The sequence below is a fragment of the Brassica napus genome, chromosome C2, assembly GCF_020379485.1.
Source record: "Brassica napus cultivar Da-Ae chromosome C2, Da-Ae, whole genome shotgun sequence".
In the NCBI taxonomy this organism is placed as follows: domain Eukaryota; kingdom Viridiplantae; phylum Streptophyta; class Magnoliopsida; order Brassicales; family Brassicaceae; genus Brassica; species Brassica napus.
This window is the reverse complement of record NC_063445.1, coordinates 13,742,929-13,815,017: the sequence shown is the minus strand read 5'-3', so window position 1 is coordinate 13,815,017 and position 72,089 is coordinate 13,742,929. Positions and strand designations below refer to the sequence as shown.

Sequence of the window (72,089 nt, the reverse complement as noted above, 5' to 3'; positions counted from 1 at the left end):
ATTCAACATACTAGATCCTTTCTCCGCGCTACGCTTGGATAATATATTTAAATTTGTTACATTTATCATTTTTATTTGTATTTGAATTTTTGTATATTAAATTATATATAACTAATTTTTAAATTTGATTTTTTTATATTTTTAGTTTGAAGTAAATATATCTATTATATGTAACACAATTAACTAATAAAATATGAAGAATCAAGTCCGAGATTTTAGAGTTATGTAAAAAGAATATAATTATGTATACAACATAAATTATCTTAGTTTAAAAGATCAGAATCTCATCTCGAATAAATTCACAAAAAGAAAAAGTACTACAATAACGTACTTAAAATATAAAACTCCCTTTTCAAAAAAACGTACTTAATAATATTTTTTTACGTGTAATAGTTGAAAACTGACAATTGAATATCGATCTAGAATATTATTTTAATATATCTAATGGAAAAATATTAATTTTAATAAACAAATTTTGAATTTTGTAGTATTACATGAATTAGAAGTCTTTAAAATCTATTTTATTAACATAATATATTATTTATTTATTTATTATTTTGACGTTACAAAATATTGCTTTAGTTTTATTTGTATATTAATTTTTTAATAATTTAGTTTCTTTTTAAGTAATTTTAAAATTATCAAGAATATAATATGTTTAAAATTATTTATTTAAATATATCCAAATATGATGTCTCATTTTTATGTGTGTTTGCGTTGAGCATATTTAATTTGTAGTTTGTATATTTAACAACACCTTGTTGCGTGCCGTTCTATGGTTTTGATAAATGTGTTGTCATTTCATTTTTATTACTACTAACATGATTTTTTAGTGATCAGTGATAATGTATTTTTAAAGTTATGTATTATATATTATCGTATATTTTCTAACTCTTCATGCTGGCACTTTTTTAGAATCATTTTAATTAGATAATAGGTTTAAAGATGTAAATAAAACCGTATATGTTGTAAATTTAGACTTTTTAGTGTAACTGAGCACTATCAATTATGGAAATTATATTATGATTTTATTTTACTAAATCTTTCTTTCTATATATATTTTTTATTTTATTTTGTAATTTTACAATTTTATTGTCTTATTCTTTAATTGCAGAGAATTGATATTTCCAATTTTTGTTTCATATACCTTAAAAATCTTCGGTTGATTTTTGTTTGTTTTCTTTCTCCAATTACAATGTACACTTCGACCGTTTCTTTTTTTGGGATCAAACTACTAATATCATCACATAGAAAAGCTTAAACTCCAAGAATGGAGTGAATATTTGTGATTGAGAAAACTGATTTAGCCACTAATATAGTGAGATATTATAATATAAAAAGGTATGGAAACTCTTCTTTGTTGTCCTACGCTGGACATAATTAAGTTGTTGTCAATTGATTCTATATTTGTGATAACTGGAAATACATCTTTATGTCTTCCTTACATCATCTTTAATTCACTACAAGAAAACAGAAGCCTAACGAGGAAATTTAACGAGGAAAAACAATCCTCGTAAATTTACGCCGATTTTACGAGAAACTTACGTGGAAAAATAGTGTCATCGTTATTTCCTCGTAAAGTAACGACAAAAGCATTTCGTCGTAAAATCAACGTAAATTGACGTGTCTTTTACGAGGAAATAGTATTTCCTCGTAAATACGACGTAAACTTCGCGTGTTATTTACGAAGAAATAATTTACGTGTATTTAGCGAGGCAATTTTGAATCCACCAACTTTGTAGGTGTTACACGTTTTTTTCCCCACCTAATTAATTTTCGTCGTAAATTCATAGGAAAATTACAACTACCAGATTCGAAATTTCCTATAAATATGGATGTTTGAACATCATTTTAAACACACCAACAACAAAAAACGTGAAAGAAAAAAAATGGCTGGCTCCGGGATTATTTACGAGTTGCGGAAGTGGATGTATATGCATAGAGATGCTAACGGGAGAGTGAAGAAAGAATACCTTGCGGGGCTGGAGACATTTATGCATCAAGCAGATTCAACACCGCTCGCCCAAGAAAGTGGTAAGATGTTCTGTCCTTGTCGGAAATGCAACAATTCGAAACTGGCAAACAGTGAAAATGTTTGGAAGCATTTAATAAATAGAGGTTTCACGCCAAATTACTATATTTGGTTTCAACATGGAGAAGGTTTTAATTATGATCAGAACGAAGCTAGTAGTAGTAATAGCAAATTTCAGGAAAAAGAACTGGTTGATCATCATTTGCATAATGAACATAGTTACCATCAGGAGGAGATGGTAGATTATGATAGGGTTCATGATATGGTAGTTGGCGCATTCGTAGCTCATGATGAAGATGAAGAACCTAATATAGATGCAAAAAAGTTTTACGAAATGTTAAACGCGGCGAATCAACCACTTTACAGTGGTTGTAGAGAAGGTCTCTCTCTAAATTGTCGTTGGCTGCTAGAATGATGAACATTAAAACTGATCACAATCTACCTGAAAGTTGAATGAACGAATGGGCGAACTTGTTTAAAGAGTATTTGCTGGAAGACAATGTGTTTGCTGATTCTTATTATGAGATTCAGAAACTGGTTTATAGTCTTGGGTTGCCGTCGGAGATGATAGATGTTTTCATCGACAACTGCATGGTCTATTGGGGAGATGATGAGAAGCTAGAAGAATGTCGATTCTGCAAGAAGCCACGATTCAAGCCGCAAGGACGGGGACGTAGTAGGGTACCGTACCAAAGGATGTGGTACCTACCAATTACAGACAGATTGAAAAGATTGTATCAATCAGAGCAGACTGCTGGAAAGATGTGATGGCATGCCGAGCATACTCAGACGGATGGTGAGATGACTCATCCATCAGATGCAAGAGCCTGGAAACATTTCAACAAAGTACATCCGGATTTCGCTAGCAATAGCCGGAATGTGTATCTCGGACTATGCACAGATGGATTTAGTCCTTTCGGAATGTCAGGGAGACAATATTCATTGTGGCCAGTCTTTCTTACACCATACAACCTGCCACCGGAGATGTGCATGCAACGGGAGTTGCTATTCTTGACCATATTAATACCTGGTCCGAACCATCCAAAAAGGTCCCTGGATGTTTTCCAACAACCACTGATAAAAGAGTTGAAGGATTTGTGGTCAAAAGGGGTGAGGACGTATGACTGTTCAACGAAGACGAATTTTACGATGCGAGCGATGCTTTTGTGGACCATAAGTGATTTTCCTGCCTATGGGATGTTGTCTGAATGGACTAAACATGGGAGATTAGCTTGTCCATATTGTAATGGAACGACAGATGCGTTTCAACTGAAGAATGGTAGGAAGACAAGTTGGTTTGATTGTCACCGTCGATTTCTTCCCATTGGCCATCTTTACCGAAGAAACAAGAATTTGTTTAGGCACAAAAGGGTTGTGAGAGACACTCCTCCTCCATATCTAACTGGAGAACAAATTGAAGCACAAATCGACTACTACGGAGCTAACGAAACAGTTCGTTGGGGTGGTAATTGGCATGTCCCTCGTAATATGCATGATTCTTACGGTGTTCATCACAACTGGCACAAGAAGAGTATATTTTGGGAGTTGCCATATTGGAAGGATCTTCTTCTGCGCCACAACCTCGATGTGATGCATATAGAGAAGAATTTCTTTGAGAACATCATGAATACAATATTGAATGTCCCAGGGAAGACAAAAGACAACATAAAATCGAGGTTGGACTTGCCGGATATTTGCTCAAGAAGTGAGTTACATATTAAAAGCAATGGACAAGTTCCCGTTCCGATATTCAGATTATCTTCAGAAAAAAAGTCGGTGTTGTTCAACTGGGTGGCATCAGAAGTGAAGTTCCCCGATGGGTATGTTTCGAATCTCTCTAGATGTGTTGAAAATGGTCAAAAGTTCTCTGGGATGAAGAGTCATGATTGTCATGTCTTTATGCAACGACTACTGCCCTTTGCATTTGCGGAGCTACTTCCAACAAACGTACATGAAGCACTTGCAGGTACGTAGTGTATTATATCACAATAATTTTATAACGGTCTAATTTGCAAAATAATATATGACTAACAATGTGTTTAATTTTTTTTGGAATATAAAAGGCATTGGAGCATTTTTCAGGGATCTGAGCACACGCACTCTTAAAGAAGAAGTTGTGGAACAGCTTCAGGAGAACATTCTCATCTTATTGTGCAACTTGGAGAAGATATTTCCTCCCGGATTTTTTGACGTCATGGAGCATCTAGCTGTCCACCTCCCATATGAGGCATTGCTTCGTGGACCTGTACATTACGGATGGATGTATCAGTATGAGCGAGCCATGAAATATTTGAAGGGAAAAGCAAAGAACCTCGCCAAAGTTGAAGGTTCTATAATTGCTGGAAGTTTGACGGAAGAAGTTTCTCACTTCACATCGTACTACTTTGCGTCAAAAGTACGTACCCGGAGAAGAGCTCCAAGAAGATATGATGATGGTGGTGTTGCGCCAACATATGCAGTTGCTGGTGTTCCAGACATCTTTAGCCAGATTGGGCGACTCGGTGGGAAGTCTAAAGAGGTTTGGTGGTCGAGTGAACAAGACGCTCATAGTGCACACACCTATATTCTACTCAATTGCGAGGATCCATTGATGCGTTATTTTGAAAGGTAACATATATTGACACTTCGAAACACATATAAGTATAATTAATTATATAATTGCGAGAGATTCATTCCTATAAAATGTGATTTTACAGCATATTTGTTTCTCAAGTCGAAGAAACATTTTCTGGTATATCCACAAGTGACGTAGACAAAGGGAAAGATCAACACTTCATTAAGTGGTTGCGGAATCAGGTATTAACTCAAACTCTTTTTTCATACATGATCTGTATTTCATTAACATTCTCTTTATTTTTGCAGGTTGATTATGACGACGACGATGCAAATTATCCTAAGTGGTTACACGAGTAATTCAATCTCCACTTGTAAAGGTCACCACATCACAGATGTATTTCACACGAGACTATACTTTTCATACATATGAGTATGGTAGACAGCGGACGACCAGTAACTATGGAATATCTGTGAAAGGGGAAACAGATTTCTACGGGATCTTGACGGAGATTATTGACGTCGAATTTCCAGGGATACTGAAGCTGAAATGCATCCTCTTCAAATGTGAATGGTTCGACCCCGTCGTCAACAGAGGTGTTCGGTCTAACAAATTCGGTGTAGTTGATGTCAACGGTGGACGAAGGTACAACAAATTCGAGCATTTCATTTAAGCTTCACAAGCAGACCAAGTTAGCTTCCTTCCATACCCTCGGATGAGAGATTCAGGTATAAATTGGTTAGCAGTGATCAAATTTACACCTCGAGGACGAATCATCAGTGGAGAAGAACCACCATTGCAAGAAGAACAAATAAATGAAGTCGAGGAACCTGAACAAGAAATTGATGACATCCTTCTCATTGATCCGCATAATCACGAGTACGAAGATCTTACCGATGATGCCACAGACGAAGCTGTTGAAGACGAGTTTAACGAAAATGATGATGTTTCTAGTGATGACGAGAATGTCGATGTATCCGATTTATGTATTTGATTTTGTGTAGTGTGTTTTATGAATAAGATGTGGGAGTTTGTTTTATGAATAAGGTAATGTGGGGTTTGTTTTATGAATAAGGTAATGTGGGAGTTTGTTTTATGAATAAGCAAATGTGGGAATTGTGGTTTGGAATGGAAATAAAGATGGGGTTTGGAATATATGAAGTAGAAAATAAGGAATATGGGCTTTGGGGTTTGGGGTTTCGGATTCTAGGGATTTAAACATAACACTCGTTAATTCCACGTAAGTAAAAATCGTCGTAAAGGACTCGTAAGCCAACGAGGAAATAACGACGAAATATAAAAATAAAGAACACGGGGCTCGTTAATTCCACGTAAGTGCAAATCGTCGTAAACACCACGTAGGATGAAATCGTCGTAAATACCACGTATGCGAAATCGTCGTAAACACCACGTAAGCCAAAGAGGAAATAACGACGAAATTTAAAAATAAAGATGGGGTTTGAATATATGAAGTAGAAAATAAGGAATATGGGGTTTGGGGTTTGGGTTTCGGATTTGGGGTTTGGTGTTTGGGGTTTCGGATTTGGGGTTTGGGGTTTGGGGTTTGGGGTTTGGGGTTTGGGGTTTGGGGTTTGGGGTTTGGGGTTTGGAGTTTGGGGTTTGGGGTTTGGGGTTTCGGATTTTAGGGATTTAAACATATTACTCGTTAATTCCACCTAAGCAGAAATCGTCGTAAACACCACGTATGCAGAAATCGTTGTAAACACCACGTAAGCAGAAATCGTCGTAAATACCTCGTATTGTAAAAACTAGAAAAAAAAGGAAAAGGAGAAAAATACCAGATTAACATGTGGCAAGACTTCCAGCAATTATAATACGTAAGTCTCGCCCACATGAATTCTAGTATCTTCTCCTTTTCCTTTTCTTGTTCAAATATTTATAATTTGAATAGGATTTTGCTGAGGAATGTGATTTGAGATAGGGTGTGATTTGGAAGTTTGTGTGTGGTTTGAGAATGAGAGTTGTCGGTATATTTATAGGAAAACAAGGCTCGTTATTTCCACGTAAACAAAATCGTCGTTAATACCTCGTATATAAAAACACCGGCCTTTGTAACTGCTCGCTATTTCGTCGTAACCTTACGAGGAATTTGCGACGATATGTAATCTTATATATACCCCCGAGCGCTCACTCTTTCTTTCCTCTCTACTTCCTCTCCACTTCCTCTCCATTTCGTAGCAATGGTAAGCCTCTCTAATTCCTCTATAATTTGGTTAGTTTAGAATAAATTAGGTGGTTAGTATAGGGAATTTAGATAGGTTTACGGATTTTATGTTATTTAGTGTTGATTAGGTGGATAAAGTTGGGAAATATACTGTTGATGTTAATTTTAAAAATTAAATTTTTTTTCCCAGGTTCGCAAAGGAAGACTTACTGCCCATTACAGAGAGATGTTCGGTGAGCCGGGTAGTCGTTTAGACCCGGCCTCTTCTTCAGCTCCCGGTTCTTCGGGTCAGGAGACTGTCCCCGAGACTCAGTACACTCAGAGAGTCTCTGGGTCTACTTCTTCTAATGCACCATCGGCTCCTCATGTGCCTTCCCCGATGGCTCATCCGACGATGCCTGCTCCTGTGCCTCCTCCGATGGCACCTCCGATGGCCGCCGATATTCTTCCCGATTTGATGGTGCCTCCGAGTGCTCCTTACTTGCAGTACACTGTAGAGGACATTCTCCGTCTGCCAGGCAGAGAAGGTTTACCAGTCATCGACCCCGACCGACCGGACGGAACTTTGTGGTATGTTGCATTAATTTTTTTTTAATTCGTTTAAATTTTTTTTATAACATTAAAAAATAATTTATATTTTAAATTTGTATTTTCCAGGTGGGGGTTGACAACTGTCTTGCATCGGATGTAACCGACACGATCAAAGGTTACTTCTCCAAGGCACATCCGAACTGGAGTAAGACGCCTCACTACGTCAGAAAGACGTGGTTCAAAATTTACGCTGTAAGTTTCTATTAATTAATTATATATACTTTAATTTTTTCATGATTTATATATATACTTTCTAAAAAATTAATTGTTAATTTATTTTTTCCAACAGCAAAAATATAATTGGGCCTTGGGGATCACTGAGAGGGTGAGGAAGAAGTTTAACGCGAAGGCAAAATTTCGCTTGTTGGACACGGTCTCCAACTGGAAGAGTGACTGGATCATGATGGGGTATGAGCGTGGCAAACCCGTTGAGCTCACCACGGATGTGTGGGATGGCCTCATCCGTTATTGGTGTCTTCCTGATTCCATTAGAATCGCCCAGTCTTGCTCTAACTCCCGTAACACGGTCGATGAGCACGGAAACGGGCCGATGCTTCACACTACAGGCCAAAAACCCCACACCGGTGTCCGTTTGGAAATGGTAATTAAATATTTTATTAAATAAATTTTTTAATATATATATTTTTTTTCTAATTTTCTTAAATGTTTTTTAGGCCAAATTATGGAACTTTACGAGAGGACCCACAAGAACAAGGCGGGCGTATTTATAGATGGCAAGTCCGAGCAAATCTACAACGACGTGGTTGCTCGGGTTGAAGACCGCCAGACCCAGCTGACCCAGCAGTCTACCGACGGATTATCCGTCACCTTATCCACACTTGAAGTGGATAAGATTTACGAGGAGGTAAATTTTCAAAAATTTTAATTTTTTATTATTCATTTAATATAACTTTAAATTTTTACTAACAATATTTATTTTTTGTTTTTAAGGTTGTCCCTAAAAAAAAGGGACGTACGTTGGGGATTGGTTCCGTCAACGATGTTCCGAGAGCGACATCGTCTTATGGTCAGCGACGGGATGATGAAGTCACTGAGATGCGTAACGAGTTGGCCGTGACAAAATCTCGTATGGGTGGAGTCGAGGGCTTCTTGGACGTTATAGCGGCCACAAATCCGGAATGGGAGTCCATGTTGAGGAACATGCGACAACAACATCCCATTCGAGGCGAGTCATCCGACGTACATAACGAGGCGGATGTTACGAGGAGGAGTGATGAATTCTACCAGGCGATGAACGACCCTTAGTTTTTTTTTTCCGGTTGTTGTATTATAAATTCAAAACTTATTTATATATAAAATATTTTCGTATTGATTTATTTTTATTTTAAATTATAATTTTATTAATAAATTAAATAATTTTAATTATTTTAAAATTATATTTTTAAATTCTGTAAAATAATAAAAACGATGTAAATTCGTAGCTAATGTACGACCTATTTACGTGGAAACCTTACGAGGAAATGACGAGAAATAATAAACGAGTATTTTACGAGAAAACATGAGGAAATAACGAGAAAAGATAAACGGGTATTTTACGAGGAAATACTTTCGTGGTAGTTACGTGTATTTTGCGAGGAAACACTTTCAAGGTATTTACGTGTAGTTTACGAGGAACTCGTTTCGAGGTATTTGCGAGGAAATATAGCGACCTCCTTACGTGGAATATTTAAGTGGTCTTTATGACGAAATGATGTGCTTCGTCTTTACGACGAAATATTGTCCTCGCTAAGTTACGACGAATTGGCGAGGAAATATCTGTTACGACGGATGAGTAACGAGCAAACGTGTTTCCTCGTTAATTCGTCGTAAAGCTTCTTTTACGACGAAGTCATGAGGAAAGCCGTCCTCGTTAAGATTATGTTTTCTTGTAGTGATTGGTTTACGGTTCGATCATTTCTAATATACTGAGAGTAACATAATATTAGATGTTGATTATCTCCTTCCAATTAGGAATGCACAGAATGAGAAAAATTCAAGGTGAGACCACTTTACAATTTTGTCTTCATATCTATATAGAGTTAGTTTATAGATTAATCTATCTGTTTCAAAATGTAATCAGTTTTAATTAAAATCTGTAATATTTAAAACTTATTATTTTAGAAAATTGTCATTTAATATATAAATTTAATCAATTACTCAGTAATTTACATAATTTAATTGACCACACAATATCCAATAAATATAAAGTTACATTGAAATATAAAAACAATTTATATAGTGAAACAAAAAATACTTTTAAACCGTTATATTATAAAACAAAGGGAATATTCAAATTATATTGAGATTAGAATAGTAAGAATCAGAAAAGCTGAAATCTCAACGTCGATCATTTACGTCGGCCATGCCTTAGACCATCTTCAATGTATTCCTCTATTTTTTTCTCTAAAATAGATGAATTTCATAATAGAAATGGATTTGTCTCTGATGTATTTTTCTATTTTCTCTTTCCTGAAAAAGAATATTTTTGACATATTCTTTTCTAAGTTTACAAATAATACTTTTTATTTGTGAAAGTTGAAAACCATTCCAATTTATTTTAGTATTTTATAAAATTATGATATTATTTACACTACATATTTCTTTACAAACTATTATGTAAATAAAAAAATATAATTATATTTATATAAATAATATATTTAACTAAGAAAATATTTTCGGTTATAATTGTTTAAGTAAAAAGTTAAAGGATCATTTTGTAAAAACAAATAGAGGAAGTGACATGGCAAAAATATACTTTCTCATTGGCCGATTATTTTCGCCTACGTGAACACTCTATCTAAGACTTATATCCTCATTTTATTACTTCTTTGATTAACCCTAATACAGTAATACTATTGTTTGAAGCTAATTAACCCTAATACAAAAAATAATTAACCCTAATACTTGATATATCTTTTCCATCATGTTTTTTAGTGTCTCCCTTTTAATCGGATTGTCGGATTCCAACGGAATTTCCTACCGATTTTTTACATCACATATATGTGATAAAATTCCAATAAGAATGGTATTTGTTAGAATTTCTTCAGAAATTTTCAATGGAAATTAGATGATATTCCCTTGATACTTGTATTAAAGTCGGGCAAAAGGGAAATTACGCATTTGTTCTTTGTTCTTTATATATATAATAAATAAATATAAAACAATAAAAAATACTTTTATGCATTTGTTCTTTATATATATAATAAATAAATATTTAAATAAATAAAAATCTAAAACAATAAAAAATATTTTTTCATTTTTTTCGAATTATACTATTTCGAAATTCAAACCCTAAACCCTAAAACTCAACTCTAAACCCTAAACCATCAATCCTAAACCCTTTTTTTTTTTGAAATACGAACCAAAAACCATAAACCCTAAACCATCAATCCCAAACCTTTTTTTTTGAAATACGAACCCTAAACCATGAAACATCAACTCTAAACCCTAAACCCCGAAACATCAACTCTAAACCCTAAACCTTCAACTCTAAACCCTAAATTATCAACTCTAAACCTAAACCCTAAACCTTCAATTCTAAACCCTAAATCATCAACTCTAAAACCTAAACCCTAAACTTCAACTCTAAACCCTAAACCATCAACACTAAACCCTAAACTATCAACATTAAACCCTAAACCCTAAAAATTTAACCCTAAACCCTAAAACATCAACTCTAAACCCTCAATCTTCAACTCTAAACCCTAAACTCTAAACCCTAAATCCTAAATCCTAAACCCTAAACCCTAAACCTTAAACCCAAAAACCCTAGAGTTGATGTTTTAGGGTTTAGATTTGAAGGTTTAGGGTTTTAGGGTTTAGGGTTTACGTTTAGGGTTTAGAGTTATGTTTTAGGGTTTAGATTTGAAAGTTTATGGTTTTAGGGTTTAGGGTTCGAATTTCAGAAAAATTTAGGGTTTAGGGTTTAAGGTTTACATTTAGGGTTTAGAGTTGATATTTTAGGGCTTAGATTTGAAGGTTTAGAGTTTAGGGTTTAGAGTTGATGTTTCGGGGTTTAGGGTTTAGAGTTGATGTTTCATGGTTTAGGGTTTAGAGTTGATGATTTAAGGTTTAAAGTTGATGTTTTAAGTTTAGATTTTGGGTTTAGGGTTTAGGGTTTAGGGTGTTTCGGGGTTTAGGGTTTAGAGTTTATGTTTTAAGGTTTAGATTTGAATGTTCAGGGTTTAGGGTTTAGGATGTTTCGGGGTTTAAGGTTTAGAGTTGATGTTTCATGGTTTAGGGTTTAGAGGTTTAGAGTTGATGATTTAGGGTTTAGAGTTGATGTTTTAAGTTTAGATTAGTTAAGCATTTATTTTTTTTGTCAAAGTTAATCAAAATGTTATAAATATTTTTTACCCTTCATTAAAGATGTGAGTAAAAGTGGTTAGTGTAAACATGAAAAATGATACTTTAAAAATGTTATTTTTGGCAATTTCCTGTCGGGCAATGGCAAAATCTGTTCAGATGACAGTCCATCAATATTAATAATCATTTTGTCTTTGGAAATTAATCAGAAATTTTCGACGCTAATTCGACGACATTTTATCAATATTGGTACTGATTTTTGTCATCTAAAATTCGTCAGTTTTCTTTTTAAAAAAATTGGAAGATAACCCATTTATATTTATAATAATTTCTATCGTCGGAAATTCGTCAAATTTTTTTGATGAAACTATAACCTTTGAGATGTGAAATATTACCTCCTAATTTTTCGAGACCGACAAATTTATGACGGTTTCAATTCATCGGAAATTAAGTTTTTAATTGATAAAATTAAAATTTTCTTTCAATATACAAAACTCTCTCTCTCTCTCTCTCTCTCTCTCTCTCTCTCTCTCTCTCTCTCTCTCTCTCTCTCTCTCTTCTTGAAGATTTTCCAGGGTCATCCTAGCATGGACGTGACCCAGTTGTGGGTGCTTCATTGCGAAGATTTGGGTAAAATATCATCTTTTGTGCCGTTCTGGCATGGAGCCATAAGTGATCATGTGATCTTAGTGGATTCGTGAACCTTGATTTGCATTGCAATGATTTACGATATTGTGACAACCCATCCCGCTCACTCAGACCCCGGCTCACAGCTCTGCAGGGCACCGACCTTAACCCCTCACCGTGGGAGGAAACGCCTCCACATCCACCGGTACGTTATTGGTGCGCTTGGCATTACTCGAACCCAAGACCTCACCCTTTAACAACACTCCCACATGACGAGATGTCACCAATTGAGCTGCAGATCAATTGGTGAAAACTCGTCTTGTGGAAGTGTTGTTAAAGTGTGAGGTTTTGGGTTCGAGTAACGCCAAGTGCACCAATAACCTACCGGTGGATGTGGAGGCGTTTCCTCCCACAGTGAGGGGTTAGGATCGGTGCCCTGTAGGGCTGTGAGCCGGATTCCAAGTGAGCGGGATGGGTTGTCACCAAAATAGTCGACCTTTATTGTAACAACACGTCCTGCTCACTCGGAACCCGGCTCACAGCCCTGCAGGGCACCGACCCTAACCCCTCACCATGGGAGGAAACGCCTCCACATCCACCAGTAGGTTATTGATGCGCTTGGTGTTACTCAAACCCAAGACCTCACCCTTTAACAACACTCTTATATGACGAGTTGTCACCAATTGATCTGCAGCTCAATTGGTGACAGCTTGTCCTGTGGGAAAGTTGTTAAAGGGTGAGGTCTTGGTTTCGAGTAACGCCAAGCACATCAATAACCTACATGGGGGAGTCAGTGAGGGCTCACATGTGAGGGGTTAGGGTCGGTGCCATGCAGGGCTGTGAGCATGGAGTCCACGGGATCGGTGGGGTCCACAGGACAAGGTTGTCACAAAAAAAGTCTACTTTTTTTATGTGACAACCCATCCCGCTCACTCGGAACCCGGCTCACAGCCATGGGAGAAAACGCCTCCACATCCACCGGTGAGCAGATCAATTAGCGACAACTCGTCCTGTGGGAGTGTTGTTAAAGAGTGAGGTTTTGGGTTCGAGTAACGCCAAGCGTAAATAGTAATATAATTTACCTATTTAATAAAATATTATCATATTTAATTCGTATAACACTTTTTTTTATATAATACCAAATATAATTATAGAATATATATATAAAATAGTATATAATTATAATAATATTATATTACTAATTACGAAATTAATTAATATGTTTTTTATAAAAATATTAAAAAATTTAAGTACGATTAAGTTATATTTTTTTCAACAGATTTTGTTATAACTAAAAATGAAAATCAAATTTATAGTTAGTTTATTATTAATGTAAATAATCAAATATGTCATATTAAATAATTCTTTAAATTGTCCTAATATGACTTGTTAATGGTTGATAAAAAAATAAGACTCTAAATTAATAAATTAGATTTTAGTTAACATTGATTTATAACAATATTATATTACTACTTACGAAATTAATTAATATGTTTTTTATTAAAATTTTTAAAATTTAAATAAGATTTTGTGAAATTCTTTCTCAACAGATTTGTTATAATTAAGAAAATTAATTCAAATTTAAGTTGGTTTCTTATTAATGTAAATAATTAAATATGTTATATTAATTAATTTTTTAAGTGGTTCTACTATGATTTGTTAATGGTAGATAAAAAATAAGATCCTAAATTAATAGATTAGATGTCATATTAATTAATTCTTTAAGTGGTCCTATTATGATTTGTTAATGGTAGATAAAAAAATAGGACTCTAAATTAATATATTAGATTAGAATAGTACCCGTGCTTGAAAGCGCGAAATTATTTTTTTATTGACAAATTTATTAACATGTTTATTTGTTTACTAATATTTTTAGGCATGAGCATTCGGTTTTGGTTCGCTTCCATATTGTATTTTTCTGGTCTTCGGTTTTGTTTTAGTTCGGTGTGGTTTTTGGTTTTCAGTTCAAAAAATATAGTAATAGTAACCATTAGGTTATTTATGAATTTTATTTTGGTTTGTATTTAGTTATTTTGGTTCTTGTTTTGTTTCAAATAACAATGTTAAGAACCCGATAAAATTTCAAATTCAGTTGAAAAAGTGAGTCTAAATAGGAATATGATATTTTGGATGTTGATTCTCATTTAAGTAGCTATATTTTTTGTTACACTTTCTGATTTTTATTTTGTGTTACTAAATGTCGTTATATTTTAAATATGTTTAGAAAATTGGTATACCTCAAGATTATATTATAAATGAAAAAATATCTGCTAATTGTGTACTTATACTTACCTAGATTCTTATCCAGGCTTTCAAACTCTGGAATAAATTTTTAGGTGAAAATTTATATAATTGTATTCTATATATAATTAAAGTGTGGGGTAGCCTTATTTGGCTCATCAATTTTATCATCCAACAAATGGTTACATCAATTTGTCGCATTTGAACTATAACATTTGAGTTTTTCTATCTTCAAGTCAAATTTTGTATTTTGATGTATTTTATTACAAAAATTTACATATATAATATTAATAGGGATTCATGTTTTGTAGTTTAAAATTTCAATATAATTAAATTTTAAATGTAGAATATTACTCTCTTTGTTTCATATTAAGTGTTGTTGTAAAATAAATTTGTTTATATTTTACAAAATAAACGTCGTTTTACAATTTTAATGCAAAATTTATGAGAATTATTCTTCAATTTTGTACTGGTTAAAATAATGTTAGGCATAGAGATAATGATGTTTTTTCTTAGAAAATATACAAAATTAAATATTTTTTAAACTTTGAGCGCAAATCTTAAACGGTAATTAAAATGAACATGGAGTATACTATATTAATGTCTGAATAAAATTACAATAACAATTATGTAAACTAAGAAATGTTTTCTATACAAATCAATACTATAAAAGACCTTTAAATTTAATATTATTTTAATAATATTAAAGATTGAATTATACTTATAATATATAAAATTTAATCACATTGGGCTTGAATGAAACAAATTTTTGGACTTAATTTACAAACCAATGAATTGATTTATAAATATCCGATTTGGTTGTTCATATAAATATTATATGGAAATGTTATTTTTGTGGAACTAAAAATTTGAATCTCTTTACGTTTTTTTTTTCATTTTATATCCAGAAATATTATAAATATCTCGTATTTTTGGCATATATTTACATATGTTTTTATTTCTAAGGATTTGAGATATAAGAAAATATTATAGGGGGTATAATATATTAACAACTATTTCATTTGTTTCAGCTGTGCTAATATTATTTACAAAACTATAAAATGAACAACAAAATTATCTGAGACTTTATTGTTCAGGAAGCAAAAATATCTGGATCTGGAAATTAAAAAACAATATTTCTTAATTAATGAGATTGTTTTAAAATTTTATTTATAACCATGATAACTATCTTGTTTTTTTTAGTGATGATTTATTATGATCTTGCAATTATGATATGAAAAAGATTACATAGACGATTCGACAACCGATAATACTATCTGATAACTATCTTATTTGCGTACAGTTTTTGGTTCTCATATATCTTGTATATATTGTTACAAAAATTATTATACAATTGTAACTACCTAATTTCATAAAAAAAATATATCTCCTTCCTCTTATCTCTTCTTATAAAACATGTTTAAGGTATAGTAGATGATAACCATGAAAACATAACTTTGAATAGTAAACATCGATTCATCTGTGATTTATTTGAATCAGTTCATCTCCAAGTTGGTTATGAACATGTGTGAGTTCTTTGAATCACTACATCTTAAAGCTTGATTTTGTTATACAATGAAACTATGTATATTAACTATACCATATACGATGTCGTAGAATTTCCAATACGAAAGTAACATAATGTATATGTGAATCATTCTGTAATAAAACATGTTTTATAAGTCATTATATTGTAAAAGTATAAGATAATATCATAATGTATATTTGAATCGACCTCTAATATAACATGTTTTATGGCTCACATAGTGTTAAGTGAAGGCACGATGAACTTTAAATAAAAAAGCATATATTTTGGTCTATTGTTGTGTATAAACTTCAGTGATCGTATCTACTGATTTGCCAAACGATATTTATTTACATGGTTTAGACTAATTAATTAAATAATATGTTGAAGTAAAGTATATATTTAATAAAAGCTAATTTAAATATATGTACGAATAATAAGAAGGTTAGTTAATATGATATATATAGAAATAATAGGAAGGCTAATTAAAAGATAAGTCATAACATATTCAGTAGATTTAAAAAATGTATGTCATGGTAATTTTCAAATAGGACTCTAGTTTAATAGATTAGATATGCATGCAAGTGTTATTTTATGTGCCTTTGTTTCTTTAACTAAGGTGTCTTTGTGCAGTATACTATAGCTACATATACGCCAAGTGCTTTTCGTAAACGATATACCGGTCTGAAGAGGATCCGCTTTCGTTGAGCAAATGAACATTGCTGAGAGATAAGTTCTTCAAACATGGAGGAGCAAAAGATGAAGCTGGGGCTGCACACGGATCTTACACGTACGCAAAGAGATGATAAGTGTTTATGGTGAAGGCATAATCTCCTAATCATTATCTAAGAAGTGATTTGACAAGTGTCATTACCATATTGAAACTAATTGTGATATGTGCATCCACATTGAATGTTTTTTTATATTTTCGTAAATTTATTAGAATATGGTAAAACTAATAAATTATCATTGACATAATAATAATAAACTAGTAAGATTAAGGAAACTAACAATATTTTCTCTCTAACAAAAGCGACGGCGATAGCGATACATGTTCAGGGTTTTGATGGATCTTCGAGATTGGGATCCGGGAAATCGATGGAGGAGTGGAGATTATGGTTGTTTCGGTGTGATCTACTCGAGGGGAATCAAGGGATCTCGGCAGATTTGGGAAGGTGATCAATCAAATCTCGGGAAGGTTCTGGTGAGGACGATTCAGAGAATCGGGTTAACGGATATACGATTCAGGGGATCTCAATTTAAGGAAAGCGATGATGGAGTCGCATGGATTTTGATATGGATCTTCTTCATTATGCGATCACATGAATCTTCAGGTATTACTTTGGATCGCTTAACTAAAAGAATATTATTCTTTTATGCGAGGATTGAAACCAATACTTACAGATTTGATTTGATTCGGGTTAAGTGTTGTTTGAAGATACTGAGGATAATTTGGATTCATGGAGATAATCATGCCTTTACTGTTGAGATATTTGGTACTAAAGAGGGAATAGGTTTGGTAGGAGAAATAGGAATGTGGAGACAATATAAAAAGCGTTGTGGGGGTGGTGTTTAATACATCACACTTTCAAGTTTCCTAGCTTTGCTCTCTGATAAAAAACTAGGTTTTTGTGTTGTGTGGTTCATCATGACACAGGGACAGCTATTGGGAACTGGTGGAGCCATGAAGGAGGGAGAGAACACTCGGAAAAGATTGAAGATATCGGTGCCGCATTTTGATAACTCGGCCCTCATCAAGACCTATGCAAAGACCTTGATTGGGAGGTGCATGAATCCAGCTGACCAAGAGATGCATGCGCTGCTACAGAACATCCCAATGATTTGGAAGTTGGAGGACCGTGTGGTGGGCACAGACTTGGGTCACGGGAAATTCCAGTTTGATTTTCAGACAAAGCAAGAGATTGAAGATGTTCTGAAGCTGCAACAATATCATTTTGATTATTGGATGCTGGCTCTTGCAAGGTGGCAACCTAGGAAGTCACAATTGTTCCCGTCAGAAATACCATTCTGGGTCCGTGTGCGAGGTGTTCCAACGGAGTTTAGGACACTGCCCACATTCGAGAGCATTGGTGGCGCACTTGGGAGGTTGGTCTCGGTGGATCTTGAGCTTTCAAGAGTTCAGGTGGTGGTGGATGGTTTTCAACAACTATGTTTGGAGACCACTATAGATTTCAAAGGAGGAGAGTTTTATGATGGGGAGGAAGCGGCGATCTCTCTACGGTACGAGAAACGTTTTGGATTTTGTCCAATTTGTGCTAGTCTGTGCCACAAGGAAGAGAGGTGTCCTCTTGCTAAACCAGAGGTGAAGCAGAGCCTGGAGAGGAAAAGGGAGAATAGAGATGGTAATGGTGGGTGGTTTGAAGGTGGGAAACACGAGGAGAGGGCCAGGAGTTACAAGGGCGTCGTCATCAACGGGAATACGGGTAATCAGCAGAAGGAAAGAGATGGGAGAGAGTATAATGGTAAGGGCAAAGGGAAGATGGTGGAGGAGAACGATCACAAATGGAGGCGTGTGACTGAGAAAGGGAACAAGAGCTCGCTTAATAATCGGGGAAATTACAGAGGGGATGGCGAGGGGTCTAGGCAGAGAATGCCACGTAGAGATGAAGCAAGAGTGGTTGCTCAGGAAGAAAGGGACAGGGGCATATCTGGACAAGCAACTGGACAAGTCGGAGATCAACAATTGCTGCGAGGTTCCCGTGTGGAAGAACGGGAGGATGGGGAGCTACAACGTTCTGAGGCTAGAGTTGGGAGAGGTATTCAGACTGCTGAGGTAGCTCAACAGCATCTACCTTCACAGGAGTTTCAGGAGGAGCTAGCTAAGACTCAAGCAACAGCGGCAGCTGTCATTTCGGATCCTATGGCAATGTAACCGAGGTTGATGCTGATGCTGATACAGACAAGGTCATGGAGATGGATGAGATAAGGGCGGTTTTTCTAGAGCATGGTGTTGATATGGATGCGGTAGATGATCTCCCGGAATGTTCTGAAGGGGAAATGGAGGAAGCATTGAGAGAGCTAGAGCAGGCAAGTGGTGAGGAGACTCGAAAGGATGGAGAAGTGGCTAATGTTAAGGATGAGAAGGATATGGCTGAAGGTGACGTGGGGAAGAAACATAGAACTCGAAAAAGTCTGTTCAAGCCGACGATAAGTACTGCAGTCAGCACAAAAATGAGAATTGCCAAGGCTCTAGTTTCCCCACGTAAACGAGCTGCAGGTAAAACTGGAACGCGCCATGGTGAAACCGGTAAGCAGATGGAGAATAAGGGCCCTTCAAACCCGAAGACAGGACCTCATAAACCATAATTTTATGGATCGGAGCATAAGAATGAGATGAAGAGAGCAGGGGTTGGCTCATGGTATTAGTAGATTCGGGTTTTTAATAAGCTCTATGAGCATTATCATAGTAAGCATAAAGGTTATGGGTATTGTCATTGTTATGGTTTCTTCTTTTTTTTTATGATTGTCAGTCAAGTTTTAAGTTTGATTAAGTATTGGAATAAAAGTTGGGTCTGTTGGTTTTCGGTTTTATGGTATGAAGTCTCTTCATTTGTTGGTTTTGTTTCTTATCAAGTTTGTGGATCACAGAAGAATGAGGGCTTACAGTATGATGTTACTCGCATTGATCTATGTTTGGTTGTCACTAAGGCACTATGGTTTTATCGAGTATCATCATATGACAATCTGTTGCATCTCATTGGGCATTGTCTTTGGTGCAGGAACACCACATTGATGCTATGGTCAGGAGTTACGGAGAGAGCTTGTTGGTTCAAGAAAGCGGGGCAGCAGAACACTTTTATCTTCGTATGTTTCAACCTCCCGGTCACAAGACGAAAAAATATATGGAGTTTTGATATAAGTGGGCTACTGTGGCTTCTTGGAACGGCCTACTGGTTTGGGTATTGGGATGGTGGTTTCAGGCTCAATATCTGGACGCATTCACTCTGCCGGGTCTCATCAAACCCATCACAGAGGGCACTTGCCATGCGGGGAATGGGCTTAAGCCGAGAGAGTCGATCGTGGTTGACTCAAATACGTTTACAGGGGAGTTTGCTGCGTCTTATGCGATGGGGTTGTTGATCAAGGAAAATAAATCAGGACAGTTACAAGTACGGAAAGGAATGTATGGATTTCATTGGATAGAAAGAATCTGTTCTATGGCTCTCAAAATGTTAACTATTGACTATGCGATTGAGTATATATATTTCATTTGCATATTGCTTTGGTGTTGGGGTTTTAGAGGTTATGTTAATGGTTATGTGGGATTTATAAACCTTAAAAGTCATTTTTTTGGTATGGTACAGCATAAGGAATGGTATATTAGATCATGTTTATTTTGGGATGGTGGAGATATTGGATTGGCAAATACATGTAATTATTCTAGATAAAATTTGGAAAAATGGCATGGAGCTACTATATGCCAAGATACTACACAAGGACAAGATTTGGGTTGAGTATTTTGGGTTTCATTACACCCATCAAATTGGCTTTTCGAAGCATATAAAATTCGTTTTTAATGAGAGTACTAAGCTGGAACTGTAGAGGAATGAGAATTAAATGGACAATAAGTTATTTAGGGGAGATAAGGCATAAGAATAAACCAGACTTTCTATTTTTATCAGAAACGAAACAAGAGAAAGAGTTTGTCTAGAATTTTTAAGCCCACTTGAGATTCGATAATTTGGTCACAGTAGATCCAATGGGAAGAAGTGGTGGATTAGCACTTTATTATAATAATGAGTATCAGGTTAAAGTGCTATATTCTAGTAACCGGATGATAGATGTGGAAGCAGTGGTCATGGGGAAAACGGCTTATATAACTTTTGTGTATGGAGATCCAAATCAACAACTGAGGGAACACGTATGGGAACGATTAACTAGATATGGACTCGCACGGTCCGAACCCTGGTTCGTTATTGGCGATCTAAATGAGATTACAGGTAACCATGAAAAAGACGGAGGATCTTTAAGGAACGTGGATTCTTTTATTCCTTTTAATAATATGAGAAACAGTGGATTACTGGAATTCCCGGCGAGTGGGAAATAAAATGTCATGGCAAGGGAGAAGAGGGAAAGGAAAAGGGGCAGTGATGGTTAGATGCCGTCTAGATCGTGCTTTGGCAAATGAAGAATGACATACTTTATTCCCATGCTCTTATACAGAATATTTAAAAATGGTGGCATCTGATCATCGTCCAGTGGTGGCTTATTTAGAAGACAAAGCTCCTAGGAAGAAAGGACAATTCCGATTTGATAAGAGATGGATTGGAAGAGAGGGTTTTATGGAATCAATATCAATGGGATGGTCAGACTCTAGGGGAGACAGAACTGAGGGTGCAGTGAAGAGTATAGTGGCAAAAATTAGTAATTGTCGTCATGAAATTGCTAAATGGCAGAAAAATAATCCACCTTATGGAAAGGAAAAAATAAATGAGTTACAGCAAGCCCTTGAGGAGGTACAGACAGATAACACAAGGACTCAAGAGGATATAATGGAAGTATTTAGGAAATTACAAGATGCTTATAGGGATGAAGAAGAGTACTAGCATCAGAAAAGCAGGAATAGGTGGCACTCATCTGGGGATCTTAACACAAAATTCTATCATGGTTTGACAAAACAGCGACGGATCCGTAACAGAATTGTTGGATTACATGATATAGATGGGAATTGGATCACAGAGGATAATAGGGTAGAAAAGGTGGCAGTTAGTTATTTTGAGGATTTATTTACTTCTTCTTCACCATCGGAGTTTGATAATTTCTTGATGGAAATCCCACCGACTATCACCCCTCAAATAAACCAACGATTGTTGAGAATAGCTACGGAGGAGGAAGTTAAGGAGGCTCTTTTTATGATGCATCCAGAAAAGGCGCCTGGACCGGATGGTATGACAGCGTTATTTTTTCAACACTCCTGGTACATTATTAAGGAAGATTTGGTGGAGTTGGTGAATGATTTTTTAATTTCCGGAGAAATGGATGCTAGACTAAATATTACTAATATATGTATGATTCCAAAAACGGAGAGGCCTACAAGGATGACGGAATTGAGACCAATCAGTCTTTGTAATGTAGGGTATAAAATTATCTCGAAGGTGTTGTGTCAGAGATTGAAATTATATCTTCATATGCTCATCTCAGAAACTCAATCGGCATTTGTGGCAGGAAGGTTGATTTCTGATAATATTCTTATAGCGCAGGAAATGTTTCATGGATTGCGAACTAATAAAGCATGTCAAGGAAAGTATATGACAATTAAAACGGATATGAGTAAGGCGTATGATAGAGTGGAATGAGATTTTATTAAGACATTACTTCGGAAAATGGGCTTTGACCCTCATTGGATCAAATTGATGATGGAATGTATAACCTCAGTTCAATATCGGGTTCTACTAAACGGTCAACCGCGCGGTCTCATTGTTCCACATAGAGGCTTACGTCAGGGGGATCCTCTATCTCCCTACTTGTTTATTCTTTGCACCGAGGCTTTAATCGCAAACATAAAAAAGGCAGAGGCAGAGAAACAGTTAACGGGAATGAAGGTGGCAAGAGCATGTCCATCAATATCTCATTTGCTTTTTGCGGATGACAGTCTTTTCTTTTGTAAAGCTCAAAAAGAAGAATGTCAAACCATTCTTAAGATTTTAAAGAAATATGAGCAAGTATCAGGTCAACTTATAAATTTTGATAAGTCATCGATTCAATTTGGTCATAAGATTGAGGAAGCGATCAGACAGGAATTAAGGGATATTCTGGAGATTCAAAATTTAGGAGGAATTGGCTCTTATCTGGGTCTGCCTGAAGATTTGAGGGGATCTAAGACACAAGTTTTCAGCTTTGTCCAGGATCGGTTAAATTGTTGAGTTACTGGATGGGCTTTTCGGTTTTTTACAAAAGGAGGAAAAGGAGGAAAAGGAGGTGATCATTAAATCAGTGGTCACATCACTACCAAACCATGTGATGTCATGCTATCGTTTACCTAAGGCAACTGCAAAAAAGTTGACGAGTGTGGTAGCACAATTCTGGTGGAGTCCAGGGGGAAGCACCAGGGGTTGCATTGGAAATCATGGGACAAAGTATGTGTTGATAAAGAAGAAGGAGGTTTGGGGTTTAAAGACATCACTGATTTTAATACATCGATGCTTGGCAAACAGCTTTGGCGTCTCATAGAGAAACCAAACACTTTCTTTGCCCGAGTTTTTAAAGGTCGGTACTACAGGAATGCTTCACCCCTGGAACCAATTCGCTCATATTCTCCGTCCTATGGGTGGCAGAGTATTGTCTCTGCTAGATCTCTGGTAAGCAAATGACTAATCAAAAGGGTGGGAACTGGCTCTTGTATATCTGTATGGAATGATCCATGGCTCCCAACCACTCGCCCGAGACCAGCTAATAAAAATCAACATAATTTATATCCGGACCTTACAGTGGACTCCCTCATTGACTCCACTTCGCGTACTTGGAATTCACAGGCAATTCGGGCTATGGTGGAACCACAAGATGCAAAACTTATAGAAAGTCTACCACTGAGCAGAACTCAGAGGACAGATAGTGACGGATGGCATTTTACCAAAAATGGAAAATATACAGTTAAATCAGGATATCAGGTAGAGAGGATTTACCCAGATAGGGCACGACCACCCCTTTTGATTGGTCCCACGGTTGACGTATTGAAAGCTTTTTGCTGGAAAATACGGTGTCCACCAAAGTTGAAACATTTCCTATGGCAGCTCGTAACAGGATGTATAGCAGTTAAGAAGAATTAACAAGGGAGAGGAATTCAAGGAGATATTTGATGTGCCAGGTGTGGAGCTCAGGAGGAATCGATAAATCATGTTTTTTTCGAATGTCCTCCAGCAATTCAGGTTTGGGTTCTTTCGAAGATACCGTCGAACCCAGATACTTTTCCAACAAAGTCTCTTTTCACAAATATGGATCATCTATTCTGGAGAGTTCTACCACAAATGGAGGATCATCAGTTTTCTTGGATTCTATGGTACATATGGAAAGGCCGTAATAACAATTTTTTTAGTAATTTAGACATTGACCCCATGGATACGCTCAAGTTGGCAGAAACAGAATCTACACTTTGGGCGGAGGCTCAGATTTTAAACGAGCAGAGAACGGAACCACGAACTGTGGTTACGTCTTTGCCGACAATTCCGGGTAGATGATGTTTTACAGATGGTTCTTGGAAAGAGGCTGATATCTTTTCCAGACAAGGATGGCTTAGTACGCTAGCAGGTTTTGATGGTCTATTGGGGGAAAGGAATGTTCGGGCTAGCCTCTCTCCTCTTCATGCGGAGATGGAAGCGCTACTCTGGGCAATGGAATGTATAAGAAACCTACGTCAATTTCAGGTTACATTTGCAACGGATTGTTCTCAATTGGTGAAGATGGTTTCGGAACGAGAAGAATGGCCAGCGTTTGCAGATTATTTGGAAGATTTCAAGACCCAGAAAGAGAGTTTCATGCGATCAGAAATTATCCATGTTCCACGGATGCTTAACACAATGGCAGATAGTCTAGCCCGTAGAGCTAGGAAGCAACCGTCTTACGTTGTTCACATGGATGCAGATCACCCAGTTTGGTTTACAGAGTCTATCTGAGTCTGTAAAAGTCGATGACAAAAAAAAAATCATTGACATAATAATAAATAGTATAATAGTAGAAGTAGAAATATAATAATATTTTATTATTTAAAAAAAAATTATAATTTTATTAGTTAAACAAATCTTCAAAAATTTATGCAGTTTTTTTAAAAAACTGTAATCTTTTAATCCTAATATCATTAATTTCTTTTTAATATCTACAAATTTTAGAAATATTATTTAATTTTACATTTTGATAATTATATTCTTAACAAAATTTTCTCTTAATTTTATAAAATTTAATTTAATATATTTTAACCAAAATAAATAGATAAAATTATTTCAAGGAATATATTTTTAAATATATGTATATATATGTATATATAAATTATAATAAAAATATTTATTTCATCTTAGTTTTTACATATATTAAATTAAAATTAAAAATTTAAATATTGTTAGCAAATAATAAAATCTAAAAATTAACAATTTTTTATTTTAAAATATGATTTAAATTTTTATTTCTCTACATGGTGCAGAAAAATATCTAGTAGGTATATATAGATCTCACCAATGATTTTGTAATTTTTTTGTCCCGGAAATGATTGTAGCAAAAAGAGTCGAGCCATTACAAACACTGAGAAAGCTCACACTTTAGTATATTTATATCAACTGATAGTGAACAAATATCCACATGCCGACCTAGTCTAGTGCAGGGAGTCGCCGGTTTCTTATGATTTATAAAAAGAAATAGAGGCGCAGATCTGGTCTATTTAAAACATCAACATTGGTAATCTCCTAAAATTTTCTCGCAAAATATAATAATAGAATAACAATATGAAAGAGAGAAATATAAGAAGTTAAAAAAACTCTCATAACTCTCAAAAAATTGTGAGATACTTTTAGACCACTAATAATTCTTATGAATCTGTGATTTTTTACTATTAAATTTTAATTATACAATTAAATTATTTAAAATATTAATATTGAGAAACTCAGCAACAATAATTCTTTTGAATAGTTGATCTTTTTGAACCTAGAATTAACCATTTGCATCATTTCAAGTTTGCAGGATTTTGGATTTTTGTTTTTATAGATAAATAAATCCTAGTTAAAACATCAAAAAATATCCGGTTAGACTGTGATCGGTTTGTTTTTGGATACAAAAATTAATAAACTACAATTAAATAACTAATACTGTTATAGTCAGTATATACTAGCAAAATGGGTTGAGATTCAGTATGTCTTTAGTAAAAAAATATTCATTGTTAATAACATACATTTTGGTTTCTAGAAAAAGTATAGTGTGGTTCTAGTTTGAAAATTTGGTGTTTTTGTCATACCAATCGGACCAGCAACGGAGCAAGAGTACGAGACTTAATATACCATACTAACACCATTTGGCTACAAGAGTCAATCATATGAATGGGCCGGCCTAAAGAATACTTAACCATGTGACTAAGTCCTAGTCTTCTTCTCCTAAAGAATATTTAACCATGTGACTAAGTCTTCTTCTCGTATAAAAGCAAACAACTTTTAGGGATGGATATAAGTAAAATATATAGCACAACACAATAATGAATCACCGGAATTTTTTAGGGAAAGTCAAGTGTTGGGGCCCTTTTAGGAGGCGCCGCTAAGTCCATTCCTCCCACTACCAAAACACCGTGCTATTGATTTGCTCCTTTATTATGATTGTTTTGATGTTGATGATTATCATGATGTTGATTTTCTTCTCATCGTGCCCATTTTATAAATGTTTCTTTTGTTCCTTTCTTTGTTAGTAGTAATTAGGGGTGGATATTTTATCTGATATCCGAAGCCGCACCCACACCCGATCTGAAAAATTCGAACCCAAATCCGAACTGAACTAGCAAAATATCCGAACGGATATTGAATTAGGAGAAATTGGATATCTGAACCCGAACGGGTAATATCCGAACCCGAATGGATATCCGAAGATAACCGAACATATGTATAATTAACCTTATATGTCTAGTTTACATCTTTCATTTTATATAAAATATTTATATTGATACTATACATATTTTAAGTTCATATGACATACATACAATTACGGAAAAAATGATTTGCTACTCACTTAAAATACATGTCAAACTTTTTATTTCGAGAATTAACAAAAAGTTACATCCAAATTTTAAAAACAATTACCAAATTAATGTCTTTTTAGTTTCAAAATGTTATGTCTAAATCTATTAAAAATAAAAAAAATAGTTAAGTGAAAGTTATATTTTTAAATACAAGAAATTTGAGAAATGAAAATTTTAATTTTTTTTTTCAAAATCTAAATACCCGAACCGAAATAACCGAATTCGAACTAAAAATATCCGAACCCGACCCGAAGTGCAGAAATACCCGAACGGATTCTACACCTCTATACCAAAATATCCGAAAATCCGAAATACCTGATCCGAACCCGAACGCCCACTCCTAGTAGTAATTACTACGTAGTTTCTTTTCAAAGTCTCGTCTATGCTTATGGACTTTTACTTGTAGCCTTCTCTCTTACTTTTTTTTTTTTGGTAATTGACATACAGCTTCACTTCCTTTGACCCATAATTTATACAATGGTTTGATTTTTCATCTTAACAGTCGAACCTGTTGTTAATTTAGTTTAATTTTATTTTATATATATATATTATTATTTTTTTTTGAACTTAATTTTTTTTTTATTATTTTTTTTTTTGAATTTAATTTTATTTTATATATTGTTCTGTGAAGTATGTAAAATTAAAAAGAAGTATGTAATACTATATTTCAACAGTTTGTTTCTACGACTGATTAACTCATCTTAATTATGAAAAAAAAAACATTTTCTTTTATTCAGTCCTAAATGAGATTCTAAACTTATGAAACTTATGATCATTTGAAAAAAAAAAGCTTATGATCATTTTTTTCATTTCTTATAAATATATACTAATAAAGTTATATGATATTCTATTTTCTTTGTGCCACCTCATATTTTAAATTTTACAAAAAAATACATATTTCATTTATTTATTACTTGAACCAAATATATTAAAATAGTAGTATATAAATAGTACATGTCTAATTTCTATATAATAGTACATTTTTAACTCAACCAAATTTTTGATATCGATATTCCCGTAAGAAATTAATTTAATGAAAAATTAATAATATAACTCATAGAAATACAAAAAAAATAATACATTAAGTAAATTCATATAACATAAAGTATGATAATCCATTTAGGATTTTATTTTTTCACGTCTCATCAAATAAGGTCCGCCAAAAATAAAAAGAAGTAATCTTTACAAAAAAAAATTTTGATTATCAAGTTCATAAAGATTGACTACATTACCACATTTAGTAATTAATATATAATCAAGAAAGGTTAAAATCAGTTTGGAAAATAAAAATGAACAAGATATAATTTAGGTCTTTCACCACCGATTTTTTTTTTTGAAAAAAAATAACAAGTAGTAACGGAAACATAAAAATATGTATATCAAATAAGTATTCTTGTTAATGCAACAATAAATTGTCATTCTTGTTAGTTATATATCTATTACGCGCAACAACCACATCTAAATAATTCACATCAACTCTTCACATGAAACAAAAGTACAATAAGAAAAACTGTTAACTATTAAAGATTAAATTACTAGCTGAAAAAATATTTTAATAAAAATATAATAATTCTAAAAAAAAAATACTTATACATCTCACAGCAAAAAAAAAGTTAAGAACACATTATGTGTTTTTGAGATTCTTATTGCAAGATGAATGATATTTATACATAAAACAAAAAAGAACTGAGGTCATATATTCTTAACTTTCACAAACATGACGATTCCTAAATTCTTTTTTTTTGGTGCACAAAAACTCTAGCTAATATGTGTACGTGCAATTTAAAATAGATACATATATAAACTTAGCTAAGAAAATACTATGTTAAAATGATTATGGATGCATATATCAAATTTCAAGAAAAAATGCAGAGAAATTTTATAGGATAGCCATTTTTAAGTTTTTGTCATAAAAATAGCCGTAAATTAAGAAAATGACCAAAATAAGTTTTATTAAAGGGTTAACTAATATAGATTTAGGGTTTAGAGTTAAGAAGTAGGGTTTTGGGGATATGGTTTCAAATTTTTTAAATAAAAGTTAAAATTTTCTAAATAAAAAGAGACTCTTTTGGTCATTTTTAAAGACTATTTTTGTGACAAAAATTTAGAAAGACTATTTGAAAAAATTATCCAAAAAGTATAATAAATCAGGAAAGTGTGAATAGATTCAACAAACAATATATAAGACCGAAAATAATTCATGATTGTGTCATAACATAATTTATTATACTTATTATCATAATAAAATAGGACAAAAAAATTCATGGTCGACGGGGAAGAAAGAAATGAATGATTGTTCTTTTACAAAAATGTAGAAAAATACATCTATTACATATACATAAAAGTAATTTTAATGATAGAATAAGTATATAATCTCTAATAAGAATAACAAAACATAAACGTTGACAAAAAAAAAACATAAGTAGTGAAAGTTAATATTACTTTTAATAAGTGTAAACTAAATACTTTCAAATGTTTCATTAAACTTTAAGATGCATATTATTGATCGCTCACTTGCTTACTCTCTGTAGTATTAAATTTTTTATAATTGCACATTAAGAATGGGATTTGCAGTATAAAACCACATGAAAAAATAAAAACAAGGTTACAAGTTAAATCAAATGAAAATAAACAAAACGAACACCTTAAAATATATCACTTCCAAAATAAGATCACATTGTAACCAAATCAGAATCATTATAACTATTGTGTAGGAGAAAATGGTCAGACACATACAAAAGTAACGATGAGCATGTGTTTTCATTATATAAAAATATAACGGAAATGAATGATAATATTAATTAATAGAATGTCAAAAGGGTGTTTAACATCCGCATAGAACTAAAAACACATCAAATATATAAACAAACTAAACTAGACGATAACCCGGTAACCCGTGCGCGTATGTACGCGTGTAGTAAATTTTTTATACCAATGTTGGTTCATTAAATAATTTTAACATTTTGTAATATTACAATATTTATCAATTGTAAAATGACGAATAAAAATGTTGGTTTTTTAAATGTATTATCGTCGTTGAAAAGTTAACGTATTACAATTCATTTTAATTATTTTTAAGATTTCATATGCACAAAAAAAATTAAGTTTTCCTACTAACACAAATCACCAAAACTAAATAGGGAACATCAATTGTAAAATGACGAAATGAAACTAGATTTTCTGTACTAGATTTGTTATTATTGATTCTCCTTAAGTAATTTCATTTTTACTTATATAAAATTGTGTTTTTATTCTCGTTTTTATCTCACTGATATGAGTTTTGCTTTTTTTTTTAACTTCTTTTATGAACTTGGTGAATTACATAAACGTCAACTTATACATATCTAAAAATCAAAAATTTAAAAAAATTATCGGCAAACTCTATTCACAGTTAGTGATCTAATATATCGAGTTGTTATAGAATATAAGTCCAAGCTCGAAATATAAATGTATGTCTAGTATATATTCATAAGTTCGGTGTAAAAATCATCTAATTCTAGAACAACAAATCAAATTACTTTTTTTATGACCCTGGTATCCGGATATTCCCGAGAAATATCCGACTAGCGCTTAATGACCATCCGCTGAAAATTTGAGCATAGCCCATCGGAGAATCCGCCGAAGGCATCCAGAGGGCTGGTGATCATCCCATGTTAATCCACAAGTGGCCACACGCAGCTTGGACATAGAGGGCTGGTGATCACCCCATGTTAATCCACAAGTGGCCACACGCAGCTTGGACATCAGCTTTTCTGTATTGGGCCCAAAGATCCCTCAAGATAATCACCACAAATCCACCAGTACTTGCGCTTCGAACCATGCACTTGTCGGATAAAACCCTAAAGTATGACCCTTCTGATTGCCACTAGACCACTAACGCGTAGTTACAAATTACTTATTTTATTAACCTACACTTTTGAGGTTTAGTTACTTAAGAGTATACCGATAAAAATATATATAATATTTTGTCATTCTAATATATGTAAATTATGTATAAACTAAGAAATGTTTGATTTATTAAATGATAAACCAGAAAACTTATAATAAATAGTTCAAATTTCTCATTCTTACGATTATAATAGCTATACAGAGTATTAGAGAGAAACAAATATTAGACGAATGATCAAATCTCTCATTCTTCGAAAAAAATCAAAAGGAGATTGTTGGAATCTTCTTATGATATTTCACTAAAAGCTTTTAAGAATAAAAATCAAGACTAAATTATTTAATCTAAATGAAATAATATATATAGTGTTTCCAATATTAAAAATCACTTCAATTTAAAGAAGTTTATTTCTGAGATTGTCTCAATCAAATAACATATTATAAAACACCTATTTAAAAAATAATTTGTATACACAAAAGTATATACATTACAGTAAACACATAATCAAAACTAATATCTTTTGTTAATTTATAATCATGTTTTTGGAAAATAAATCAAAACAATAATTTTATTTACTTTATATGGTATATAATTAAACTTTAGTGATATTAACATATATAAAGAATATTTTAATATAAATATTTATTAATAACCCTTCCTGCTCTTATGATTTTATTAACATTTATATATTTGTTGTAATAAAAATTTAAATTGTTAATCACAAAAAAAATTTATGTGAGATTCTTCAATACAAATTTCAAAATTAAAATATTAAGATCTCAAAATTTTTCACTGTAAATTTTGAAATTAACATATTTATATATTTTAAATGATTTTAATATATATATAATATGAATATCTATTATATATGTATATATATATATTTATATATAATATGAATATCTATTAATATATATATATATATATATATATAATATGAATATCTATTAGTGACACTTCATATTCATACGATTTATGATCATTTGTATTTTTTTTTTGAACAAAAAAGGGTTAAACCATTGATCCCAAAATTTTCAGTGTGTGACTTTTACTATCTTTAGTAATTTATATATGTTTAAAAAGACTAAAGTATAACATATAAGAAAAAATCTAATTTTTTATATTAAATGCTTAATGTGATTGTTTAATTTTTAATAATATAAAATTAAACAAAAACAGAGAAGATACAAAAATTGTTATCAAATATGTATTATTCATAATCATTAATTGTCATATATCTGTTAATTATATTTGGTAATTTCATAGTTTTTATTTAAAAAAAAAGAATATTATTTTATACATTACTGATCAATTTGATAGTTAGTAAGTACCGATCGTCAACATATCCGTCATGTAAGAATGACATTACAAGCGTATTTGCATTCATGTTTCATGACCACACACAAATCAAACAACACACGTATCTACCAAATATATACTTAAGTGTGCATTCATGTATCATGTACACAAACACAAATCAATACAACACACGAATCAACCATATATACTAAAGTATATGTACTTGGACAATTATCATTACTAGAATTTGGGCAGTTTGATATTTTCACAACGCAATATATAATCATTGTTTTTCAAAATACATGCAACAGTACAGTGTAAGCCTATCTGCCTATGGCAATGGTATATTGTCGAGATGAGTAACAATAGAATAACTCGTATAATGATGAATACTTTTTTTAAACAAGTGTTATGGATGAACAAAACTTATACGCTTTCCTTTTACAGCTTCTTTCTCTGTTTTCATACATTATATGTACTCAGTGGTTGTCTCAGACAACTTGTCTACTAACACTGGTAACAGTTTATACTCTGAAAATTCTGTTGTGCTCCTACTCTTTAAATTGTAATGGTTTTTCTTTGTACCATTCAAATGCTCAATGAAAACGACCCCTCTGATACAAGTGAAAGAAAAAAGGTAAACAAGATTTGCATAAGTGAATCAAAAGTAAATTACTAGATTACCTAAGTGAAAGCAACCAAAGAAAAGATAAACAAGATTACCCAAGTGAAAAAAGGTAAACAAGTTATAAGATTGCCTAATTGAAAAACAAAACATATATGGGAACAAGATTGCCTCAAATCAGGGTAAATAATTTGCGATGAAATAAAAATCCAAAAGAAAAACATTAAAAGGACGATTATGTTAGGTTTGGATCTTTCACCACCTACCCTCTTCACTCCTCGAAAATATCTCTGTACATTTCATGATTTATGCTCTTGTCTTCTGAAATTTTTTTCTTTACTTTTATTATATGTTATATTTTGAGAATATCTCTCTTAATATCTCCAATACATTTGTACCAGGGATAAATTTGACCTTAACACATATCTTCGTTTCGGCTCCAGCTCTTGGAGCAGAATGGGAAAAAGCGGTCCAAGCTCTTGAGATTGCTGGATATGGTCAGCCATGTTAGAAATATCATATTTTTGTGACACGTGAATAATTAAAGTAGGTGTATTCACCTAAAAACCAATAGAAAAAATATCAAAAAGAAGTTCTTGATCTAAACAATTAAACATGTCAATCTGTGTTCGAGATCAAGCATTGATGAATATACGCTTCCTCGTAGAAAAAACATTAACCACCTTGATCCAAGAACATTTTGAAATATCTAAATTCATCATAAATGTTTAATCAGTGTTTGCAATTACAATCATCACTTATCCATTAGCAAAAGCTGAATTTTAAAAAATTTAAAAGTGAACCAAATCATAGCATACGTTTTGTCTGAAACTCGTGCAACATTCAAAATTACAATCCGAGTATTATTGACAGCCTTTGAAAATAATATTACAAAAGAGAAGCCAAGATGTATATATCACACATTAAGATTGCCTTTGTTTCAACAAGAAAGATAAGCCAATACGAATCATATGTTATATATGTAAACATAATAACATAATTGACATGTTCCACATATTCAACAAACTTAAACTATCATCAACTAATTTAATTATGCATTACACATCGACAATTTTCTCCCACACAAAAGCACCATTCATCCATCGAACTCAACACCGAAAGATCCCGACATATAAAAATAAAAACGCAAACAGCACACTAAACCAATCACTAATCAAGCTTATTGGGTCCGGTACAGTAACTAACCACGTGGTTCCATAACCACTGGATCAAATACCGCCGTCGGATCCCGTTAACATTATACGTGGCACCACGATCATCGTTCAACATCTGTCCTGTGTACGAACCACCACCTCCAGTACCATAAATACCCTCGCAAAGATCCGCTATCTCGACCGGAGCCACCGGGTCAGCTCCTGCGTACCAAGCGTTAACCAACGGATTCGTTGCCAGCTCAGCAATCTCGTGAGCGATCACACTTATCATCCCATCCACACCAATATCACCGTTCGGCGACTTCACCGGTTTAATCCCCGGAATAAACGCCGGTACGGCGAAGGGATACGCGCAAACTCCGGGACAAAACTTCGCCGAGTTCCCGACCCAGGCGTACGGCAACGTGAATCCAACGATCGACGGGAACGTGAAGTAGTGAAATCCGCAAACCTGGCCGCAGAAATCTTGAACGTAGACGTCGTCGGAGGTGAGGAGGAGATAGAGACCGCCTTTGGGATTCACCGGCAACGGCCGGGACCTGGAAGCGACGGCGGATTTTATCACGGACTGGATCGATAACCGGGTTAAGGACTTGCCGTGGGAATAGAAACGGTCGTTTTTCTCTTCGCCTAAACGAACCGTAGCGGAAATGTTAGATCCGGTTTGGTCAGTGTAGAGCTGTACGGTTTTCCACCAACCGGAGACGGAGGGGTGTTTGGATCCAACGGCTGAGATTGAGTTAATGAACTCACGGATGATTTTCTTCTGGGATTTTTGCCACGTGCCGTACCAGATTGGGTGGACGGTGATGTTGTTGGTGAGGACTGGGCCCATGTGGTAACGGAGGCGGACGAGATTCGATGAGCCTTCGTATTTCTTTGAAGCGTCGAAGATTTGATCGGAGCCGTTGGTTTTGGGAGGGTATGGACGCCATCCGATGACTTGCACCGTTGATGTTAAGAGCACTGTAAGTACAGTGAGAGTGAGGATCACTGGAACTGAATGCATGTTTTTTTTTTTTTTTTTTAAAGATGATGATAGAATGAGAGAAGAGAAACGAAATGTTTCGAGTTTTAAGGAGAGCAATCGAGTTTTAATGGAGGACAGAGAGGTGATGTTAAAAGACAAGTAGGCCCCACAAAAAGACAAGCGGCGTCTTCGCTAACCGTCCGATTGTTTTTCAATCTGACGTCACCTAAAACCCTCGTTCTTGGTTCCCCATTGCGCGGGAAATCTTATTCGTTGTTTCAGGGGTAATTATGTATTTATCTCACTCTGAACTGCTTCTTTTCCCCGGGTATGGACCTCGCTTTTCAGAATTATTTGTTTTTTTTGTTATTAGTGTCCACCACGAGTTTTGAAAAACACATTTGTGTGTTTTATTTTTTTCATTTTCATTACTCAAAAGAAATTTGTGTATATCTTTTTGTCGTCTTTGGGCCACTTGAGATGATAGTATTGAATAGGAATATCATCGCGAACAAGAGGCTAATGACTAAATTGGCGGTTTGTTTTTATACTCAAAAAGATGTTTTGTGTTTTCAAGATTACTTTTGTTTATTTAACAGAGGTTATACAAATCTATAGCTTCATGTGAATATTGCAATTAGTAGACCTTCACTATTACCATTTCTGTATATAGTAGACATCCGCAAGTTCTTTTTGCTTTGTGGCCAAATTCGTTATTTTATGTATATGACAATAGAGATAATGTATGTATGTATAGAAGTAATGCGTTCTTTCTAAATGAAAGTGTTTTAACTTAGAAAGGATGTCTTTCAGAAAGAGTTTCTGTAACCAATTGTGTAAATGTAGAAATAGGATGAATGAACTATATATTGTTGTATCTTCACCTAACCCATTACACATAAGATTACCAATATCTTTATATGTTGTTGAAAAAGATATACTGCAGATAAGGTGACGTAATAAAATAAAATAGATTTATCAACATTTAGCCATCAGAGGTGAGATGGTTTTTAACCAACAAAAATTTGACGACTATATACAAAATAATATAATATATGCTATGTTATAAATCAATTGGCCACCGTTTATAAGTATCCATTTATTATACTTTACAATTAATCATAGACGACGTTTATAAATATGCAGTCACTGAATTTATACACATGGTGTTTATCAGCAACGAAAATGCATCCCCAATGCGTTTACTTGGGTAGTTGCATGGATTGAGAAATTGCATAAGATAACACATTGACGTACCAATTCTCTTAAGCTTCAACAAAACAATAGTATAATATGTATGGGACCGAAATTGTGTCACTTATACAAGTAGGCGATTATTGTTCCAAAGTATGAATCAGATTTAGCTTCAACTAGTGTTTTTCAAAATAGAATAAATATATATCTACTTTTATATAAGTATCGAAAAAGTTGGTTTTACATTTATAGAACTTGTACACGAAGGCTATATAGCCCCACTTGTATGTGTTAGTACATTCATTTGAATTAGTTTAAACATGAATGAGTTAGATAGATAAGAACATATGTAATGTGCATCTCCAATATCACGATGACATAAGTGGTAAAATGTTTAAGTTGCTATGCATTGTAAAATGTCTATTAATAGACCGCCTAAGTAAAACAGCCGGTTAAAGATAAACAAACCCCATCGACTACTAAACCCATACAAGAATATTTCCATCTATTGTTATCTAACTATCATAGTTAGCCTGAAAGTCACGAAGTTATAATTTACAATTTCCAAGCAGGGGCGGTCCTTATATTGTGGGAGCCCTAGGCGAAAAAAAATTATTCGTAAAAAGATAAAAAAATTAGAGGTCCAATTATAATAAATCAAGAAATTGGAGGCTCATTTAGTAATAATTTTTTGCTAATTTTTTTTTTTTAAATGGGGGTTTTAGGCGGTTGTTTCATCCCGCTTCCCTTGGAACCACCCTTGTGTCCAAGGACCACGACTGCAGGTTCAGAAATTGATTAGTTTATAAGATTTGGATAGTAGTAACCTATGGTTGGGGAATACTTGGGAGCTAAGACCATGATTACCCCAGTTTTTTAACTGGAGTTCTTACCTTCGGCTAATAGATGGTTCTTAGCTTTTCTTAGATTTTAACTAAGAAAAACTAAAAACGGTCTCTTAAATAAGAGATACAAGAGCCCGTCCCTTAGCCGAAAAGTGTAAAAAAAATGTCAAATCATGAATTAAGAATCCCAGATAAGAGACCGGGGTTAATCATGCTCCAAGACCATCATTATCTCGGTTCCTTAATGAAGTCTCTTAGGGTAATTGTAATTAAAAAAAAAAAGAAGAAAGCGGAAGACACGTCTCTTAAGTAAGGCCGCGAAGGAACGTTTCTTACTGGACATGTGTCAACAAATGAGAGGGTGGAGGTTCGGTTACGCGTTAAACACGATCAATCTTGGCTTTATCTCTCTCTCTCTCTCTCTCTCGAATCCTCTCTTCGACGAAAGGCGATTTGTATCCCTCACGGTTCCTCTGATCTCGTAGGCGACGTCTCCGTCGGTGGCTCGAGTCGGCGACCTCTCTCTCGGTGGTTCTCCTCGACGGCGATGGACCTCTATCGCTGTGGCTCTCGTCAAATCGAAAGGTAAGTGGTTGTTGTGTTCTTCGATTATGCATGTCTTAGATTATGCATCTTCTAGTTCTGATCGGTTGTTTTTCTATGTTATTTGTTGGTTCTCGTCGAATCTGTGTCTCGGTGGGTTTCATCGACGGCGACCGAGCTTTCCCTCGTTGGCTCTCCTCCAATCGAAAGGTAAACCGGTTCTTCTGTTGTTTCATTACGCATGTGATTGATTATTTGTTTGTTTTTGTGTTTGTTGTAAGTTGGATGTTCTGTCTTTGATATAAAGCAATGCATGTTTCAATTTGTTTTTGATATGTTCTGAATTTCTGTTTCAATTAAAGCAATGGATCTTTTTTGATATGTTCTGACTTTTTGTTTGTTTGTATGTTTCAATTCTTGCAAATCGTTTATTTCCTCTGTTTCTCAAATATATTAATCATATGATTGTTTCTGTGTGTTTCAAATATAAAGCAATGCTTGTTTCAATTTGTTTCTTTGCTATGCTTCAATCCTTGATCTATTTCCTTCTTTGATTTGTTTTCGGTTTTGATTCTCGTGAATCATAAACTAATTTAGTGATATGTGCATGTTTCTTTGTGTGTTTACCTGCGAGGATCGTCAACGGAACAAGACGAATGAACCTCAAAGCAGAGGAGTGCATTTGGTATCGCAATACAAGTAAATGTCATGAACTTTTGAATTGATTGAAAGCTTTATGGTTGAGTTTGGTAGTTAATGTTTTGCTTAGTGTTAGATTGTGGTTGTGTTAGTAATAATTAGGTGTAATGGTTAGATAGAAAGCACTGTCGAAGTGTGATGAATGTGTTAGGTTGATGTCAACTCCATTTGGTTGGTTGCGATGAATGCTTTGATGAATTTAAGACCATGTTCTTCTCTTTGTAGCTAAATGTCAAGTCATTTTAGTTGGTTGGCTGTGATGAATGCATTTGAAACTTTCTTTCTTCTCTGGCGATATAAACACACTTCTTTCTTCTCTTCCATCAAGTAAAAACATTTTTGTCTTTTAATCTTCTTTCTTCTCCCCCATCTTGTAAAGACTTTCTCGTCTTTTATTCTTCTTTTTTCTCTTCCATCTTGTAAAGAAATTCTTGTCTTTTAAACTTCTTTCTTCTCTTCTGTGACATTTGCGGATATGGATTATAATCCATATACGCAGACACCAAGGTTTGTTGAGCTTCTAAATAGTCAACAAGACAGTGTGTTTCGTTTAGTAGAAGAGAGTCAAGGTACTGAAGCTTCATCACAGTTTCGTTTAGTAGAAGAGAGTCAAGCCACTCCTGCAGAGCGTAGAGTACGAAGGAAATGGATCCCAACAGATGACATTGTGCTCATCAGCTCGTGGCTAAGCACGAGCAAAGACCCTGTTGTGGGGAATGAGCAATGATCTGGTGCTTTCTGGAAGAGGATTGCAGCATACTTTGCGGCCAGTCCCAAAATTGCAGGCCTTGAATAGAGAGAAGCTAGCCACTATAAGCAGCGATGGCACAAGATCAATGATCTTGTCTCCAAGTTTTGTGGATGTTATGAAGCGGCAACAAGGGAGAAAAATAGTGGGCAAAATGAAAATGATATCCTCAAATTATCCCATGAAATCTTCTACAATAACCATAAAAAAAATGTTACCTCGAACATGCGTGGAAGGAGCTTCGGAATGATAAGAAATGATGTGACCTTTCTACCTATAAAACCGATGGCATCTTCAAAAGGAGAAAGTGTGAGGACAGCACACAATTATCAAGCTCACACGCCACAGGTGAAGCTGATCAAGGTACCATTCGACTTCTGGTGTTAAGGCAACAAAGGGTTCTGGTAAGAAGACTGTGGTGGAGGGGAAAGCGCTGTCTGAGTTTTAGAGCATGTGATCGATCAACCAGCAGGACTTGGCTATCAAAGAGAGGCTTTCCAAGATGAGCCTGCTTGATAGTCTACTAGCCAAAAAGGAACCTCTAGCTGATTACGAAGAAGCTCTTAAAAAGAAGCTGATTAATGACTTGTTGTCTATTTAGTTTTAAGGTCTCAAGGTCGTGTTGTTTGTTGTTTGTTTCTGTTTCAAGTTATTGTGCTTGCTTCTGTATCGGTTTCTTTTTCATGTTCATCTTCTGTGTCAGTAATGATAATGATATGATGTTCTATTTCATGATTTATGTTGTTCTGTTTCATGATTCTTGTTGTTCTGTTGACTCATGTTGTGGTTATTAACTCATGTTGTTGTTTGTTTCAGGATTGCGAGCATCAGTGTCACGGACTCACGGATTGTAGACACAAGTCACATGTCTTGTATTTTAGTCTGTTGCAACACACATGTCTTGTATTTTAGTCTCTGTCAACACACGTCTTGTATTTTAGTGTCTTGTAGTCTCATGTCACAAGGTCTTGTATTTACTCTCTTGTACTCTGTTGTCACGGACTCATGTTATTAGAAATTTGTATAAATGGAAGTATTTTCAAGATTGTAGAATTCACCAAACGATCAAACACAAGTTCCATCTTCATATTTCACCAAACGGTCAAACACAAGTTCCATCTCAAGTTCTTTATCTCAAGCTCTCAAGTTCTTTATCTAAACATAAGATCAAACACAAGTTCCATCTCAATCTATGTCTTCCATCTCAAGTTGTTTATCTAAACACAACTTCCATCTTAAGCTATTTCTTTCATCTTAAGTTTTTTAAGAAAATTCATCTCATGACATTTTCTTCCCGTAACACTTTTGAGGAAGTAGATGATGAAGCTTTTGATCAATATTTTGATCAACATTTTGATCAAACATTCGAGAACCTTTTCGTTGATTATGGTGGTCAAGAAGATGAAACGAAGAGACGAAAAAAATGTGTTTATATCGAGAGAAATCGTGAACAAGGCCACACACGGTTATGGAATGATTATTTCAGTGATACTCCAACATATCCTAAAATTTTTTTCCGATGCCATTTTAGAATGAACAAGATTGATCGTCTCTCCAATGAAGTTCAATACTTTCGGCAAAAGGAAGATGGTCTTGGAAGGCTTGGTCTCTCTACACTCCAAAAATGTACAGCAGCTATTCGTATCTTGGCGTATGGTCATGCAGCTGATACGGTCGACGAATACCTCCGGCTTGGTGAAACTACAACTCGGTTATGTGTCAAAAAATTTCTGGAATAAATAATAAATTTATTCGGTGATGAGTACCTAAGAAGACCAACACCGGCTGATCTTCAACGTCAACTTGGATTGGAGAGCATCGTGGATTTCATGGGATGATAGGAAACATTGATTGTATGCATTGGGAGTGGAAGAATTGTCCCACCGCTTGGAAATAATGACAATATTCTCCTAGTTCGGGTAAACCTACAATCGTTTTAGAGGCGGTTGCTTCATATGATCTCTGGATATGACATACGTTTTTGGACCTCCAGGTATCTTAAACGATATCAATGTTCTTTATCGCTCCCCTATTTTTGATGACATAATAAAAGGTTAAGCTCCACAAATCACTTACTATGTCAATGGAAGAGAGTATCATTTGGCTTACTATCTCACCGATGGTATTTATCTGAAATGGGCAATATTTATCCAATCTATTCCAATACCACAAGGACCGAAAACACAATTATTTCCTCAATATCAAGAAGCTGTTTGAAAAAATGTCGATTGTGCTTTTGAAGTCTTGCAAGCTCGCTTTGCCTTTGTTAAAAATCCAACAATTTTTTGGGATAAAGTCAAAATTGTGAAGATTATGAGAGCATGTATCATACTCTATAATATGATTGTAGAAGACGAACGAGATGAATACACTTAATTTGATGTTTCCGAGTTCCAACAAGGAAAAGACAACGGAAGTTCACATGTGGATCTCACGTATTCTACAAATATCACTACAAATATCAGCAATATGATGGGTGTTCGAACTAGAATTTATGATAGACAAATGTATGAACAACTGAAAGCTGATTTGGTTGAACATGTATGACGTAAATTTGGACGTGATGAAGAAAACAATCGAGCTCAAATGTTTCTTTAAAATTATTTTCGATTTTTTTTACTAATCATTGTTTTTATTTTTTTATTTTAAAATATATGTTTTAAAAGTTATCTTTTAATATGCTTTATATAATAAACAAATTTTATCTTAATTAAAAAATGTTTTTATTCTAAAAACTCCTAAATACTTGCATTGGAGATCAAAAATTTATAAGTCTTTTACGTAAAGTTCTTAACACAATTTATTATTAAAAAAATATTAAAAAATGATCAAAGCCCCTAAATGTCTCTTAGGGACAATGATGTTCTAACTAGCTAAACCTAACCGCGATTTCTAATTATCTTGTAATACCAATTTTAATTTTATACGATATATTGAGTTTCCTATGTGTCTGTCTATCTTCAAATAAAAAATGGGGACACATGAGCACGGATGGTGTATACGAGGTGCTAGTGTGTATCCCATTATTCCCATAAAAAGATATTTAATTTGCTGTAATTCGCATTTGAAGGTTCCGATGAGAATATTTATAATTTATTTTTATATTTTACCTTTCACCATTACATTTTAAACCATCAACCCCAAACTATAATCCGATAACACACAAGACAATTGAAAAATGTTAGGATGAATAGCTGTTCGTTTGGGAGCATATAGTTAATTAAACATACTTACTCTTCATCCAAAATATAATTTTAAGGGAAAATCATCAAGTTTTTGATTATTAAATTATACAAAAACAAGAAAATAGTTTCGGAGAAAAATGTAAAACATAGAAATGGAGAAGAAAACAAAAGGAAACCTGGGAAGGAGAAGCGATGGGTCCGTCCCAATCGCGGAGCGAATTGCGCGGCCCTCTTGTCAAGGTATTGATGTGAACATTTATATTTAATTTAAATTTTAAACTATAACAAATAATTGTTATATGTAAAATAAGATAAAAATCCAAATAAAATTAAATATAGTAAGCAAAGTAGTAAAAGAATCGTACAGCTGAGATTGAAAGCTCTGGTCGCAAGTGGGCCACTAAAAGTTTATTTTAGCTACTGCGGGTCCTACTTGCTACACTGACGTTACGGTGACACAGAAGGACAACTACTGACGCCAGTCTGGCGAATAAAGACACTTGGCACATACGTGGAATCTAGTGCTGACTCGACAATATTTGGCTAATATGACACGTCATCGAGAAGTGTGAAAGCGACAAACTTTGCGTGAAGTTTGCGGGGTTTTTCTTCCTTTAATCCACAAAACATCGCGTGATGGTACGCTCCGGTGAACGGTGAGGGCCATGATCGTTTTTTGTCATGCTACATTAAATTGGTTTCATTATGCATTTTGTCACGTGCAATGACTTTCTTTATAATAAATGTTTTTCAAATTTTCACATTCATAATAACTGGATTTCTAGTTAAGAGGATATTATCAAGTTGTCATCAACTGGATTTTTGTATAATTGTCCTACATTTGTTTCAATTTGTACAACGTCTGTCACCCGTTGATATTGAATTCTTCTAATAGAATCCGCCAATCCGGCCCAAAAATATATATTATGGGGATTGTTGGACCAAACTGATCACCATTTCGTTAGCGAGGCCTTATTCTGGCCCAAATGGTTGCCTCGCAGTTCGAGATATCGAGCTCTAAATCTACGGATAAACGCCTGAAGATCCGGTTACCTTGCAGTCAAACAGTAACGGAAAAGCTAAAGATTTCAGATTGGGTACGACGCATGCGTTTTAGATACACAGAGTATTAGAGATATCGATTACTCTATCAATGCTGTAATCTCTTGTGTTTTGTTCTTTATATCTTGGATTCACTTTAAATAATATATCAGTCTATTGGGTAAACGATCTATTTCCACGCCAGAACTTTCATACAGTAACAAATGTACACAATCTTTTAATCTCGTCGTTGAAGTATTTAAACCTATTAACCCCTAATCTGAAAAATAGAAACCCGAAACCATACAAACAAAAGTTTGACATGGTTTTAATGGTTTAGAACCTAAATCGCACCAATACCAAGATCAAAACCAAATTTAAAACCCGACCGGGCCTATATCCAACTTTAAACCCGACCCAAACTCCTACTGAAATTTAAAAAAAATCCAAATCGATTTCGTAATCTTTATGAACCCTAAATTGAAAATCCATGAATACATGTTTGATTTCTGCAAGAAAAGAGAGAGACAAAGAGAAAAAGTCAACAATAACAAAGAGAAAGACAACCACCGAAAAACAACAACCCTAGAAAAAGAAACATGGTTTATGACCAATAACAACAAAGAGAAAAACATAGCGAACAACGACATAAAGAGAGAGATAGAGTGAAGAAACAACAAAGAGAGACATGTTTTCAAAATTACCTAACGGAAGCTGTTTGATGGGTAGCAACTAGTGGAGGAGCAACATCATCCTTCAATCACCACTTCCCTCTTTGCCGTCATGGTTTATGGGGCAAGAGAGACATAGTTTAGGATTTGGGGATTTAGAAATTTAGGGATTTCAATTTCGGGTTAATCCGGTTTAAATTTTCTAATCGGATCATAATGTGGTCGTTTTAGGTTTAATCGGGTTAGTTCTTGGTTAAGATTTAAAGAAAAAAATATTAAACCCAATTTTTTTTTTTTGACAGCAAATATTTACAGACTCATATTGACTCTGTAAACCAATTTGGTAACTCCGCATCCATGTGAACGACTAACGACGAAAGACGGTTGTCTCCGCATTCATATTAAACCCAATTTAAACTGCATTTTTCGGTTTTAGTTTGTTCTTTAAACTTTGTGTGGTTTCGAGTTTCGATCTTTCCGACTGGGGGTAATAGGTTTAGATACTTCAATTGTGTGCAATTATGACGAGGTTGAAAGATTGGGTACGTTTGTTATTATATAAAAGTTATGGTGTGGAAATATGTCGTTTACCCCAGTCTATTTCGTAAAACTATCTTAAAGATATATTCACATAGGTCTTTTCCTACTATTTCCCTAAAACCTTACTCTATCCATATTATTTTTTATTGTGAAATTTAACTTCTAAAATTTTGTCTGTGGAAAGACGATAAAAAAGTTTGACTTAAGAATCCGATCAAAGATCTATCAGATCGAAATGATATATCGCTCCAATTTGTGAAACTGTCTTAGAACTAGAGTCATTGTCTTAGAAATATTACCCTTGATCTATTTTTAGGCTTTGAATGTTACGATCCGCACCGCACCGCAGTAACAGTAACAAAAATCTATATATCTATACGTTTTTATAAGTGTTAGAACCGCACCGCAGTTGAACCGTTTGTTTCACACCGCTTAATCCGCAGTCACCATTCAGAACCTTTATTGTTTATACGAAAACCTAATATTTAAAATCATTTGATAAAAATATTATATTTCCTTAATCTGATATATTGATTCTTATTTTTATTTTGTTTCAGGTCTCCAAAAATTGTAAGGCTGATCCTGACTTGACGACTTTGCAAGATTGCACCAACACTATAAAAGAACTAAAAAAGATTGAAATGGACGCACCAGTGTGAGTTCATACGCATTAACGGACGTAACTGTAGCTGATAACATATAACAGTTGCCCTCCTATGATTTTTTTTTTTTAAACACGTCCTCTTAATATACATCATTCGGTAATCAAATATTCGAGATTCTCATAGTTATCAAAATAAGAATAAATGTTTAATTATTATTTAATTTTTATTAACTTCATTTTTACAAGAGCTAATAAAAACTATCATCCATTTTTAATCAATTCATTCAACTTTTATTTCGATCAGATTTGCATCTACACAGCCGATTCAAACTCTATTATTTTTGATTTGGGCATAGTTACTCTCTTTGTTTTGAAATTTAGATAGAACATATAAGCATTCATTAAGCTATAGATACCAAATAATATTGAAACAATATTTGCATGCAAATATTTTAGCTACTAAAAAGTACAATATAAAATACTCCACTAAATTTCTATAGTTAAATCATAAGTTAACAACATGCTTTTATAAGGTTTTTACAATAGAAAAGAGATATATATATATATATATATATACATATATATATTATAATTAAATAAGAAATATATGTATAGATATGATGAATGAATTAAGTTTCTAATTAATTACTTAAATGATAAATAGCTTAATACATTAATTAATTTTAGTAGATGATAAAATTATTAATTAATTATGTATATAAAAAATAAGTTTTATTTTTTCAAATAAATTTAAAATTAAATATTAACTTAGTTATAGAACATTAAAAAATTAAACATATTATATTTTTTTTATTTTAACAAGAATTGTATTTAATCCAATCGTTTAGATATTACAATAATTATATTATATTAATCAATAACTTAATCGATAATATTAGGGAGTTTTGCAAAGTGAATTTGCGCTCCATATACACCATCTTTTGCATATTTAGGCAAATTATATTAATTGTCATTCAAAAAAGAAAAAGCAAACGACATAACTAATATGCAACTTCTGATTAGTGTACAAAAGAATATTATATTTTATATCCTTAAATTTACGGAATTAACTAATATGATTAACATATATATGACAATTAATAATTTTAAATAATAAATATTTGATAATAATTTTTGTATCTTTCATCATTTGTATATAATTTTATATTTTTGAAAGAAACTAAACAATTACATTAATCAAATAATAAAAATTTAGATTTTTTTGAGAAATTGTCAAAAATACCACATTCATAGTACCACTTTTCATGTTTACACTAACCACTTTTATCCTTATTTTTAATGAAGGGTAAAATACATTTATAACTCTAGGATTAACTAATATAGACTTAGGGTTTAGAGTTAAGGGGTGGGTAGGGTTTTTAAAATGTGAAATTTAGGATTCTACTTAAAAATATATAATTATTTTTTATAAATAGTTTCAAACATAATTTTTGATTTTCAAAATAATTCTAACATATTTTTTTTTTATTTTTGTTTTATTTATTTAAATAATTATTTATTATATATATAGAGAACAAGAATATAAGAGTCTTTTGCCATTTAATAAAAAATGTATTTTTGAAAATATCCCTTTAATAGTGGTAAAGATGAATAATGATACCATGAAAGTGGTAAATATTAAATTTCTCCATTTTTCGTATATGTGTTATATGTTGAATTTTTTTAAAACAACTATAAATTATTAAAACTGTAAACATTAAATTTTTTTTTATCAATAGTTTTTTTTTATTTTATTTTATTATAACAAGATACAGTGATCATAAACTCATATGTACTCTTCAAATAATACATAGGGATACGTAGATTCAGTTCGACTGAAGCTACAAAGAAATTGCATTGGGCTAAAACGTGCTCTCGAATATGGGCTACAGTAAAAATTGTGAAAGGCCCATTAAGGAGTAGACAAAATGAAAAACCTAGAATCCGTGTCTCGTAATTATAACCTAACATCATCTCTTTGCCAAAATCTTCTTCGCCCAGTTTCTTCATCAACTCAGCGGCTCGTGTCTTCTTTCTTCTCTGGTAAGATTCCTTTATTCTCTTTGTACAGTTTTATCTTCGTTTGATACAAACTGTTACCTGTAAATGGTTTCGTTTTGGATGTATAATGTTAGCTTAAGAAAGCTATGGCGTACGCACCACCACCGATGAAGCAAGGAAAGGCAGGATTTGAAGAGACACAAGAGCAGATTCACAAGATCAGAATCACTCTCTCCTCCAAGAACGTCAAAAACCTTGAGAAGGGTCAGATTCTTTTTCTTGATTTAGCCATCAAGCTACTTTCAGTTAGATCTTGTAACGGGTTTATCTGCAATATGTAGATTTAGCTTACAGGAACTTATTTTTAGTCATTGGTATAACACTGGAACCTAAAATGATTATTTATTACTTATCTATGTGTTGTGTTCTGATAATTAGTGTGCACTGACTTGGTCCGTGGAGCGAAAGACAAGAGGTTGAGAGTTAAAGGACCGGTGAGGATGCCAACTAAAGTTCTCAAGATTACCACAAGAAAAGCTCCTTGTGGTGAAGGTCGGTACTTCTCGAAAGTTCGCATTGCGTATATGCTAGATTGCTATCTGATTCCAAACTGACTTTGTTCTGATTGAGAAACCTACATGTTGATGTAAGAAGTTTGTTTTAATCTATTGTAGGAACCAACACATGGGACAGATTTGAGCTCCGTGTACACAAACGTGTGATCGATCTCTTCAGCTCTCCGGATGTGGTGAAGCAGATCACTTCCATCACCATTGAGCCTGGTGTTGAGGTCGAGGTCACCATTGCTGATTCTTAGATGCATGTGGTTTAATTTACAGCTTCGTATTCCAACGACTCTTATGTCTTTTATGTAACAGGGTTCAAATTTCGTCTTTGCTTCCTAAATATGTTATCCTTTTGATTTTATTTTTGTTGGACATTTTGTTTGCTGGATGCCTGTTCTTCGTCGGTGTTTCAATGGATAAATGAGACACTTTAAATTTGGATTTGTCATAATAGTATTTATAGAAGATGTTTTAGGAAAATAGGATTTTAATTTCTGTAAATACTAAAGTACCTTTAATTTACCAATTATGTTGAATTAAAATTATAAATTATAATAATTTTCGTAATAGATTTTTAATGTTAAAATATTAAAAAATTAAAAAATATTAAAAAATTAAATAGAGAAAAAGGGAGATGCGGGATGCCACAGACTTAATTTCTCTTTCTCATTGTCTTTTCTGTCGTAGAGTCGTCGCTCTTCCAGCGATTTAGGGTTCTTTGATGAGAAGCCCTGTTCTTCATCAATGTTTCATCAGCCCGTAGTCTCTACTCTCGTCTCCGTCATCATCCTCTTCGATCTCACTGAAGGCACAATGAAATCGAAGCGTTCTTCCTCTTCGTCGGGTCAAATCGATTTACGAAGTGTTATTCCATCAATTTCGTTAAAATCTCACATTTTTTCACACAAGGTATTGGATTACATCTATTGATTCTCATCTAAAACGAAATCGAAGTGTTCTTCCATTTAAACTAGATTCTTTTATAAAACGATTTGTCATGTTTCTTAAACTAAATTTGTTTCACGGGTTGGTTAAACATCTTATACATCATTATTTGTGTGATGATATTGATACTTTAACATGTTGAACTAAAATTTTTTTCATGGTTTGTAGATATGTCTGAGGACTTACCAAAGAGGCTTTTTAAGGAGGGTGAGGAGCCCCGAGTGACTCAGATCATCAACAACTGCAGGATCGACTACATTATCCGAAAGTTCCAAGCGTGGCTGCCAAAGGAGTTGGATGTTGTGAAGAAAGATCCGGTTTTTCATCAGATTTTTAAGCTCCATGAGAATGGTCTTGGATACTCCGTGAGGGTGATACACAGCTTCTTGTGTAGGGAGCTGGTGACTTACTTACAGCACGAGCTTTGGTTTGTCTTTGCGAGGAGACAACTTCGATTCTCATTGCAAGAGTTCCACGCAGTAACCAGGTTTGAATGCGATACTCGTATCTCGCTTGAGGAGTTCGAAGAGTGGAAATATGATGGTGGTTTCTGGAGCAAGGTTTGGAGGAGAAAAGATGGAACAATTACACTCTTCAACCTGTGGACTAAGGACAAGGAAGCTGTTAAGAAGTGGAGGAATGCAGATCGCATACGCCTTATCTACTTGGCGATCATTCTTTGTGTGGTATTAGCGAGAGATGAAAAGGCTAATATCCCCCTCAAATACATCGCGGTGGTCATGGATCTTGACAGAGTTCGAAATTATCCTTGGGGAGTTGCTTCTTATGACCTTCAATAGCCAAAAATCGTGACCAACTGAAGAAAAATACTACTAGTTATGTCTTGGATGGATTCTCATACGCCTTGCAGATTTGGGTAATGGAAGCGGTACCAAAGATTGGGAAGCTTTGAGGAAAAAAGCTGGACAAAGGTTTCAAGAACGATCCTAGATGCATAAACTGGATGGGAGCTGCAAAGGTGTCATATGAGGAGATCATTCGGTTGGAGAAACTTATTACACCCAAGGTAATTATCTATATTTAAGATGACTCCATCCGGTTTGAAATGAGTATTTATGATCTAACTTTATTTACCTTTCTTGTGTAGGATGACATCTACCCATACATCTCATGGACATGAAATTATGATGTTGTCAAAGCTCAGGTTTCGCAGAGATGATGATGTGGAGGATGATAGAATCAAGGTTCTGATGGAGTTGATAAAGAATGAACATGATTTTAGTGAGCATGTTTGGGAAACTGAAGAAAATGAAGTGGTTTCTTTATCTCTTGATGACGAATCAACTGTGAATGATGAAGCAAGCGTGAATGTTGAAGCAGCCGAGAGTGATGACGACTTTCAGACTCCGAAAGGATCAAAGAACGTTGGTTCTAGATCAAAGAGGGGTAAGAAGAGGCTTCCGGATCGTGGTATGGAGAAGAGGAAGCATAAGGTTCTCGCAAGTGGCCCAAAGCAAGCTCCTTTTAATGAAGACATGAAGGCTTTTGTGACACAGTTGTTTGAGCACAACTTCTCTGGAATGGAACAAAGGCTACATAAACAAATGGCTGAGACATTTGAGCAGATGCGGGCAGAGCTTAAAGATTCACGTAAGGAAGCAAGCGTTGAAGTTGAGCTTGGAGAGCCTTCACCGACAAAGCCATCGACGAGCCATGCACCGTTGAGGAGGTCCGCACGCGGGGTAAAGTAACACTAGTCTTCGCCACTCTCTTGAATGTTATTTTGTCTTGTTTATTAGATGGTTTGCGTGTCTGTTTGTTTTATTGGCATCTAAGTTATCGGCCTGAATTTTGTTGTACTTTATAAGGTCTCGGTTTGTAAGTGTGCTTGGTGTGTAAGTGTCCTTGGTTTGTAAGTGTCTTGTTTAAATTTATATAATGATTGTGAACTTTTATGTAAAATATTTATGTAATGATAATGTATTTTGGTGTCTCAAATATTGCTTATTTATCGTGACATAACAGGATGGATCCGAGACTACATTCAATGTGAATTATAGTGAAGCAGATGATATGGGTCGCAGGATAGGTACGCAAGGGGTTGAAGGGCTTTCTCAGACGTCGTATGTGCCATGCTTTGATCCATCTCAGACCAAAAAAGAAGAAGACTGGTGGACTCCAATGACTTCGGTCCGAGGTTCAGTGGATAATCCAGTAAAGAAAGAAAAGATAGAGATAAATACAACTCCACCGCCGTCACAGTGGGAGAAATGGTGTAAATGAAAAGGTCAAGGACTTCAGCTTAGCGATTCACCATTACCCCAAGATGCTTCTCCGCAGGCGTCACTTTATTATATCTCTGAAGAGTCATGGAAAGGATTCACGGAATGGGCATTAAATCCAATACCTTTAACAATTGGTCCTACATGCTTTAATTTGTCTGTAGCTACAAGAGTAGTAAGCGCTGAAAAATGGCTTGGGAACGAGGTAATGAATCTTCTACTAACCTTTGGTGAATTTATCTTCCTAACACTTCTTCTATGCTACATTACTTAACTATCATTGTGAATTTTCAGGAGATGTATGCCGTTATGTTTATATGGCGTGTGAACACTACTTTGACTCGTTGGGCCCCTCGCCGTGTTGTTTTCATGCGTGCTATGTTCTGCCTCCAAGTCGACGCTGCATACAATAAGTTTTTACCAAACAAAAAAGCCTATCAATTGCCTGATATCCTTCTTGGGTACGGAAGAGGAGAGCTTCCATCTCATGGGCAGACTGATCTAGTTTGGGGTGTTGATGTTGATCGACTCTACTTTCCTCTGTTTGTAAATGGTAATTATTCACTCCTCTGCGCATCCTAGTTTACATTTCTTCATTTACAAAATTAAGTGGACTCTAACGAAGGTAATCACTGGATTGGTGTCTGTGTAAACATCATTGAAAGAAAAGTGGAAGTCTTTGACCACCAGAAAGACAGAAGCAGCTACTCCTTTCATCATATTCTATCGTGGATGTGGCTATGAAGTTGAGATTGAACAAAACTTGTTGTGATTGCGGTGCATACGCTCTCAAGCACTTGGAATGCTCGCTGCTTGGTCTCGACGTCAGATTAGTGGATGATGAAATCATCATGGGTTGCAGACAGAAGATTGGAGTGGACTTATGGGAGGCTGCACACGACCCCATCTTCGCTGAGGTTATGACACGATATGTGCCTTCACCATGGGAGAGGTCTGAGGTCTTTGACCTCGAGGATGATTGATTAACTGTGTGCTTAGTAGTTTGGTTTATTAGAATTATAAAACAACTCTGGTTTTGGTATTTGATTTGAATTAAGAAACGACTCTAGATTTGATTTTGTATGAATTATGAAACAATTTTTGCTTTGGGTTTGATTTTCTACAAAGAATTGTGTGCTACAAGATCATAAAACCTGAGGACCCAATCCTATTGAAAATACAGTAATGATTCTTAATCAAACCCTAAACAAACCCTAAATCCGTAATTCATAGTCAAACCCTAAACCCTAAACAAACCCTAAAACCATAACCGTAGACATACCCTAACCAAACCCTTAACTATAACCAAAGTACAAATTAATCCAACGCCCCAAACACACATGACATCTATTTATTCATTATTTATGTACATTGGTCACTAGCTATGTACGTCCGTCCGCTATGTTTGCAAGATGTTTTAACACTAATTTAGAGGGTTCAAAGACAAAGTTCTTGTGATCTAATCGATAAATTTAGTGATTTTTTCTTCTCTGCCTTAGCTAGAGTATGCGTTATGGGAGTCTGAAATGACGTAGTTTTGGTTATTTTTTTGACCTAATCCCTTTTCTTCCTCATTCTTCCTCGACAGAGAGATTTACAGCGGCGAAAATTTGGAGATCGACTCCCTCATGTTTTCAGTAAATTCTTCATCCACTTCAAGAAATCGCCTCGCCAAATAACGGGGAATTCCCATAAAATGCGATTGCGGTGAGGCAGTGTCTCGTTTCACTTCAAAAACAATTAAAAATCCGAGAAGATTATTTCATTGTTGTCCTTTGGGATCTCAGAAGGTTAGTCGTTTAATCATATAACTGTCTCATTGTTGTCCGATGAGAGTAGAATTGGTCAATCTAACTGTGTATTGGATGTTACTGATGAAAGACAAAACCCACTTGTTCAAATGGACTGACAAGTCAGTTGTTGAGGAAATTGAAGACTTCCAAGACCAGTTTGACGTGTTGCTCGTTGAAAATTCCGAGTTTCAGAAATCAGTGAGAGCTGGTGAGGCCATGATAAAACGCCATGAGAGTAGAATTGAAGAGATGGAAGATGCAATCGCACATTGCGAAGAGAAGACCTCAGAATGCATTAGGGAACTAAGGAGCATAAAAGCTTTGTTTGTGTGTTGTTTGGTGATGGTTTTCATGTACCATACCTATGCATGATGTTCAACTAAGGCAGCAAGTTCACGCCCAACTACTTTTATGCGCTTCTTCAATTTGTTGTTCTTTTTTTTCAAAGAAGTTAAAACCATGTTTCTTGTTATTTTTTTGGTGATCATCATCTACTGAAACTAATTATTTTGCAAATACTTTGGTTGTTACTAGCATAAATTGATTTGTCTCAAGAGTTTAGCAACTACCAAATTGTCAAATGGGTTCTTAAACAGAAGATCAAATTGTTTTAAGAGCAATAAGAAAAAAAACCAGAGACAGTTGAACACACATAACAAACTAGATGGGTAAATCGCATGTTCCTCTCTTGTGTACTTCGGTTCCACAACGGCTACAATTATGCTTTTTATTCTTTCTTGATCCTTGAGAAGATTTTATCTTGTCTTCTACTGATTCATACCTTCTCTTTATTGGTCGACCAGCAATCTTTCTTGTCTTTGGTGGTAAAACCTTTGCAAGTTTAACCTCAGCTGGGACATTCCATTCAAACTCTAGAACTGCTATTGGATTAATGCATTCTGCATAGGCGGTTCTCCACGCTGCAATGCTGTATAAGGCGTCAGTAAATCTATGCACTTCCATACCTGTCAATCTAAAAAAAAACATGATCAATATGAAGTCTATATGCTGAAAATCCCGAAAATAAATAGGTCTCAAGTATGCATGTGTTTACACTTCCATACCTCGTGAATAAATTGCAGGAATGGCGTGGCGGCATGGAATTTTTCCTATATCATACTTCCCACATGTGCATGTTCTTCTTTTGTCTTGAAAAATGCAACCACATTAGTCAATAAGTGATGAATACAAATTTCATGTGCTGATCGAGGGTAGACAGTCCCAATAGCTTTAGAAATAGACGCATTTCTATCTGAGACAAAAGCTAGGTCTTGACAATCAGCAATAACCATTTTCAACTGTCTGAAGAACCACCCCCATGAATCGTCATTCTCTGAATCAACAACCCCAAATAAAAATCGGATACAAATTAGAGTTACCATCTACAGCAGTAGCAACAAGAAGTGTCCCTTTGTATTTATTTTTCAGAAAAGTTCTATCAACGACAATCATCCTTCGCATTGCATTGTAGAATCCTCTAACTGATTTCATTAGTTTCATAGTGAGTATGCGTACTAGGATTAGCTTCTTTAATCATATGCAAATATGCTGGTATTTTAGCATAACTGCGATCTGGTATACCTCTAGAAGCTGCAATAGCAAACTCAAGAGCTTCCCAAGCGTGCCAATAAGTAATCTCACAACTATGCTCCAATCTCATAAATTGAATGATGTCATTTGCTTTTGGGCCATCGTTTGCATCATCAAATCGATGTTGTATCAGAGTCCCAATTGTTCTTGCTGATGCTGTTTTTCCGAATTTCCTTTTCTTTGAAGGAGCACATGAATGTCTTCCCTCACATTGGTTGATCATGAAATATGTAGACCCATCTATACCTTCTGCACGCACAGTCCAGTTGCACAATGCATCCTTACATCGAATATACCACCATTTTCTCGTGGATTTGAGAACAGTGTAATCGAAATTATTCTTCATCGCCAAAATTTTCATTGTTGCCTTCAGAACCCCTTTACTTGTGAAAATTTGATCCTTCTTCACGAAGTCTCCTCTCCAAGCTCGACCATCCTTATCATTGTCTCCATTGTTTTGACAAAGTTCAATGTTTTCACTCCTTAAAGCACCGCAACCATCCGCAGCGACATGATCCGTTCTTCTAACACAAGACTCCTTTGACGGCTTCACAAACTCTGCTCGATTTATCTCAGGAACTTCTTCATCCTCAACATTACTTGAATCCCAAGGCTCCTTATTCAAATCGATATTGACTCGTTCCTTTTGATTTACACCAGAAACAGAGAACATCATACACAAGGTAGTAGACGATTCCCTCTTTGCATAGCCCACAAAATTAGATGCTAGCCGATCATTGGTGATAATAATTGGAGGATTCCCTCTTTGATTCAACAACGAATAACTGAAATCGGCATTAATGGCATTATGGTCCACCCCATAATCCTCACACACCATGATCTTGAGCTGCTTCAACGTAGTAGTAGTTGCTAATGTTACCATTCGACCACGCCTTTCTTTGTCTACCACGAAACTCCAGTCATCACTGCAACTACACATCCATTCACCAGATTTAACATAGATTAGAACCATGTTGTATTGATAGAGAAAAGAGAGATAATTATGTCGATGAAGAAGAGAGAAACACAAAGAACGACGACAAAAGATCGTGGGAGAAGGAGAAAAACGTGGGAGAAAATATTCTAGGAGATATTTAGGGAAGATTTACTTTAGATTTAGGAAACATCTTTAACCGAGTATGGAAGTTTCCATATTTTTCGGATTTCCCGTAGAATATATAACCTAGGTAAGTCAGAACACAGTAGAGTAGATGTGAAACATATTCTCCCCTAAGCGCCACATAAGGTAAAAGACAGAACATATCATGGCACAAAATATAGATAAGGTATATCACTGCTTTGTGGCTATATGTCGTTATCAAGCTGAAGGTATACTGAAGACATCTTTCTTGATTATAACGTAACGTAACCTAGACTTGGTTAGAATTATAAGAAAAGATAGGTTACGTTGTATACCGAAGATATATCTATGTATAAAACTTAGTATCCGATTTCTAGACTAAGTAGATGACCAGAATGAGTATTGTAACTGTAGATAGAAGATGAAATAAAATATGATTCCACTTAAAAAAAAAAGAATTTAAACATATATATTTTCATACTTACGTTTCTAATAATTTTCATATTTTTTAATATTTTTAAAATTCAGTTTACTAATTTTTTATAAAAGAAGGGTAAAATATGTCCAGAATTGTCCAAAATATCAGAAATGCTATTGTGACAAATAAAAGTTCAAAGTGTCCAATTTATCTAATTGTACCTAGTGTAAATCCATTGTATTAACTCTCAGTAAGGTATAAATATTTAAAATTCTATAAAGTTCATGCTCTGCGCATACTCTGAAACAATCTATGTAATCAAGTGGTATAGTGAGGTTGAAAAGATGCTAAGCATCAATGTCTGAAATATATCATTGCAGATATATCTTTCTGGTCAGATGATATGAATCTCTAATTTTTATTGCGAGCAATCGGATTTATCTAGCACCATTTATCTAGCACCGGACATAAAATGAGACCAGTCGGTTGGTTGGATATCGGTCGTTGAATACCCCCGTGTTATATAAAAAAACATATATATTCTAAGTACCACTAAGATTCACCAACTCTTATGTTAAATGACTTTACATGTCGGTGCAAATCACTTTGCTCCCAGTCATTTAACATCAATTTTTTTTTTAACATCAATGTTTTTAAACACAAACCAGAGACTGAACTGAACAACTTCTCGTGTCCGCGGATTATTGGGTCAACCGCGAACGAACAGAAATGTGAATTTAGCATGATTATTGAAATTTTGGTGGAAAAATCAGTTTTGTGATTTTGGCATGATTATTTGGTTTTAGAGGAGATATTTGCCACATATTTGTTTAGTAGTAAAATGTATTTTTTTCAGCGAAAAATGGGATTTCACGGTTTTGACACAAAACATAATTTTTTTTATAGTTTTAGTGGAAAATGTTAATTTTGTTGGATGTGTGATTTACAGTTTTGACGAAAAATGTGAATTTGTTGTTTTGAAAATAAATTAATTTCATGGTTTTAAATTTAAATAAGATCGTCTTAAGTTTAGAGAACTTTACATTTATCATTTTGGACTGAATCAAATACATTTTATATAGAATTTTTATTTTTATAAATTTCCAGCTGAGTTTTTGAGAAGCGTTCAGATGATCTATCTAGCTGTTGCATTTGGTTTACTAAACAAACATCGGTTTGCAGCTTCATCCATATGGATCACTTAAATTAACATCACGCAGTTATAGTTGAGAGAAGCAGAATTTTCGGACTTAGTTACATCTTAGTTTCTTGTTGCAAACCAAAACGTTGGTATATCCTCAAAACACAAAGTATTGAGCTAGTTGGTTTCTTTTTCTTTTTGTTTTCGATGATACCACCATTTAATAATAAAAGTCCCAACTTTCTTTCGTTAATAATTACAAATGTTCATAACCATGAAAACATATAGTACATAAAATTTAAATTGTAATTTGAAACATAATATAAGACTTATAATTAAGCAAATGTAATGAAACAAAATAAATCTATTATTATAAAATAGAATTTAATCACTCAAGAGGCTGCCACGTCAGATTACACGTCACTAAGTCGGAGTTCCTGGATGCGACACCTGTCCCGTCCAGCAAAGTGCAGCTTTTCATTTATTTGGAGATCCTGTGGGCTTTTAACCATACATATTTTTAGATAGATTTGGCTTAAGTTCGTACTGTGATTTCGTCCCAGAGTCCCGTGAAGCTAACCCTAATCTGATGAAGCAGAGACATGTTTTGGAGTCTTCTCTCTTCTACGTTCAACGGCGACAGTGACTTTAGAGCTTCTTCGCGATTTTTGTAACGGATTGCGTTATGGTTTCATCGTGTTAAATCCCATTAACTCAGACGCCGACGCTGTGTTCTTTAATGTGTTGCTTGCGTCGGCAAGACGGTGAGCTTTTGGGTATAAATATGTCACCTTCACTCTCAGCTTCGATATATTAAAAGTCGGAGGAGGGGGGGACGAAAGCACCACTTCCATCTCCGGCGTTACTAAAGAGTTTTCCCCGTGGCTGGAGACTGTAGTCACCTACGAGGTTCGAGCTCCAGAAGCTGGATGGATCTCTCTTTCGACACGAGATTGATGTCTCCGGGACCGGCGCCGGCTCAGGTGAGAAAGAGCCGGAGAGGACCAAGGTCAAGAAGCTCACAGTATATGGGAATCTCATATTTGGTAACACTCATTTTTCTCAACTTTTATTTTGTACTTTGTGAGATCAAATCAAGAACTCCTTTTTATTTTATTTTTAAATGCAGAGATTGTGGGAAACAAGTTCATTTAGGTAAGATTAATAATTTTAAGTGATTGTTGATAGAACGACAACAAGTGTTGTTGATTTCATCTTTAACTCTCTTCTTCATTTCAATTTATAGGTGGTTTTGACACTGCTCATGCGCCTGCTAGGTACCTCTACATCATTCTTTGGGATTAGGTTTTGTATATGAATCAACTTTGACTTTGAGTTTTTTTTTTTTTTTTTAATTTTTTTTTAATGTATATGTAGAGCTTTTGATCCAGCTGCTATCAAATTTAGAGGTGTTGATTCTGATATCAACTTTACCGTTGGTGATTACGAAGAAGATATGAAGCAGGTTTTTTTATATGAATGTAGTTTTGGGTTCCTCTTTTCTCCCGAAGCTGAAGCTACCACATACCATTGCAGTACTTTGTTTCATGTATCGATTGACTCTAACTATCATAGATTCATGATTAATAGACATTCCATGTTCATTTTTTCATGTCTGCTTACATGAGTTTACATAAGCTAGCTTTAGTTTATTCATGTTTTTATGTCTGTTTACATGAAATTGTTAATGACTTCCTTTAGGTCATGTTTACTTATTCAGACTCCTAATGAATCTATTTCGGCTTTTGTATTTTGCAGGTACCATGATAATGCATATATTTATTTTTTTTCTTTCAGTGGCAGATTTAACGACGAGGCGATAGAATAGAAGGTGTATCTAGAGTTGGTTGAAGAAGAAATTTTGTTGTTAATACAGTAGATGGAAAAGAAGAAGAGATGGTGGGAGAAAATGAGGAGAAGATGGGTTGCAACGTTGGTGGAAGAAAATATGATGACGACAGTTAAACAATCAGTGGTGATGGTGGTGTTGATGGTAGATGCGAAGGTGATTGAGACATACTGACAATGAAATTGATAGAATAATAAAGGAGAAGAATTATATTTTTCTAGCTTTGTCTCTTGATCACGTACCTAAATGTAAATATGTGACGAAGAATAAGAACGATAAAATAATTATAATTATTTAATATTTATTTTAATATATATTTTAGTAGGTTCCGTCGGTTGATTAGGAGGATATAATGGCATTTATACATAAAATATGCAGTTACTCTAGCTAATTAGGTAAAATAGTTACATTTTGAATAATAATTTTTGTTGGTTAGCGACGAAAACATACTTTACAAAAACTTGAGTCGTGGTCAAGACTTAAATCCGTGAGGATTTATTGTATTTTTAATCCCGTGTTATGAATCGAAAATATTTTTATCCAAAAATTAAATGTGAATATAGAGTAACTTTGGAGATCTTTTAACCATTAAGAAAGGTAATGTGGACGAGTTAATCATCAGAAGTTAAAAGAACTAAATTAAAACCATTAACCAAAACTATTAAACAGAAAACCTAGATTTCAATCCCTTCTCTCATCTTTTACCTACTACAACATCCTAGCCCTAACATATCTAATAAATTTATATCTATGTTGAAAGTGATAACATTTCTATTAAAATTTAGCTCGTCGCAGAAATCTGATAGTCAATGCCATGAATAAAGATTAGATGCAGTAGTGTATCAGTATCAGAAATATGATAGTCAAAAAGAAAATTGACTCTTAAGAGAAAATTAAACTGAATAAAATTTCCCTACAAAATAATTATAAAACAAGCTACATTGAACTTAGCTTTTCTCTTTCAAAACTTTCTTTGTTGAAAATCAAACTTCTTCGGTCACCATTGATAGACTTAACAATCATGAACTTAGCTTGAATAGAAAAACACATGCGAGTTAACCTGGTTCGTAGTGTTAACGAGTCGTCCAGTTAGGATCTTTCCATCCTCAAAATAGATAGATAACCAGAAAACACCTCCGACATGACATCGCTCATCACCGATCACCTCAATCGGGTTACAAAAAGAAGAAAACCAATGTGAGAGAATGTCGCAGCAGCGTATTGAGATAATCAAATAATCTGTAACCAAACTCTGATTAAGTTCTTCAACGACTCGATTTCGTATAGCTCAATAGAGAAATAGAATTGTGGGGCGATTTGTTACAGAAGAAACTTTTTTGCTTATTAAATCAAAAACCAAGTCTAATAAGAACATTACGTTCTCCTTTTATAACACCAACATAATACAATCCTAATCTAACGAGACATGAAAACTAGCAATAATCTTAAAGTTGAAACATAACTAGAAATATTTTTTTTGGAGTTTCTATGAGTCTTTGTAGGTTCATGTACGTTTTAGACAAGAATGAAGCTTTTGGAGCATTTTAGAGCCTAAGGAAAATTGGAGCTGAAAACATCAAATTGAAAAACTTTTTTGGACATGTTCTCAATCGACAGCAGCCCTTGGCGTTGGTCGACACCCATCGTGTATAGAAATCTCCATGTGCTTTTAAAAAATTTCAAGAAATTGAAGAATCTCCCAAAGTTTTCCACTATTTGCAATCAAGTATTTTTCGTGTTTTAGACTTTAATTAAGTTTTTAGAGTTATTGTATCATCATTCATATTTTGAGAGAGTTGGGGAGATTGTAAGATATGGAGAGAAAAATCAGAACTCACCTTGTAGATAGAAGATTTCAAACTCCTTTACTTCTCTTTTTAATTTCTTAATGCAATTTATTCACACTATGATTTTTATTTCTGCTATTTTGTCTTACTAATTCACTTGTTAGATTTATGATTTTCAATGATTAAGGATTAATTGTTAGACTTGATAGAATTGTTAGGGTAATCTTATACTTCTTCATCTGAATCGAATTAATGCTAGTTCTAGATTAATCCCCTGGAATTTAGATCTTAGGTTAGTTGACAAACATGAAAGTGTTATTGATTTCTTGAATTAATCTTTGATGAGCAAAATGCATATCTATAAAGAAATTTGGTTTAGGGATTTTGTGAACTTATCAAACTCATTCTCATTGCTTGTCCGAACTGTTGAATTTGCAAAGAAATATGGAATTCTAGGATCTAAACACATATAATCTCTGCAATGAAAGTTGAATGATTTGAATATTGTCATTGGAGTTCAAGAACGGTTCTTTATTAAATCCATAGGTTTTTGACTGGTCTTCGCAAATATCCCTAAGTCTGGTGCCTTTCCAATCGAAGTTACAACCGCTTTCTTTTGTCTTTTATTTGGATTACATCCCCTATATATTAAAGGAGAAGCATTTTTAAAACTTACCTTAAAAGTTTATTGGCAATGAATGTGACGTGGTGACATGGCTTCACGAGAAGCTTTTATTTAGTAAAACGCTTAGGTGTCACGCAGAGAACGTTCCTCACCAAAACTGTGGATTTAATGCATTCACACTAACATTCCTTTAAAAGAACTTTAGTACGATGCCAAGTGTTAATGAAAAAACCCTTTTCTCCATACCTGCTTTCATGCATTTAGCAGAGCACTCACGTTCTTGAGAACCGCCTCTCATTGCTGAAATAGGACGTTGAAAATCTATTTCTAGATAAATGTGTCGTATTCGGTTTTGTTACTGCTCGATGAGGTGATCTCTGTTTCGAAGAGACTGAATCACTGTAAATCGTCTCGGCTAGTGTATTAGTCTTCTCGAGCAAGCAATATAAGCATGCGAGTGTCACCACCTTTGCCGCCATGAGAGCTCTGCATTAGACGAACTTGAAGATGAGAAGAAACTTCCAGGAACGAACCACCAACAAGTCTCACGTGCTGATCGCATCTGGAACAACCTTTACAATTTAGAGGGTCAAATAAGCTTCAATTTCTTTTATGCAACTATGTTTTCGGAATTTAAATGAGCTATATTTTTTTTATTTCACATAGTTATTGTTTTGCTTATAATATGTTATTGATCCACTTTTTTTTTCGATTTTATGTGTTAAACCCCTAAGTCCATAACTACTACAACGTGATAGGCGAAATATAAATTTTTTTTTCCAAAGCTTCTTCTCAAACTTGCAAACACCATATATTAAATTTTACTATTAGTTCTGTAACTCCTCCGAACCGTTTTAGACATCGGTCAGTCAGCCGGGCAACAATCAAACAAGAACATGCCCGAACGACCTTCCTCTGCCAAGTCCGAAAGTGTTATGACGGGTTGAGAATAGACTTTCCAAGTCACAAACATAATTCTGTAACCCAGAATATCCATTCAAAACTCGTTTCCTCTAATCTTCGGCCTAAGGCTTTGCAACCCGTACCAAATCATAGAGTTGTGTTAGGTTGGACTAACCTAATATCAGATTCAACACGTCACGAATATGAAACATACTTTATTCCATATATATAAAACATGAAGTTCAAAAGCTCAAAATATTATACATATGGTCCATGGACGCAGTCGAAAGTAAAACATACATTTATATATCTTGAAAACGAGTCTTTAGCAAAAGATGTCTAATCTACACCAACTCCTACAGTTCCGTGAGCGCTATGGTCCTTTCTACTGGTAACCTACAAAAGGATGTGAGGAGTGAGTGAACTAGTTTCACTCAGTGAGCCAGAGTTCCCTATCTAGCATATACAACTACCCGTCATTCTAAACCTAACCCTAAACACAAGCAAGACGGGTAGTTCAACAAGCAACATTCAAGATCATAAAGCAAGACCGATTTAAGCAATAAACCTTTAAACCATATTAAATCAAAACACTCTTTATGAGTGTCGCATCAATCAAACAACATATATATATATATACTCCTAGGGCCCAATAGAATCATTCTTCCTCCACATAAGGGACACCGGCAATCCCTTCACTATTACACCACACAGATGTAGACGCTTGAGAATCGCCCGGTCACAGTCCTCAATCGGAATCGCCGTGCCCCGGTCCTCTATCGGACTCGCCGGGGGCTGTCACATCCACGTGTGACACTCGGCCTTGGTGATCAAGCCAAGTTCAACTGAGCCCACCACTTTCCGGACCACGACCGGCTTAGTGATACCATTTGAGGAAGCAATGACCTGCAAACTACTACTAGAACCAACACGAGGTACACACTATAACAACATATAATAATCACATAATCACAATAATCCGGGTGCTTAGACTAGTCTTGCTATCCACTTAGCCCAGACATCGTCTCAAGCCTCGGATCCACAAACTGACACCTAGATCGGTCCGGCTATCCTAGCTCGGAAACCGTCTCCGATGTCAGGAACCTGCATTAAAAACACGTTAACAAACAATTAACCGTGAATCACAGTGATTAAGCGATGTGGCTCGACTCTTTGATTCCGGATGTTGACCAAACCTCTTTTATCCCCTCCAAATCTTCGTCTTGGTACCGTGATGTTAAATCCCAAAACCCAACGTCGATGTCTTGAGTGGACTGGTCTGGACTTATCAGAACTCTGAAAAAACTTCTTTCACTTCTGGACAGTCTTTCAGAATTTCCCGGCAGTTTATCGGTCTTTGGAAATGTCTATACTTCTAAAGCACCTCACTTCTTTTTCTCTCTCTCTCTAGCCACGTTTTGCTTTTGGTTTCTATGGAATGAGATGAGTAAAAATGGTGAAGGGTGGGTGGGTCTATATAGAAGTTTCCGGCCAATAAGAACATGCCATCCGATCGCATGTGTGTCGTCTCGCATGCTTCCGGTCGCATGCGTGGCGACACATGGGCGTCCACATGCCCTGTTACATGCCTCCTGGCCATGCAATATGACACCTCCACGTCCACTTGCCCTTCAGCATGTCTGGTGTTCATGCATCGTGACACACGGGCCTCTGCATGTCGGTTCGCATGCGCAGATCGCAGGTACTGCGACACCTCGTGCTTTTGTGTGTCGAGCTGCATGGAACTGCTTCATGCACGTCTACACCTCCTTCTTGTGTTGACACTCAGCAGGTTTAATGGTTGAGACCACGTCCTGATCCCTTAGATCAAGCCACCTCGAGCTTCTCGATCGATTTGCGCGATTTCTGCCCTTCTGGTGAATTTTCGTCCCGCGATCAATCCTGAATATTCTTCCGCTCCCGTTCTGATGAGCTCAATATTTTTAATAGACTCCAGAATAACCTTAACCTTGAGGATAAAAATTTCCCGAGCCTTCGGCTTCCCCGAGAAATTCCATAAAACCGAAATTAGGGTTTTTTTTTTTTTTAAGACGGGGTATTACAAGTGAACTCATTAAAAAAAATATATGGCTTCACCCCTGATGATAATTATACCTTTAGTTCTATCTAACTGTCGTTTAAAGTATACTTTAGGTTATACATAATCATAATATATAATTTCAACATTAATATATACATCTTATCCAGCGCAAAGCGCGGGTTACTATATATGGTATATTATTGTTTAGCTTACTTCGAAAACTGCTATCTATTGAGTGATCATGAATCTTTGTGGATTCTACACCTGACTACTACATTGTACCTCTGAATTTTCAGAGTAGCTCATAATTAGGGACATAATTTGAGCATATCAAATCTGCTCTTGCAATCCCGCAAAAGGGTTTTCGTCGACAAAATCTTCATCATCATCCTCTTCAAGAACCTGTTCATTACGTTTTTGATTCCTCGAAGCCTGTGGTCGACCTTCCATCAGCCTTCACAATACAGCCTCCATCTAAACTCGTATTGATTCATAGATCTCCAACTGAAAGTTGGCAAATGCTCCCCGTAAGACTTCCGCTTGGTCATCAAATCGTTTCTGAAGAACCTTCTTAGGCGAGAATGGTTAGGATTCTTTGTATCTGATACCAACTGTCGCAGCAGCGTATTGGGATAATCAAAGAAGCTGTAATCAAACTCTGATTAAGTTCTTCGACGACTCTATTCATAATAGAGAAATATAATTGTGATTTGTCAGAGAAAAAATCTCTTGTTTATTAAATGAAAAACCAAATCTTAGAAGATCACATACGTTCTCCTTTATAACACCAACAGAATATTGATCATAATCTAACGAGACTAATGAAAACTAACAATAATCTTTAGCTTCTTAGGTTGAAACATATACGTACATATACGTATTCAACTTAAGACTTATCCGTATTTAAAGAAATTAAGAAGAATTAAAAAGAAAACTAAAAACCAGATAGAAATCGAACTTGTTAATAAATGTGTTACACTTGCCAGTAGATAGTTTAAGAGAGAACTGAGAAAGTCCAGAGAAACCCTAACCAGAAAGTACCAACCTCAATTATACTCTATAGTCTCTCAGTCCTAGAGTATGATTATTGGGGGTTCTTAGAGTGGGGTTCTTAGCAGAATATAAGAACCCGTCTCTTAACTTTTAACTAAAAAAGTTAAGAACCGGCTCTTAAAACTCTTATTTAAGAAATTGAAGACTTCCAGGACCTGTTTGACGTGTTGCTCGTTGAAAATTCCGAGTTTCAGAAATCAGTGAGAGCTGGTGAGGCCATGATGAAACGCCATGAGAGTAGAATTGAAGAGATGGAAGATGCAATCGCACATTGCGAAGAGAAGACCTCAGAATGCATTAGGGAACTAAGGAGCATAAAAGCTTTGTTTGTGTGTTGTTTGGTGATGGTCTTCATGTACCATACCTATGCATGATGTTCAACTAAGGCAGCAAGTTCACGCCCAACTACTTTTATGTGCTTCTTCAATTTGTTGTTCTTTTTTTTCAAAGAAGTTAAAACCATGTTTCTTGTTATTTTTTTGGTGATCATCATCTACTGAAACTAATTATTTTGCAAATACTTTGGTTGTTACTAGCATAAATCGATTTGTCTCAAGAGTTTAGCAACTACCAAATTGTCAAATGGGTTCTTAAACAGAAGATCAAATTGTTTCAAGAGCAATAAGAAAAAAAACCAGAGACAGTTGAACACACATAACAAACTAGATGGGTAAATCGCATGTTCCTCTCTTGTGTACTTCGGTTCCACAACGGCTACACTTATGCTTTTTATTCTTTCTTGATCCTTGAGAAGATTTTATCTTGTCTTCTACTGATTCATACCTTCTCTTTATTGGTCGACCAGCAATCTTTCTTGTCTTTGGTGGTAAAACCTTTGCAAGTTTAACCTCAGCTGGGACATTCCATTCAAACTCTAGAACTGCTATTGGATTAATGCATTCTGCATAGGCGGTTCTCCACGCTGCAGTGCTGTATAAGGCGTCAGTAAATCTATGCACTTCCATACCTGTCAATCTAAAAAAAAACGTGATCAATATGAAGTCTATATGCTGAAAATCCCGAAAATAAATAGGTCTCAAGTATGCATGTGTTTACACTTCCATACCTCGTGAATAAATTGCAGGAATGGCGTGGCGGCATGGAATTTTTCCTATATCATACTTCCCACATGTGCATGTTCTTCTTTTGTCTTGAAAAATGCAACCACATTAGTCAATAAGTGATGAATACAAATTTCATGTGCTGATCGAGGGTAGACAGTCCCAATAGCTTTAGAAATAGACGCATTTCTATTTGAGACAAAAGCTAGGTCTTGACAATCAGCAATAACCATTTTCAACTGTCTGAAGAACCACCCCCATGAATCGTCATTCTCTGAATTAACAACCCCAAATGCAATCGGATACAAATTAGAGTTACCATCTACAGCAGTAGCAACAAGAAGTGTCCCTTTGTATTTATTTTTCAGAAAAGTTCTATCAACGACAATCATCCTTCGCATTGCATCGTAGGATGTCTCAATGTAAACATCTAAAACATTTCCTATTTGTCCACGTGTATATATACCTTTTTGCTTGATAGAATATGTTTCATACTTAAATCAACTCTCTCTTCTTTCCCTTCATCCGATTCTCAGCTTTTTCCCAGTGAATTATAAACCAACATTCTTTAAATTCTTTAATTTAAATGATTAGTTGTCAAATAAATAAAAATTGAAATGATTCATAGTATTACTTTCAGAGAAACAAATAGAATTTATAAATAATTTTGACCGTAATTTAAATTGCGATGAGCTGTAATTTAGGATTTAATCCCTTTTAAAAAGATTTTGTTTTTAAAAGGTAAGAAATCGACAGAAGAAGCCACTGAGAAACACGTAGACTCTGGTGATAAGCTTCTTCCATTCGCTAGTGATAAAATCAAGAAACATAAACATAAACTATGTAACCGAAGAAAAATAAACGAAGACGATCATTACATGCGTGAGTTTTACCTTCCGTTTTTTCAGTTAAGGTCAAGGTGATGCATCATTTTCATCGGTTGTAAAGTTTCGCTCCTGGTGCTTCTGATTGTGCATTTTTTGACTTCTTGTGGAGGTGTTTAGGTTTTTTTTTTCTGCAAGCCTACAGATCTCTTTGGCTTTTGTCTGTGTAGAAAGTAGAAACTGATTTTAAGAACAAGCATTTGTAGGATTTTGTTGAGTATAATATATGGATTTAACTCGTCTGGGTTTCGATTTGAAAACCTATAGTCTTTGTGTAGTATGCCCGGCTAATATGCTCGTCTTTCATTATTATTTATTATTTATTTTCATTTTTGGGTGACACTTTGATGACGGGAACATAAACTTCTGCTAATATGTCTCCTCTTTCATAGCAATGGAAAATTACAGGAGGGACATTATCAGCCAGTTGCCAGATGATCTGCTCTTAAGGATACTGTCGTCACTTTCTCTTAAGGAAGTGATGGCAACGAGTTTCTTGTCCCGACGGTGGCGGTCTTTATGGAAGTTGGGGTCTAAACTCAAGATTGGTGATAAAGACTTCAGCGAGTTGCTTGTCAAATGGGTTTCCAGATCTTTGGCTATTAGTAACCCTCAGATTCTAAAGAGCTTGGATTTAAAGCTTATCCCAGGTGAACTTGATAGAAATATAAACTCTTTTTATAGGTTCTCCTCTTTGGTTGAAACCGCAGTTTCTTGCGGTTTGAGAGAGTTGAGAATCGAGTTTCTTTACACATCACTAGAACTGCCGAGTATCTTCTATGCCTGTGGGACCCTCGAAACCTTGATACTCTGCAGGCTACATTTCGCGGATGTTCCGCCTAATGGTTCCTTGTCGTCTCTCAAAACTCTTCGCCTTTTATCCGTCAAGTTCTCACGCGACGAATCTGTTCAGAAGCTTCTAAGCATTTGTCCAGTTCTTGAAGAGTTGGTTGTAAGACGATCCGGATATTCCAATGTGGAGATCTTCACTATCAATGTGCCTAGTTTGACGAGTTTATCGATTGATTATTTACGTGCGGGATCTCATCAACCCGCGGGTGTTCATGGATTTGTCATAAATGCTCCTACCTTAAGGTACCTGAACATTAGAGACCGTCACAGTAACTATTTGCTGTTCACAAATATGCCGGTGCTGGTCAAGGCGAATGTTGAGGCTGTTTGTGATCAATCCGAGAGTCTAATAGGATCTCTTGCCTCAGTCCGCCATCTCTCTTTGTGTTCTAAATTTTCAAACGTAAGCTTTTGTTAATTTGGAATCACTCAAGTCACAACCCTAATTGTTTTCTGTCAATTTTAATTTTACTTTGTTTGTTCGCTTCGGTTACAGATTCCATACCATGCAGGCACTTCCTTTGCCTTTCTTGAACATCTAGAGCTGTGTACTTGTTCTTCTGAGTGGTGGAATCTACTTTCCTTCATAATCACAGACCCCCTAACCCTTCGAGTTCTCAAGCTTAAGTCGGTATGTAGTATTCAGTTTCCTTAATCTGTGTGTTTTTTCCTTTTTCTCAAATGGTCTATAGCGCTAACACCTACTTTGTGCATCTCAGATACATCGCGCCCATTAATGGTTCATTGGAACAAGCAGACTTTTGTTCCTGAATGTTTGTTATCGCATCTCAAGAATTTGGAATGTAAACATTTAAAGGCACAAAGCTAAACAAGTGGCCAAAGTATATCTTAGCAAACGCTGGTCTTCTGAAATTATCTTGTCAACATGTTTTCGACCTTTTTTTAATTGAATGTAAAATTGATTCGAATGAGAAACTCATTTCTATATTAAGTTCAACATGTCACTGAATTTGGAGTATATCTTTTGGAATTTACAAAAGGTGCTAAATCTGTGATAGTCAGCTACTGGAAGTGAACCGCGCTTATTTGACTATCCCTTCTTGTTTCTCTTGCTGGTTTGTACATAAGTTTTATGATTGCAGGTGGTGCTTGTTGTTATTTTCCATGACGGCTACCGTTTCTTACTTAAAACAGTGATTGGGAAGAAATAATGTATAAGGAATGAGCTTATTTTAGTGTACGATGTAAACCCGTGATCATGCTTTGATTGGTAGAGCATTAGCATTAACATTAGTATTAAGATCTACATTATCCCATTAACCATTGTTATAAAAATATTTAGAGAATCATTTACTAAATGTTAATACTCTCCAAATGCTCTGTGGTCAATGCTCTCGTATGAAGCTTTTAGAAAAGCATTTGCATTTATAATTTATAAAATTGAGGAAAATATATAATTAATTTATTTATCTTATTTAATAATATCATAAAATTATATATCCAGAAAATAAAATTTTGATTTCTAAAATTAATTTACAATAATTTTTTTTTAAAATAGTATTTCACATTTAAAATATAATTTAATTTATTTTAAATATGAAAAATTATTTTTAAATATATATATTTTAATTATAGAATTTATTTTAAAATAATATTTTTCGATATAAAAGATAATTTTTAAATTATTAATAAAATAATTTAATAATTTATCTTTTTAATTTTATATGTTAATATTTATATATATATTAGAAATATATTCATTAAAAATAAATATATTATATATTATATACTAATTTTTATAATAATTTAAATAGCATACTCATACTAATTTACCAATCATCATATTAAACAGTTAAGCAAAAGCATATAGATCCTGCATCATACTACTTCTATAGCATACTCGAATGCTAATGCTCTACCAATCAAGGCCTTAGTAACTAGAATAATCGAATCCGCAAGCGCGCACAGGTTATTTTTTTATTTATATTTATATGAAAATATATGATGTTTTGCATATGTTATGTAAATAATAGTAGTTTTAATTTGTTTTGGTGAGCATTATTGTTAAATAAACGTATTCTGTGAAATTATATACTGAAATAACTTTTTGATGTTCAAAACCATAAATTAATTTTGCATGTAAAAATATACAAATTGGAGAGAATCCGAAAATGGTTATGTATTCATTAAGCTTATGAAGAGAGATCTTAAGCTCATTAGTGATGGAGTCGTCTTGATTCTACAGAGAGATGATGAAGGACCCAATTGTTATACGATGATGAATGAGAGGATTCTAGTCTTTTTTATGAATTCTTAAATGTTCTTTACTAGAAAGTAAAAAAAGAACTAATTGCATAATATCTTGAACCCAAGTGTTTAGGTGAAGTTGTTGGAGAGAAAATCCCACATCAAAAATATGAAAGTGATTTAAATAATACTAGATCTTGACCCGTGCGTCCGCACGGGTATTTACTTTTGTAAACGTTTAAAATTAAATACATACATTTTTGGACTAATTAAATTAGAAGAGACTAATTAATTAAATATAACTGAATTATTTTTATTACTCTAAAAATTTAAACGATTTTGATTAATTTAATTTTCAATAAACCAATAAATTAATCTGATAATTTAATCTATTTTATAGTTTTTTTATGGATTGCAAAATTGAATTTTTGATTTTGATTTAAATTAAATGAAGGATTGCATATCTTCTAAATTTATTAGGTAGCTAAATATTAGGCAATTTCGTAACAATTTTTATGGAAATTGCTATTTATAAGGTCAATGGCATTTGATAGTAATTATTGAGAAAAAATTAGGGTTAAGATTTATTTGTACTTCAGTTTTAATAGTTTAGATATAAAAGACTTTGACCACTCTATTTACCACCAATTAATTGGTTTTAAGTTAGAAACTCATGTAATTTATCAAAGTCTATCATATTGTCATAGAAAAAAATGTTAGAATGAATCAGTGAAATAAAAGTTAACTTACATCACCAGTTTAAATCTTCTCGTGTTGAGTAATGATTTTAGAATATATGTGCTTTGACATAAGTCATTTTATGCAACTATTTTAGAATAGATGTTTTTGATTTCAAAGTAGGATTAATATTTTATAGAAAACATATTAGGTTTATAAAGTAGGTCAATAAGTTTAGGTTGTTACACAATTTTGTAGATTCGCCAACTAATTCTGGCCATAAAATCTTTTGAAATATCTCCAAAATGCTTACAAGATATATTAATCGAATATGTTTTAAGATAATGGCTTGGATTTTTATAGAAATCAAATGTGCTGAAATTTAATGTATATTTTCTCATAAATTTCTTGAAATTGTTAACGAATTATTTGAACACAGAGAACTCCAAAAATATCCTATAAATGAAAAAATTGGTTAAAACAGAAAAATTATAATTAAACTTTTTAATAGATGTGTTATTATTAGGTAAGCTTCCTAAATTTGTGTGTTTAATTGATTTTTATGAGGTACATATATTATGAACACGATTACTATAGATATTTTCTAATATATTGTATTACGAAGATATTAATTATCTGTTATAAATATAATATTCCCTGAAAATACTGATAATATATATAGCGTTTTTGAATGTATTGATATAAATAGGTTTAACATATTCACTATTTTAAACAAGTATAGTGTAATTGTTGTATCAATGATATATACCATAAGTTCATAACTGAGAATTTATAAGACAATATATTAAATAAACCAGATTATTTTTAGTATACTAAACATGCATAATTTTTCCTAGAGAATAATTTCCATGTATATAAAATATATGAGATGTAAAATAACAATTAGATTTCGTGAATGTACAGATTAGTGTTCATATATTGTGTTTAGTTCAATTTTGTTGGGGATATATATGTAACCGGTTTAGAATAAAAAAATTGGGACATTTATTGTGTAACTCGTTCATAGATCATCATATTTAGTGTTCACTTAAAATTATTATCCTATTAAAATGGGATGATCTAAGTTTTCTAGTTGGAAATTGGATTAAACACAGAGTTATTCTTGGGTTCACCCCCTAGGGTGAACCTTTGGGTTCACCAACCAATAGAAAATTGTCATTTTAAATCTAATATCTTTTAATTAAGGAAACCAAATAACTTGGCAAATTATATTATTTTTTCAAAATAAAATTTAAAAATAAATAAAAATAATATATAAAAAACGAATTCAAAAAAAAAAATTGTTGTCAACAAAACACTAAACCCTAAACTCTAATACTAAACCCTAAACTCAAATCCAAAACCCTAAATCTTTGGGTAAACCCCTAAACCCTTAGAAAAACACTAAACATGTTGTCAACAAAACACTAAACCCTAAACTCTAATCCTAAACCCTAAACCCTTGGGAAAACCTTAAACCCTTGGGTAAACCCTAAACCCTTGGGTAAACCCTAAACCTTTAGGTAAACCCTAAACCCTTAGGTAAACCCTAAACCCTTGGA

The 72,089-nt window shown here is 34.3% G+C and overlaps 3 protein-coding genes across 4 annotated transcripts; 2 read left to right on the top strand and 1 right to left on the bottom strand.

The window, feature by feature from the left end:
- Nucleotides 1–33,546: 33,546 nt before the first annotated feature.
- On the bottom strand, nt 33,547–34,853 carry LOC111213348 (protein EXORDIUM-like 3). The gene has a single exon (XM_022715088.2). It carries the CDS (start codon nt 34,775–34,777, stop codon nt 33,764–33,766), a length of 1,014 nt encoding a protein of 337 aa, XP_022570809.1. The 5' UTR covers nt 34,778–34,853; the 3' UTR covers nt 33,547–33,763.
- An 11,875-nt stretch (nt 34,854–46,728) lies between these two features.
- LOC111213347 (40S ribosomal protein S20-1) lies at nt 46,729–47,810 on the top strand. The gene is made up of 4 exons (XM_022715087.2): nt 46,729–46,851; nt 46,944–47,073; nt 47,248–47,361; nt 47,484–47,810. Exons 2-4 carry the CDS (start codon nt 46,956–46,958, stop codon nt 47,624–47,626), a joined length of 375 nt encoding a protein of 124 aa, XP_022570808.2. The 5' UTR covers nt 46,729–46,851; nt 46,944–46,955; the 3' UTR covers nt 47,627–47,810.
- A 16,148-nt stretch (nt 47,811–63,958) lies between these two features.
- LOC125582545 (putative FBD-associated F-box protein At5g56560) lies at nt 63,959–68,621 on the top strand. Of its 2 annotated transcripts, XM_048749283.1 has the most exons (3): nt 63,962–68,044; nt 68,138–68,272; nt 68,361–68,621. In XM_048749283.1, exons 1-3 carry the CDS (start codon nt 67,184–67,186, stop codon nt 68,376–68,378), a joined length of 1,014 nt encoding a protein of 337 aa, XP_048605240.1. In that variant the 5' UTR covers nt 63,962–67,183; the 3' UTR covers nt 68,379–68,621. The 2 variants fall into 2 exon arrangements, with proteins under 2 accessions (XP_048605239.1, XP_048605240.1); XM_048749282.1 differs by having other exon boundaries at nt 63,959–68,044; nt 68,138–68,621.
- Nucleotides 68,622–72,089: the final 3,468 nt, after the last annotated feature.

Coding starts and splice junctions, on each gene's coding strand:
- LOC111213348 (XM_022715088.2), bottom strand. CDS start 34,777: ATGCATTCAGTTCCAGTGATCCTCACTCTCACTGTACTTACAGTGCTC.
- LOC111213347 (XM_022715087.2), top strand. CDS start 46,956: ATGGCGTACGCACCACCACCGATGAAGCAAGGAAAGGCAGGATTTGAA. Junction 47,074..47,247: donor CGTCAAAAACCTTGAGAAGG/GTCAGATTCTTT, acceptor TCTGATAATTAG/TGTGCACTGACTTGGTCCGT. Junction 47,362..47,483: donor AAAAGCTCCTTGTGGTGAAG/GTCGGTACTTCT, acceptor AATCTATTGTAG/GAACCAACACATGGGACAGA.
- LOC125582545 (XM_048749282.1), top strand. CDS start 67,184: ATGGAAAATTACAGGAGGGACATTATCAGCCAGTTGCCAGATGATCTG. Junction 68,045..68,137: donor TGTGTTCTAAATTTTCAAAC/GTAAGCTTTTGT, acceptor CTTCGGTTACAG/ATTCCATACCATGCAGGCAC.